Here is a 71,474-nt window from a genome sequence, read left to right as displayed (position 1 = left end):
AATACAGTATGTTGAACAGATTCTTAATGAGGCACTGTGACGCAAAAAAAGAAACCAAAAACATTATTTTAAAATATTGTTCGAAATTCTGATGTTGTGGTATGTGATATACATAATTAATGGCTAAAATTAATCTATACCAAATACTGTCCAAACAGAACGAATTCTGAAAAGAGCACTGAAAACGGTTCTTACTTTCGGTGGGGGCATTTTCATCCCAGACAGACCACAGCTGTACGATGAAGAACGGCGCCCAGCAGAAGATGTAAGCCATTACAATCACCACTGTCATTTTCACAGTCTTGATTCTAGCTTTAGACACTCCTGTGATGCTGCTAGCCCTTGAAGGAAGGGGTGTCTTAGCGGCGTTCTCTTTGTGCTGGTGCGTCTTTGTGTACAGGTTTATCTGGATAGCGCGGCAGATTCGCACCTGGCAGACTATCACGGTAAGGATAGGAAAAATGAAAATTACCAGTGTTATCCACGTCACATACGCTTTCAGTCCCCACGGCTCTATAAACTGAGCCCAACAGTCAAACACTCCCGGTGAAACTTCAACCTTGGAAAATATGAAAATCTGAGGGAGGCTTCCGACCAAAGAGATGCCCCAAGCCACGCAAACCGGGGCGTTCCAGCGGGCTCTCTTTCTTTGGAAAGTCACCATGGGTTTGCATATCGCCTGGTAGCGGTCCAGGGTCATCACCACAATCATGTATGTCGAAGCAAACATGCCTACAATCTGCAAATACTTTACCAGCCTGCACACCACGTCGGGGCCAACAAATCTGTCTGTTATGTCCCAAAAAAGTTGTGGAAAAACTTGGAAAAAAGCCACCACGAGATCTGCCAAGCAAAGGTGTAGCACAAAAACGCGCATTCTGGAAACCTGCTTTCGTCTCTTCCAGAGGATAACGAGGATCCCCGAATTTAAACCCAAAGCGCACAAGAATATCACGCACAGAAGCGCGACTTCAATGTAGGCAAGGCTCTCGTTTCTGTGCAGGTCCTGCTGCGTCTCCATTTCTAGGCTAAAGTTGCTGATGTTTTGAACAAATAATGCCATCATAGAAAGTCTTGCTGAATCGGTCCAGGGCTTTACAGATATCTGCGAAAAAGGGACACGTTTAAAACTTTCAATATCTTGGCTATTTTGGTTATAGTATAGTTAACCTGGGCACTAATTGCAATGTATTACTTCTATATGTTCTATATAATATGCACATACATATATACATATATATTATGTTAAATAAATATATCTATATATTATGTTAAATGGTTTCAATACAACCCCAGTAAAATATAGCGACTTAACTTTTTCACAGATAGATTGAAATGATTGTAAACACTTACATGCACGATTTTCTTCTTTTTTGAGAGGTGTAGAATCCTACGGAAATTGTTCCGATTTAAACTGTAATGTATCACGGGCGAGGGTGCGCTTGAGAACCGGATTACTTTAAAGCACAGTGCCTGTAACCTGCTGGTTTATGTCTGAGAAACCTTCCAGTAGGGAGGAGCTATCCTTCAGCACAACGGTAAGCAGGGTGTCGTTCCTGCCAGCGTTCTGCCTCTATGCATCTTGTTCAGAATGCAAGGTATATGTTATCTGCTCTTGAACTGCCCCATATCAAATCGTATTGTGTTTTGTATTTGCTCTTATTAGGACTGAAGTCATTGTATTTTGTATCTTGCTCTTAATTGTACTCTAATTCTTGATATGTATTTTTTTTATACAACTGTAAGTAATTGTTAGTAACTGCTAACAAACAAACAAACAAACAAACAATGTAATCAGATTACACTACTGTGGTGCAGTGGGTAGGGCTCTGGACTCTTGACGGGAGGGTCGTGTGTTGAATCCCAGGTGGGGGACACTGCTGCTGTACCCTTGAGCAAGGTACTTTACCTAGATTGCTCCAGTAAAAACCCAACTGTATAAATGGGTAATTGTATGTAAAAATAATGTGATATATTGTAATAATTGTAAGTCGCCCTGGATAAGGGCGTCTGCTAAGAAATAAATAATAATATAGGTTTAAAATTGACACAAACATTGTCAGAACAAAGGTTACCCAATAAAGTCCTGCCTATGAAATGACTTACTGTATCTAAAAGTGCACACAGACTAATGGCAACGCTTGATTCAAAGATGGCAGCATGGTTGTACAGGTCGAAAGCAGCTTGGTATAGAGTAAGTAGAAATCATTAGATTATATGATTTGTATTTATTTATTTGTGTTATAGATTTATGCAGATGGTTAAAAAGTACAAATTCTTGCATAATTCTTAGGTTCCAACTTTCAGAGTTACCCTAGTGTAATTGATACATTTTCAGTAACTTGTATCTGTAATGATTCCTTTTTCAATCAGGTAATGAAATGTGGCATTACAAGTTACATTTTTTTTTAACATAGTTATTTAACAAAATACATGTTTTATTGGTGTGATGCACATATTTCAAAAGTTAAACAATATGAAATCACAAGTAACAAAAGTAAACAGGTAGCAGTAAAGAGGTGTGTAGTCAGCTGGTGCTTGAACAGAATTGTTGCTAATTCAGCAGTTGGTATACAACTGTCCCATTGCTGATAATTAACAAATGCTCTCCGCAAGTTCTATTGATTCATTCTGTCTGCTGTTTCGGCATGTAGTAGACATGGCTAGTTTCCTCAACTGTATGTGAAGAGCTTTCCAAATATCTCAAGTATTCATCACTGTCATTCATCAATCTCATCCACTGCACTGTCATCCTGTTGGATAACCAAAACAGCATATATTTCAGGTGATCTGGAAACTGTGCCAGCTGCTTTATTTTACACTACCAGGGCAATGCATGGTCTGATTGATTCAGAACAGCTCCTATTGCAGTGATTGGTGCTGTATGCAAGGTCTGGGTAATCTTAAGACTGGTGCTTCATTTAACATATTTTAAAGCAGACCAAAGGATGTTTCTATGTTCCTTCATAGTCTGTCTGTACACTAAAATATTGTCCAGATACACAATAACACAGGTATACAGTAAATCCTAAATACTTCAGTCATTAAAGTCATGAATGTTACAGGGGCATTTGTCAATCCAAATGGAGGCACAGGAAATTCATATAGAACATGCAGTGTTCAAAAAGCTGTTCTGTCAATGTCTTTAACACTGCTTTGATGGTATCCTGACCTTAAATCTAGTTTAGAAAATATCTTCAACCCCTTCAAATGATCAATACATTCATCAATACGAGGCAGGGGATATTTATTTTTGGTAACTGTATTTCATGTCCTGTAATCCATGCACATTCTCATTGACAAAAAAGATTGGGGCTGCAAATGAGGATTTGCTGTGTCTTTAAATCCCTGTTTCAGCTGTCCCTCCCACTCTTCCAGCTCATGGAACAGTTAGCAACAGGCTTTGGTCGTCATTCATTTCAGTTTGCAGCAGCCAATGACTGTAATGAGTTTCAACAAAAGTTAAAATTAGAACGGCTCATATCTGAGGCTGCTTTTAGCCATAGTCGACTGCTAAGTTGCTGCTGAGTTTTATGTTTTATGATTAATGTGTTTTTTTAAAACTTATTTATTGTGTTTTATGTTGTTTGCTGCGGTATTGTGAGCCTCTTTTCAGGTCCTTGTTGAAAATGAGAATTTCAATTGAAAGGCCGTACAGCAGCCGAGACACAGGAGCTACTCCAGGTTCCAACTCAATGCTCAACTGTCCTTTCAGCACCACTTCATGCTCAACTGTCTTTTGTGCAGGCTGTCCGGAAAGGAGTTCTGGACAGTTCCATCAAACTGTGAAAACCACCTGTTAGAGCTGTGTTCTTTATTGTTAATGCATCTGAGAAAAAAATGAAAACATTTCCATTTGTCATTGCTAATCTGTACACAGCGATATCACATTGGTTCTTCAATTAACTCTGCATCATGGTCAGCCGGTCATGAGAAGTATGTCCTAAGTCCCTAGTAGCACAACAAATAAACCAATTTGCTCCTGGTACTCTCTAATTATTAAATCATTCACCATATATATACATTCTCTGGAAGACCATCAGCCAGTTTAATCATCTGAGCACCAAATCTGGTGATCAGCCCTTGACTACAGTGTTTTTGGGACAGACTAGGTGGGTACATCATTGGCAATGTGGTCAAAAAAAAAAAACAGCGTGTTCTTCATGTAACTTAAAATGTATATAAAAAAGTTAGGGGTGGTGGTTTAAGACAAATGACACATTGAATTAACACAGAAGAGGTATCAGTGCAGTGAACAAGATTTGTGTTTTTATGTCATTTCTTGTTTTCTAACACATGCAATGGTAGATTTGAAAGTCCAACAAACTTCCTAGATAAAAAGTTATAGTGGCACCACCGTCTACGTGAATTGCAACTTTTTATTATTAGTCCTTGGAATTTTAAAGGCTGTTCCTCTTTAAACAAACTATTTTGTTTTGCTGAAAGCTGTGGATTTGTCCATGCAAGTTTCCTTCCCCATACTGATTATTTTTCTTTTGTTTTTTGATGTTTGTTAGATGTGCAATTGCATGTCTCGTGTCCCTGCTAATAGCAATTGAAGCCTGCTTCTCTGGTTATGAAAAGCATTCAGTCTTTTTCATTCTTTGTGTTTAATCTTTGTCCAGTTTTGCTGCTCTTTTGATCAGGCAGTTGGTTGTTTTTTGACCACCTCCACAGCATCCAGTTCCATGATGCTGTGTGTAGCTGGGATTGACTGTGTATTACAGATAATTGACCGCCCACTGTGATTCTGCACTGAACCTAAAAGGGCTCCAACTACAGAACACATGTTCTGTCATGACTCCTTTGAAATCCTAGGTTATTTATGTGTCCATCAACTCCCACCACTAGTACAGGAGCCAAATGAGGGAACACCATGTGACTGCTCATTACTGTCTTTTGCAGTTTGGCAGAACACACTCAGATATGGTGTTTTGAGTCAAACTGTGTATGAAAAATACACCTAATGCAATACACTATGTACTAAATGTTATATTAAAGAACAAACAAGCAAAAACTAGTATTGCTAAACTCCCAGTGATGTTAAAACAAAAACAAAAAAAACTGCTTAGTGGTGATCACAACACTTAAATAGGTTCATACAGAAACTGTCAGCTAGCTTGTATTCTCACCTTAGAAGATTTTATCTGGGTCCATCATTTTTGCATGTCCTTACACTTCCCAGGTCATTTCACCATGAGTGAAACTGTCCCCTCTCCTTCAATGCATTTTGTCCTGTCATTAAACATGAAACTGTCCCCTCTCCTTCAACGCATTTTGTCCTGTCATTAAATGTTAGCTTGCAAGGTTCGGGGGGCGTGGAGCTGGGGGGGGCGCTAATCTTCTAATCTTTCAATTTTCTAATCTCCCGTTAATTAGTATCTATTTACTATTTAAGACCTGATCACCTGCACCTTTTCTGTCTAGTGTTTAGTTTTCCTCCTCCTCCGCTCCTCCACCTTCTACATGCCTTCGCATCGGTCATCTCTGGGGGGTAAGTGAGGCTCACTTCCCCAACCTCAGGGCTAGGCAGCCGTCTCCCTTAGCTTCAGGGGTTCTCACCGCGTGAGTCAGAGCGGACCCCCGGCCAAACTCTGTCCTGTCGCAGCTCCTGCGCTCATCTTATCTCACTCAAGGCTCTCTTCTATTCTGCCTCTCTTCAGGACGTGGTCACTCGTGCCGAGTCTTATACTAACCTCAATGCTTTGTCCTTATTTTCAGGTCCCAGGCAGCGTGACGTCTCGGCCAATCAGGGGTTTTACGAGCACCCCTTACAGAAGCCTCAGATGCTGGGTACCTCTCTCATCTGCTCCCGAGGGGCGGCTTTCCAAGTCATAACCCTCATATGTGTTTTCGGTTGCCGGGTCCTCCGCCCCTGGGATGTCGACAGCGTCGGCCCCAGTCGGTGACCTCTTTTCTATCCTGTCTTTGGTCGCTGGGTCCTTCGCCCCCGAGTTGTGTTGGCAGCGCCGCCCTCAGTCAGTGACCATCTTTCTATCCCGTTTCGGTTGCTGGGTCCTCTGCCCCTGAGATGTGCGACAGCGTCACCCTCAGTCAGTAACCACATTCTGTCCTACTAACTGCTCCTTGCTGCTTCTTCTGCCTTATCCTTCCCCCCCCAGCTCACACCCAGTGAAACATGAGTGAAACTGTCCCCTCTCCTTCAACACATTCTGTCCTGTCACTAAACATGAGAGTGAAACTGTCCCCTCTCCAACGTATTCTGTCCTGTCATTAAACATGAGAGTGAAACTGTCCCCTCTCCTTCAACGCATTTTATCCTGTCATTAAACCTGAGTGAAACTGTCCCCTCTCCTTCAACGCATTCTGTCCTGTCATTAAACTTGAGAGTGAAAATGTCCCCTCTTCTTCAACGCATTCTGTGCTGTCATTAAACATGGCAGATTGCCCGATGGCTGCCATGTTTTACAGCCAATGCCTTGCTTTGACCCCAGAGAAACTGCTTAGAATTAAAGCATGCAAACTAAGAACTTTCTTTCACTTAGAACTGTACCAGTTAAGAATGAAAACAAATATTTGATATGTGTAATAGATATCTGAATATTCGAACTGCTTGAAATGTGTTTGCTGGCTTGTAGTCATAGCAGAGTTTAGTAAAAAGACATCATGGAAAGGAAACCAATGGATAAGTGAAGTCTTAAATAAATAACACACATTCTGATGCGGTATTCATACATATCCAATGGACCCCTGGAACCAATGAAATAGGACATGACAGGTTCTACTGTAATTCAATATTGAAGAGCATTGCTTAATTAAAAAAAAAAAAGAAAAACACAACAACATTCCAGTACTACATATGAGATCGACAGAGTGACAGAGTCAATGAAAGTGCTCGACTGGTATGATTCATGGAATTTTATCACAAACTATAAACCCTTTAATTACCTGCCATGTAACAAGGTAACAAGTGGAGGTGTATCTCCTAGCACACTCAAATCTGGATTGGCTCACACTGCTATGCCATGGGAGTCTTATTTCCATCAGTTGAGGCAGATATTTCACAGTGGAAAAGGATTCTCTTTTTCTATAGATTTTTGACATCCTTCAAAAGTTCATCTTTGTCGATTTGATAGCCACTCTTTTTCCAGAGGTCCCTCAGAGTCTGCAGTATTGCGCCGATCTCTTTCCCAGAGGTGATCCCCATTTTTCTCAGGTCATGCCCGCTGACTGGGAAGCGTGGGATAGACCACTTCTCCATTTCTGCTAACAGCTGTTCCTCTCCCTGGTATTTCAGCAATTCACAGATTCTGCTTTGGACATCTGGCTCCCTCGACTTAAGTAACAAAACAAACAAAAAAAAATGTCAGGGATATTGACTCCCTTTCAATTCAAAATTAGAGCTATCAATATCAATATTGAAAAATAAATCATGACCGACATCCGCCAATCAAATGCCTCCATATAATTTCTGATACTCTCAATAACTTATGAGCGAGACATGTTTCATCACAATTAGACAAAATGGTTTATATATGTGTGTGTCTTACAGCCAGAAAGCGTGAAAGACAGACCAGCATCCTCCTTAAAGCCCCTGAATATAATACTAACTTGTGCTAAAAAATATCCTTTGCAAGTTTTATCACAAACAGATATCCCCAAATAAATACCAACATTTTATATTTTTGACACAATTCTTTAACATTAGAAAATCAAATACAGAAATATTACTGACGTCTATGATATAGTCTCTGAATGGCTTCAAGCTGTCCGCCTCATCGTCTGCCTTGCGTAGATCTCTTCTGTGCTTCACCAAGAACAGGCCGAGGTTCTTCTCTTCTCTGGAGATTTTTACCCTCAGATCCAGCTTGTTCACATCGTCCGGCCCTCGGAACAGAGCAGACAGGATGGTCATGGGCTTGGGGTTCCGGTGCTGTGCGTTCTTCCACACACGCTTCAGTTCCTCCAGACTCCCGTTCACAGGTAACCCTGACAACGAGAACACTCATCCGTGAAGGACAAAGGGTCACATTCATACAGCATTTACAACAGTGTTAACTTTGCACCCTTGAAAACTGCTAATGATACAGATCTAGCAAGAAACAGCCAAGGTTGTTGGGATGCAAATATCGTTTAATAAGGTATTTGATTAAACTCTTGTTATTTTGGTACTTTAAACGATTACAAAAAGTGACACTGGCATATACATCTACTCCGTACACAATCAATATGTTGCTTATGTTATTGTACTTACCAAGAATCATTTATCCAGTGTTCAAGTTACTCAAAACAGTAAACAACTGCTGTGCAACCAGAGCTCCAGAACACAAATCAATTTGAAGACCACAAATCCAGGAATATTCAAAACATTCTCATTTCAAGTTGGGGGAAAAAAAAAAATAATAATCTGCTTCATTCAGAAACCCTTATTTGAAAAAAAGGAAATACAAGTTCAATTTTAATCTTAGTTTACAGTAACTGCATCTTCCAACCTCAGTTGTTTTAGTTTAAGAAAAAATTCAGGTTGAACAAAAAGCTCCAAAACGTTTGGTGGTTTTTCAGCAGCTGTCAAAAAAGTTCTGCTTTATTCAGAAATCCTTTCTCCATGCATGCGGTTATAGTTTGCCTCAAAGGCAAATGGTATTCTGGCTCTGAAAAACTTGAGAAATCCTGCACCTTCAACACAACTTATGAGAAATCCTGCACCTTCAACACAACTTATTGGAAATCCTGCACCTTCAACACAACTTATTGGAAATCCTGCACCTTCAACACAACTTATTGGAAATCCTGCACCTTCAACACAACTTATTGGAAATCCTGCACCTTCAACACAACTTATTGACAGCATGTCTTCAGCTACGATGGGGCTCAAAAGCTCAGTTCATTTCTCAGCCTTAGCTTCTTTTCGAACGATCCATGTTAGCTAGTAGCTGGATTCTCCTTCTCACCCCGCTAATGCAATCATCCAGAGTTCTTTTCCCTGTCACTATGCAGCACGCAAATTAGTATTTACATTCTATGGATGTATGCGAGACGTGCTTATGTAGTTGTTTTTTTACTCTAGTTTAAACTAATTATATATTAAACGTTTAAGAAAAAAAAGTTATAATTTAAACTATTACATCCCTAGTTCAGTTATTCATTTTAAGCTTTTTAATGTCAATATTTTGTTTTCTTTATGGGAAAAAAAACTGGTGCTTTATTAGCACAGTTGTAAATGCTTTGTGAATGTGGCCAAACATGTTTCAAATCTAGTGTATACCAGAGACACAACACAGAAGAATTATATTTGAGTAAATCAGGTAATTTTGACAGTTATTGTTTTTGCTATTTGCCCAAACACCCATTCAGTAATTATGTTGATGGTTTGTTAAGTTTCATTTTGTATTATTTTATTTTTCAGTCAGAATAAAATCTGTTTCTAATAGTGTTCATTAAAAGGCTTAAGGGGAAGGAAACCAGGATGTTTTTAAAGGAGATATGTTTCACAGGTTAGTGTCATTAATATTTTTAGACAGCACTAATGACCATGATAAACTTTAATAAGGGTCTAAATGTTAGTGCATTAACCCACATGGCAGCAGTGTGGAGTAGTGGTTAGGGCTCTGGACTCTTGACCGGAGGGTTGTGGGTTCAATCCCCAGTGGGGGACACTGCTGTTGTCTTGAGCAAGGTACTTTACCTAGATTGCTCCAGTAAAAAACCCAACTGTATAAATGGGTAATTGTATGTAAAAATATCTTGTAACAATTGTAAGTCGCCCTGGATAAGGGCGTCTGCTAAGAAATAAATAATAATAATAATAATAATAATAATAATTCATGACGGCTTACCGATATATTGAGCCACGTCCAGGTCATACATGAGGGAGACAAGGTGAGCTGCATGGTTTCCAGTCAGAGTCTTCTTCAGTTCCATCCAGATTCTCTCTCCGGAGATCGCAGCCAGTCCCTTGGAGTTTTCCTTTATTGCTTCTAAAGTCTCAGGCTCGTGATCACCAGGCTCTTCTGCTATCCTGCCGTAAAACCTGAATTCAAATAATGCAAAAGGATTATTAAATATATGACATTCTCTTGGAAAAGGTCCACATGTTTTAAAGAGGAAATAAATAGGGTTTATAACCATAATGCATACATACATATAATGAATACATACATACATATTGCTCTGTCACGTTCTTTCCTTAAAAGCCTTTAAGAACCAATTCTCTAGATCTGATTTTGTGTGTTTCTTTTTGTTGTATGTATGGTTCCACTGGATCTCCATCAATGATATGCATCCCCGGTGGGGAATAATAAGAATGGAAAACTTAAAAATCCTATTTTAAAAATCGCATTATTATTTTATTTTTGCTTCTGGCTGTTCCATTGTCTCACAATTATCCCAAGAGCTCAGGCTCCCGCTACCTGGCTGCTGCGTTACCTGTGTTACCTGTTTACTGTTGCTCAAAAGCAATTTTAATTTAGTTGTTTTAACACTCGCCTTACAGTTTTGGGTGTTTGCAATCCTCCCGAGTTCTCTTGCTCCTATATTGGTTTATTATAGTTTTTACCTAACCCTGCCTTTCCCATCCTTGTACTACTGTTGTTAACCATTCAGCTCACATGAATCACCAACTGCATGGCATTAATGAACTCCAAAAGCCATCATTTATTGAATTACTGCATTCATGCATATTTTTGTGTTTTTTTTGTGCAAAGACCATTATGATTTTTCAATACCTGAAATATCGTAGGATCCTTAAATAATCTTCCTGGATCCTCTCGGCTGCACTTCCGACAAATCTCATCTTTCTGTTCTGCAGGTCTTCAAAGCCATTGAAGTAATCATACAGAGTGCCATCCAGTCCTATCAGAGACCAGCAGGACCAGTGTGAACAGCAGTACTGCACACAGTCACATTACAGTATTGGAAACGAATTGGACTTGAAACATACATTCCTGACCATGACATAGGTCAAGAGCATTTACAGAATATGAATGGGCAATGCAATGTTTAATGCCAATGCAATGTTTAATGCGATTTTCAGGATAAATGTAAATATTTAGGTATGAGATTCAGGCAGGTGGGTTTAGGGACAGACAGAATGTGATACTCCCAGTACAAAATGCTAAATAACGTGCATTTTAATTCTTATGACAATTGGATAAGCAGTTCTCCATATATATGCACAAATAGAAGTGTGACATACAGATTAGAGGTCATATGTGTTTATGTATAGACAGACTATCTCCACTATATTATGTTATTCTCAGTGGGGGATAACTAGTCATCTACAAAATATATATATATATATATATATATATATATATATATATATATATATATATATATATATATATATATATATTATATATATAAAAAAAAAAAAAAGACATCCAAAGTTATAAATAAACAGACTTGACAGTAAGCCAGACAAAGGTGTACAAAAATACGTAGATCACAGAAAAACCCCCGTTATACCTTTGTCCACATCACAAAACCCCCATACAAGTGTGACCTCAACTCTTCATACAATACAGCTGTTTTCCTTGCCAGGTCTTCTAGGTATGTATCTTATATGAAGTAGAAATGTTATGTCATTTGTAGTAGTTTCAAGCATGTTGAATACAAACAAATGATCCCAAATGTATTATTAATGCAAACTACTTAATCACCCAACTAAGGGCACTCCACATGAGAAGTTAATTAAAATTTTAAAAAAAGTACCACTGGTTGCTATTGTTTTCCTTGTTAGAGACAAAAACATAGTAAATGGATGAATTAAACTGAATGTAATTGTGCGTGCAGGGAGTATGAATGAGGGTATGTAGATGAACTGGAAATCTACAGCAGTGTGATGGGTTCCCCCTTGTGGCTGAGGGACATATGAGTGGTTGTCTGAAACTGGAGAAAAGGTTGTCAAACCTTGCTGCTCATTTGAAACTTCTTACAAGCTGAGATTTTATTTCTGGAAGTCTTTTTTTTATATTTAACAATTATAATTGTGACCAGTACCGTGATTGAGTAAAAGGGTTTTTAAGAGAGCTGGTCATACGAGAAATTAATCTTTCAATAAAACTCTTGCTCAGACATTCTGAGCCGTACAGCTGCAGAGCATCTCTTTATTATCACACTGAAGAGACTCTTTCAATGAAAAGCTTCATGGCTAATGCACGGTTTACCTAGAAACATGGAGTTGATGGTGAGATCCCGTCTCTCTGCATCCTTCTTCCAGTCTGTGGTGAACTCCACTTCCGCATGCCTTCCATCAGTCGCAACGTCCACTCGCAGTGTCGTCACTTCAAAGTTCTGCTCGTGAAGCTACAACACACAACAAGATGTAATGTTCTGTGCATGGAGGGATTGCTTGTCTGCAAAGCTTGGGAGCTTGTGTTGTGTAAATCTCTCTGCTTTGAAAGTTCAGGGCACATTTACTTCAGCATTAGTTAACTAAGCAAAGCAGATTATGCATTTAAGTTGAAAAACAGATCCCATTACTTTATAAAAATGGAAACATAAGAAACCCAAGATTAAAATATCTACACTTTAAAGTTCCAAGTCCAAAGGTGGTTTAGCAGCCAAATAGGTTATTGATTTCCAACTACACAATTTAGCTAAGTGGCTAGGTCCCCAAGATGGCACTTTCCCAGCTTGGGTAGATCTGGAAGATTCCGAGATTGGTTCATCCCTGCTTGCTAGGTGACTTTACAAGCTTTGACACAATTTGTATTACTATCCCTTACAATTGCTAAAAAAAGGACCTGTACTAAACCGGAAAAACAGAAGTAACACATCAGTGCCTGTGCTCTGATTGGAATGAGTGGTGTATTGTGGAACACCAAACTGCCATTATTGCAGGAGGAAGCGTGATCTGGATACACTGCAGTGTTTAGAAGAGAAATTCTCTCTCTCTCCTGGTGAACACTCCCGAGAATCTTGAAAAAAAAAGTATTCCCTAGTTGATTTAATGACCCGGATGTACCGAGATCCCACCTGATCTTCCTCAGATCCTACTTACACAACCTATCCTCGTTAGTGTGTGATGTTTCAGGGGTTTGACAATCTGAACATATAACAATGGACAGATTCAACATGACGAACCTGCAATCTGTTTAAACTGGCCTGGAGGGATTTTTGCACATGTCAATGATGTACTCTCAAACTACTTGACCGATTAGAAACGCTTCTGAACATTAAACACTGACCCTTGCGGTTATGGTTCCATGTTGCTCTCCTTTGTTGTTGATCATTCGAATACCAGCCGCCTGGAACATGTTTTTCATCTCCTCAGGGGTAGCTGTGGTGGCAAAGTCCACATCCTGAGGCTGCTTTCCATTCAAGAGATCTCTCACAGCACCTCCAGCGATCCTCAGCTCAAACCTGTGCTTCTCAAACAGCTCTGGAAGACACAGAACAATTCATCTGATCAGAAAGTATTACTAAAATGGTCCATCAAGGATTAAGACTTGTCTCAGTGGAATCATATCATACAGATTTATCAGTCTTCACATTTTCTATTTAGATATTTTGTTTAGGTTTTAATCTTTTAGTTTTAACCCATTGTGGCAATGTATCCCGCCCCTGTGTGCATTTGTGTGTTATGGTGCGTTTGTTAATGTTGGTGTTTAGTCATTGGTACACGGGATATAAACGGGTCTGTGTTTCACGTGTATTTAAAAATGTATCATTGTATTTAGGCACAGGATTGCACATCACTGCACGTGCATTTAAAGGAAGTAATATGCACGCACGAGGTTGCACATAATTAATTCACGTGCTGGGATTCAAATGAATAATTAATTAGTAATTGAATCCCAGCACAACAGTATAAATAGATGCACGTTTCATTCACTCGGGGTGGGGTGTTCGAGAGTGGAGAACGGGAGAGAGAGGAGGAGAACTAAAAAGAAACTAAAAAGATAACAACTGCTACAGCGTGCTGGAAGTGCCAGCACAGTACTTGTTAGTGTTCGTCCCTGTATGTCAGTGTCTGTTCGTTTTGTTTATATATTTATTTTGGCGTAAGTGCCGTGTCCTGTTTTGTGTTTAAAACCTTTTTATTTTGCAATAAACCTTCTGAACGCTACCATTGCGTCTCAGTTTCACTCATCACCACCGTCTGTCTGTGTGTTTCTTCCGGGTCTGACGTGTCACTACCAGCCAGCCTTGTGACACCCATAGATTAATGTAGTCTGCAAATAAAAAGGCATGCCTTGTGTGTGTGTGCACTGCTTTATTTAGGGTAATTCAGAAATTCCAAAATCCAAATGCCAACACTCCAATTCTGTTTTATTCTAACCCTAACTCACTTATGGCAAATTTGCACTGTAATTTTGCAGATTTCCCCCATGCTTTTCCCTATGCTTATACTATCCATTTACAATAGTGTATCATGCTTTACCATAACTTTCTGGGCATTACAATGCTTACCTAACTAGATAGGTTTATTACACTTTGCTATTCCATTACTGTGGTAGGTGATCAATTTGCTGTGTTTGTGAGGTGGGTCACTAGATATAATTTTACATATTTATTAAAGAATAAAGAACTGAAGATACAACTGCATAATTATTTAATCAGACGAGGGCCAGCCCATTCAAACGCAAATGTGTGTTACACTGTATGCAACGTGTGTTGGTAATGCCACTGCTTGTTGTTATGATACAGTATATACTTTGTGTAAGCCTTCATTATTTGTACCAGCAAGTCAGATTTTGCATTATTTTTCTCTCACTACACATCAAACCACAGGGTGACTGTACCTGCTATACCCTTCAACCCCTCTGTAAAGAGTGACTGGAACTCCTTGGTCTTCAGCTGCATTGTGAACAAGCTTCTGGTTTTCCACAAGAGGTGAATTCCATTAACCACCTCTGGTCTCAGAAACACACTCCTCCACATCTGAGGAAAATGAGAAACCCACAACAGGTAAGAAACAGAGGCTGTCACACAGGATTGCATCTTATAAACAGGGTTCTATTAGAACAAGGGGCCTACTATTCAATGCAGGGTCTCGCTTGCCATAGAATATGCTTCTAATCCTCTGAATTCACCATACAGCCATACAGCAGTCATTTTATAGAACAGCAGCATATGGGAATCACAACTAGTTGCTACAGGCAGATTTTTTTTTTTTTCTTAATTTAAATAGCTTGCAAATTGTGTTCCTGTTACTCTCGTTGAAGTGTTAAGCACCGATGTCAAAGTTAAACACTTGCAATTAGCACCTTTCTTATTAAAATTATAAATAAATGCCTAATACCCCCACCATCTTGTTTTATGTATTTTCTCTGAAGAGGTCTGCAAGCATTCTTCCTGGCCATCTGCACTTTTGAAATTGAATAGCAAAAATAATGTATTCGATGGCTGTTTTATCTGTGTATTAACAATGTTGGTTGGTGTTAGCAACAAACTCCTCTCTATTGGAAGACAAACATAATAAATGCAAAGTATGTTTTCAAAAAATATTTCAAGTGCAGATACATGCTCGACATGTATGACACAAGAACTTTTCATCGTGTACTTTGACATAAGCACTTTCTTTTAACGCACACAAATAAACTACACAGCGTCCAGGTGATTATCATGTTCAGTTTCGTAACAAGGGCACCAGAATGTTTTGTTTTGCCTCGCAATATTTTTCATTAACTACAGACCACAAAAACTATTGATAGTTTGAATACTGAATATATGAATACAACTAGGTGTATACTGAAAAATAAAAGTTGCAACGTGGTTGAATGAAGCATTATAAATTAGTATATAACACATGGAATTGACACCTTGCAGAAAATCTAGCACTTGCATTATACTGTTGGACAAGTCACTATATAGTTATCAATACATGCTTTTCCGTTAATATATCTATAATTTACATTTTAAACAGAGTGAGATTAGTATTACATACCAAGCTGCACCGAACTGTCAAATTTAAAGGTTTTTTAACTTCCCGTGTTGGCAACACGACTTCATTCTAACTTCCTGTGACAACAGATGCGTCTTCCCGAGTTTTCTGGGTGTTGTAGTCCGTCGTTTTAAACGTCGATGTCATGGTTTTACACAGTAACTGACACTTGATCATCCAATAAAGCGAGGAGATTTGTTAGGGGGTTGACCTTCCGTGCTGCGTCTTCAGGAAAATGGAAACTGTAAACAAAACACGACAACCAAAGGATAAGGCGTCGGAAAAAGTCTTATAACTAAAACTAAATCACCTGTTACAGAACAACCAGACCGTCTAAAATATAGCCTTTTGACTAAATAAATATATATTTCTCATGGATATGGGGATGTAGCTGTTTGTAACTGTAACGGGATATTATTATCGGAGGCTCTGAGGGGTTGTTCAATTTTCAGAGCTAGATTTGCTCCTATGATAACCTACAACAGCAAGTGACTTTTTTTTCTTTCCTTAAACGGCTTTTTAAAATTACCGAATCTAATCAAAAGGTCCGATATTTAAACTTTGTGGAAGAACACATTTACTACACACAGTTAAGTTAAAAAAAAACAAAAAAAAAAAAAAAAAACTTTTGTGTCCCCTTTCTGTCGTAATTTATAAACTGCGTTGAGCACTGATGCCTCAAGACGCTCCCGTGGGCGCGGACCCGCCCTCTTTTGTGAGGTCCATAAACAGCCGAATACCTTCCAACGTTATATTTTGCAACAGAAGTCCCCGTGTGGTCCGACCAGTCTGGATCAATTTCATCGGGCAGCCGCATCGCTACCAAGATCTGCTTCCTGGGTCTGGGAGAAGGATGACAACATACGTGGGTGAGTGAGTGAAAAAAAAAAACTGCGTCTATCAGTCGAACTGCTATTGTGGAACACTGCAGAGTCCATATGATATATGCTTTATTTTGCTCTTACTTGAATAACTGCTCTTATCTGCATTATGATATTCTGTAATGTGATATGTTATAATGTGCTAACTTGTAATGTGATATTTTATATTAACTAGTACTTTTTATTAAAATGGCCTGGAGATACTGAAATTGTATAACTAACTAAATAAAACGTTTTAATTTATTGCAAAGATAGAAGGTTATGAGTGTGTGTGTGTGTGTTTTCTTCTGACCCTCACTATAACGCCACCCACGCTTATTGCGGAATAGAGAGGGTTGACTGTGTTTGCTGACTATAGGTTTGTGTGAGCAGTGTATTCACAAGGTAACATGCAAGCTACAGTCTGCCTTGTTTTCAGATCTTTGCTCTAATTAAGCAACAGAACCCTGATTAGAAGGCATTTACTCATTGAGCGTATCAGGAAGGGAGTGCACAGGCAAGGTCAACTTGGCTTTATTGTTATTTTCAGCATTTCAGATCTCTTAACACACAGCTGTATTTACCTGCTCAGTGGTTTGCTTTCTGATCAGTTTGCTTTTTTAAAGTTCTGCGGTCAGCTGTCCTGTGGTAGTACCCTGCAGTGCAGCTTCAAGATTGGTGCATGAGCGTTTGTAATGCATTTAACCCTTTTCTTGTTCCCTGTCAACTTTTATATGCATTCATCGTGTCCGTATTTGTAATACTTTCCAAATTAAGGATTATTTTGGGATTAATACTGTACCTTTTTCAACCTGTTAGAGGATTTGCAGGTTGATGTGTTTCTCTTGGTTTTATTCATGTTAGATAAAGTACCTTTTACGTTTTCAAATAGAAAAATGATGTACCTTTGGTTTGCACTAGATTCATCAATGACTGATTGAGTATAGATATATTGATTTGTTACTGAAACCACATGACTGGCTTACAGGCACCTATTTGATACAAAGTCCCCCTTTTCTCAGTTCAAGTTATTATTGGGGTACTCTGATTATTCTGGGTGCTTCAGTTGTGTTTTTGTCTTTTTTTTAAGTAATTAATTACTGTTTGTTTTATTTCAGGTCACCCCTGGATGTTCAGAGATGCAGCAACAGATGAGAGGCTGCTTGTGAATGGAAGAGAGTTGTTTCTCCCAAAGGCACAGGAAAATGCTCCGCCCGTTATGGTGAACATCACATTACCAGGTATATTTATTTATTCCCCACCTCTAGGCATGCATATCATTGGCTATGTGGATATAGCATTAGGTGAGAAGTTTTTTAAAATCCTAAATCCTAAAAAGAGGGAACAAAGTTAACATTTTTCAGTATTTCAAATAGTATAACCAAATGACACCGCTGGAGATTGAGTGGAGACAGAGGATGGTGAATCAATGGGATCTTTTATGTGTCGGGTAGACAAAGTTCTGTCATCAATCACCAGCTAGGGACCAGACACAATGGACAGACAGACATGGTGCCTCCATATACCCCCAGATTTTGATACTCTCAATAACGTGTGCAAAGTGGTGTCCTTCCAAGTTTCATCATATCTAGATACATGGTTCTCTAGATAAAGGCCTGTGTAAAAGTGTGATACGTTATACAAACAAACAACCTTCATATACGTTACCCCACATTGTGAAACTCTACACTACCTTGTGTTAAATGTGCCTGCCTCCACTGTGGCAGATTGTCCTATAATTGTCACTAGAAGACATATGCCTTGACCATATTGTGTTTTGTTATTATTTGCAGTATACACACTAAAAGAGAGATGCCTTCAAGTAGTGCGTCATCTTGTGAGGCCGGAACACTACAGAAATTTGGAGATTGCAAGATCACTACATGAAGACCTGGAAGATCAGCCAAGCATTGTGAAAGACATCCAGCGAATATCACGCAGAGTGGCCCAGCACTTGATAGAGGAGAGGGAAGCGGAGCTGCAATAGACACTGAACCTCTGCACCAATGCCTATACATCAGAAATACACCAGAGCCCTACAACTATGCAGACATTAAGAAACTACCTATACAAATCCAAACAGGCTTTTCAAATACCACATCGGCACACCTGAGCGTCAGTCTTCAGAAGAGAGACAGACTCAAGGTGGTTAACATGAAGGGCAGAGTATTAACGTCTTAGATTAGAAGTGTGTCAGATTGTTGCTACATAAACATACATTGCCTCGTATTTTAAAGTCGTTTTAGATAACAGAATACTTGTATAAATCATGTGAACTTTCATTCACTATACAGGTCTCAAATCTGCTGTTTTAAAAGACAAATGCTATTGCAAATATGTATTTTCATTATCTTTTTTTTTTTCTGGTACTACAGAAGGCAAAAGAATGTTCTCACTTTACATACCTTGCCTGACCTAGGTCATTTCACCCCAACAGTGTCTTTGGGGTCAAGCATCTTACTGGCTGCTAAATATGTCAATCATTAGGGGAAGCAGCTGATTCATTACTAACAGGAAAGAAGGTCTTGACTGGTTGGGACAATTTCACTGTCCAGGTAAAATGACCATGAAAGTACATTTGAGACCTATAAAGAGAACGGATGATTTTTTGTTTTGTAGCTTCATTCACTTTAAGTATTGCTTTAGTTGGGCTATTCATTAATGTTATCTACCTTTCTCTCCCATGATTAGAAATCATGTTCTCAAATAAAAACTAAACACACACTACATAGGTGATGCCATTATCCACCTTTAAACCCGTTTTTTATAAACCACTTTAATATTGGTCATTACAAAAAGTGGGGCCCATTAACTGTGTTAAGTGAAAGCACTTCAGTATCAAAAGAGAATCTTTAGGAGGAATATGTGGTTTAAAAGTCTTTTATGTTTTAATGTATGGGCTTGGTGTATTATACTTTACTCTATAGCTGTAGATAATCAGAAAGCTTTGTTTATGATGTTATATGAAAGACAACAGCTGTTCTATAGTATACTCCTACGTTTTATCCTACTGACCAGAGCAATGAGGATTACGCAGACAGTTTGTAAGTACCGTATACAATGTGTATGAATGTAGCAGTGTAGCGTTAGTAAACTGGTTTAGACCAGGTCTCCCCAGTGAAATAGATACAGGAGTTTAAACTCTGTTTGTTTGACCCTTTTTGCAACTGCAGAGCCTCTGTTGTAGTAAATACATAGTGAAGCTGTGTTATTATTAGACACTGTTCTAACTGAAGGCAGTGCTGGGAGTACAGTCTGAAGGGGGAAGGAACACAGTATACCTACAATCATGTTTTCTAACTGTGAAAACCCATTGGCTTTGTGCACTCGATAAATATATAAATACGTTGTAAACGAATATCCCTGCTGATTACTGTCCCCTCTGTGCCAGGTCTTATTGTTAGCAAAAGGACACAGGCAAGGAGTGCACTGATTGTAAAATGGGAATGGCTCCTGTGAATATGGAAAGCACTGATATTGTGTGAGCTGTGATCCCTCCCTCTATGCAATGGTATTACTCCGTTACATTTCACAGAGGCATAGTAAATTACTAAATACTTAAAAAAAATATTTTTTACACCAAGGGTTTGTAGATAGTTATTTACCACTTTAGAAATACAGTAGTAGTAATATTTTTTTTTGGGGGGGGGGGGGGGGGTCTGGGGTTTTATTAAATTACTACAGGTAACAAGAATTATATATATATATATATATATATATATATATATACACACACTGTGTATAGATGAAGACTTTAAATATGTTTCATTGTCCATCATTAAAGATCTTTTAAACTTGCTCTATGGGTTCATTTCAAATACAACAACGTGGATACAATGCCACATAGTGTACTATTTCAATAGTTTGTATTAGGAAGAGCTGTTTTGTTCACTTTCATTTCTGCAGAATTTAGAAGTGTAGTTCCCATAAGAGGAAACAACCTACCAGGTTTTGGAAGACCCCTGTTTCAATCATATCAGTGAAACAGGGCAGATTTGTACAAATAAAGTGATTGTTTAGACGTCATATAACACCTTTTATCTCATGGGAACTAGCCATGAGTTGTGTTCAATATGTTGTAAAGAGGCCCTGCTTGATAGTAAACTGCAGCCCCAGCGCAGTCTTCATTTGCAATCCGTCATGTATGACCGCGCATGCAGTTTGATGCTTGTTATCTGCTTCTGTTTGCTGTTGAAAACATAAAGCTCATTTTAAGAAAACAGAAATACCAGTCTGATTAGTCCAATAGGGAGATGTTTAGATATTTGTTGTATTTTTTATTTGGATTATATTTATTTAGGTATTCTTCTTGTTTCAGTGAATACAGTATGTGGGAAATATGTATGTGTTTAAAATGGTGTAACCTGCTCTATATGCAATAGGCTTTATGCAGACATATAAGGCATTTAAAATGTAAACAATTTTTTTTTTTCTTGTAACTTAATTTCCCCTCCTTTCCATAAACACGATACAGATACTGGGGCAGTGTCAGTTGGGCTAGGGCATACATACAGTGCCTTCTATAAATGCTTGGCTTGGGGAGCATGGTTTTATTGAATGAGAGTCCTGCGTGTGGTGCTTTGACTCCCTTGATGCTCCCAGGCTGAAAGTGACCCCCCCCCCCCCCCTCCAGAGTTTCCTACTATGCAGTGGTCCATTGCAATGCGATGATATCTGACATGCTGTATAAGGTTACGTTGTTAAATATTGTATGAATGTGCATAGTATGAGTGCTGACAACGATGTGTTCATTTTCTAGAACAAAGTGACAGTCGACCTCAGAAACTTGTAGTGACGCGCTTCAATTGAAAACATCCAAGCAGTTTTCAAATATTGTGCACAAACACCAAAGTAACATCGATTGACTCAAATACTCCAAACAAGGAAAACACTTTAGTTAGAGGTTTTCCTCATGAATGTATTTATGATTTATGTGACGAGAACAAACATTCTGCAAGGGCACAACAAATATACAAAGGGCACTGCAAAGAAAACAGGGTTGCAAATCACTCGTGCTTCGTAAATAAACTATGCCTTTATAATTACGATTGCTTTGCATATATTACACACAGCCAGGACGGGTCACCGAAGTAGAAGAATGTGTGTTACTAGGAGACCTTGAAACACGAGCTGTTCTTCATTTCAGATACAGACACAGAGATCAATGCAAGCGAGAACCATGAACCGGACTATGGGGAGTTCTAGTCCCTACAGACAACCAAAGTAATGACTTTCAATTTGTATACCTTTCTTATTAGAAATGGCTTATTTTGCATGTTTTTTTTTTAATATATTTTCCTCTTTTTCAGCATGACGTTTTGGTCCAGGAGCGATCCAGTCATTTTTCCTCACGTCAAAACCGACCATTGGAGTAAAATGAAAAACAAAGTAATACATTATTATTTTGGATTATCTATTATCTTATAATAAGCACAGCTAGGTACCACTAATTCTGTTTTATTCTTCTTGTGCTTTGATCTTTTCAGGTACCTACCTTTACGGTCTCTATGTCTGCTGCAGCTTTTCTGGGAAAAGGTAATTATAGCCCGCTGTGTTTGCAATATGTATAATTACATGGTGTTTTTTTTTAATCCCATAGGCTAGTGGAGTGGAGTGTAGCAGTGTAGAGGCAAAACATCATGATAAGAATTATTATTATTATTTTTTTTTTTAATAAATTTGAATTCAGGACACATCTGTTTTTTATTTTTGTTTTTTTAAACAAAACACTCACAACAGAATTGTGTATGGAAGCATTCGACTTACCTGGGCAATACATTCTACACCGTTTACAGCAAAATAAATTATTGACTTCGACAGCTGTCAATAATCAGTTTCACAGTCTTTCCGAACCCAAAGCCACTACTTCACTGTCTTACGTGTTCTTTAGCACACCATTGGTAGAAGTTTACATTTTTATCTGATTTATATATATATATATATATATATATATATATATATATATATATATTTTTTTTTTTATTTTGGTTCTCTTAACAATACCTTTTGGGGTATTATACACATTTTATAGATTGATTATATATATATATATATATATATATATATATATATATATATATATATATATATATATATATAATCTATCAAATGTGTATAATACCCCAAAAGGTATTGTTAAGAGAACCAAAATAAAATATATGTTTTACCATGTGATTGTAGACAACATCCAGTGTTTAATATTGTGTAGCTTTACTGATTTCCAATCCATTTGTAGGCTGTGGTACTGGTTGCATGGAAACTGTAGCACGTTACAGTTATGACTCCACTGGAAGACTGCATCCTGTTCAGATTTCAGACATGTCAGGCATCCTGTTAAAGGAACCTGGCAGACGAATACCAGGTAAAAAACCAGCAAAAATACAATGCTTAGTTTGTTTATTCTCTTTCATGCATTTTAATGGGTTGTCATCAAATACATCTAACATAAAACTGTGGCAAACAGTGCTTCCTTCCCACTCAGTGAAGCAAATATTGTAAGAAATAGATGAACCATTTTTGTTTTAAAATTAGTCAAATATGGTGCATTTTATACCATGCTTTATACTTATTTACAGCAAATTTCAGGTTTCAAACCATACACTATATAATGAGACAAGTATATCATGGTTTTAAATATAAAATACAAAGATATAACCAAGCAGAATGAAGCTACCACAAATCTGTACTCTTACTCGGCTTGTAGAGACCTGAGTTCATCTATACCATTTAGCATTTTCAATCACATCCCCACTTTCCCTTCTATTTTTCTAATCTGAAGATTTTAAATTATTTTAACCTTTCCTCATAGCTCAGCCCATTGAGTCCTGGGATCAGCCTAGCTGCCCTTCTCTTCACTTCTCCAGAGCAATATTGTCTTGTTTGTAGCAAGGTGACGGGCATTGTATAATCTTAGCATAACCTTCTTCGATATACAGCCTCTTCCAACCTGTTCACCCAACCAGGCCGTACAATCAGCTTGATGATAAATGAGATACAATAGGGCGCTATTTGTTTTCATTACAATTATATTCTAGTACAGTTCTCAAAGAATACACTAATAAGCTTGTCCCAGGTTCAAACTTGAAAGCGTGTTTCTCTTGACAATTTGAATCGTTCCCCAGGTACTTCCGTAAGTCCCAGCCGAGGAAGAGTGTCCCCTCAGGAGCAGCCTCAATACCGCAATGAGTTCCACGACAGAGCCAAGCGAGGCTTCTGCTACTGGCCTGTTGAAAACAAAGTCTCTAAGTGTAGGTATTGGAAAAACACATTGAATTGGCCCAGTGTTGAGGATCAACACATTACATTTAACACATTACTGTAATCTAATTACATTTTTCAGTAACTTGTAACTGCAATGGTTCCTTTTACAGAGAGGTAATGAAACATGGTAATGCATTACATTTTTTGTGGAAAAAATAACATAGTTGCTAACATTTGCATAACATTGAAATCAGAAAGCGCTTCAACAGTGCAAGACAAACCTTACAAGTCACACACATGCACTTTTATGTCATGATGGCCGAGGAGGGAACGAGTGGGGTCGATAGCAGGAACTTCAAAAAATATCTCTGTAAAATATCAACTGTGCCACTTAGGTGGGAATGGGAAAAAGGATTAAGGTAAAACATGGAAATTGGAAAGGTGAGAGAAATTAATTGAATTCACAACATTTCTTTTACTATGTCTAATTATTGGTTTGCTGTTGATCGCTCTTTGTTTTGTTGACTATATTTTTTTATCTGACTGAGACAGACCACACTATTTCTATGAAAATCCTTCAAGCCCCCCTGGTCATGTCCTGAGTTGCAGGTAGTAGGACTGCATCTGGCTCTGCATCATATTCTATGTTTTATAGGACATGTTTAAGGCTTAGATGAGGCCACATTACTGGCAAATGGGAATGATATGAAGTCTTCACCTGAGTCAAAACGAAGAACAGCAGCAGCAAATCAATCAGGGACTGGTAGAGATGTTGCTATGCAGATGTTTTGCTGTTATTTAACATTAATTAGTTATTACACTCCAGTGCAATTCTCACGTTTAAAAAATACAGTGACTTAAACATTACTTAAATACATTTTTTTTCAGTCTGTTTTTATGATTCAAATAGTTTGATAGTCATAAAACTGTTCTAGATTGTTGCTAAGAAAGTCTAGAACAAGGGTGAGGAACCTGAGCTAAACACATTTGAGGGCCTCGTGACCCTCTTATGGCTGGGCTTATTTACAAGAACTTGGATTCTTGGAATTTGATCATACATTTGACTTTTTTTATGGCATCAATTAAAAAAATATGTTTAATTGTCTCAATGTAGTTTAATAGCAGTTGCTTGGATTTGCCCAGTTCTTCTGTTAAAACAACATTTGCTGTCATGCATAACCTGATGAAGCTGTCCTGTAGTGGACTTGTACACAGGGAATGCAGATTGCACACACTGCTCTACAACAGTTTTATAAATAATTACTGCATAAAAACTGATTTTGAAAATAAAATCCTTTCTTTACGCAACTCTGAAGTTAAAGCTTTGTGAATAGGCACCACTAGGCTGTAGACAGGATATCTTTGTAAGAAACAGGGAACCTATACTAACACCTTGTGTATTAAATACACTGTCTTCTGTCTTTCAGGCAGCAGGTACAGCTTTGGAGCCTACAAAACTGCACTTGGCCTCCCGTCTTTAAAAGCTAGAGGATGATTCCACTGAACGGTTTGGGGTTGATGGTTCAGGTGCTTCTGCAACATTATCCCTGGAAAAACATGACAAATATTTTATTCTAAGACATAATGAATATATATATATATATATATATATATATATATATATATATATATATATATATATATATATACACACACACACACACACACACAAATACTTATCCTCCCTTGAATTTCTATTGCAATTGTTCAATACTGCAATGTATTCTTCTTTTGTTTGCTTTATTAGATACAGATATACAGATTGTATTAATACATTGCATGCACATATTTTACTGAAGTGTGAACAGTATTAGTGAAAAAGGGATTGAAATCGTGCACATGGGTCCATGCATAATAATATTGTTAGGCATTGCATTACTAGTTCTGTATGTTATATCACAATGACTAGCAAAGAATATTGTATATTCATAAAATGTATAATTTTTTTAAGCAACTTTAAGCATTTTTGGGGGGAAAAGAATTGTTACCAAGAACAGTAGCTTGCTCAAGTATACTAAAGTATGCTTTATTAACCCTTTAAAGTCAAAGTTTTTTGGTAAAATGCTTCCTTTAAATTTGTATTTTACAGTTTCTTTATGGTTTTAATGGTGATTCTGACTATTCTGAGTTATTGTTCTGCCATTGTGTATTAAAAAAAATCAGAATGTAATAAATCTGAAAACTGAAAATGATTAAAAATTACACTGGAAAACAATTTCTACAAAATGGTATGCTTGAGATTCAGGGTATAAAAATGATTCAGTTGAACCCAATACTAACACTCTGATAGCCAGTACTGTGAGCTGGTTTCATTAAATCTGGGCTTTAAACTCACCCACACATCATTTGTATTTAGGAGCTTGTTTTTATTATGTTATGTCTAATGTGCATGCAATGTTTGATTTGATAACTGAATACAAACCAAAGTGAGCAATAGTTGCGGGATGGTGGTATAAATAAATGTTTACCTTTTTTTGAGATAAGCCTTAACTAAGTTGCCTTACATTAAAAAAAATTAGAAATACTAGTATAATGTTAAGTGTAGTGCATTCAAGCGTTCTAATGTTTTTTTAACTAACTGGCGCAAAAAGAGAACATTTCTACAATTTGAACAGCTTAGAGCTGTCTTTAGTTTGAAAGAGCTGATGACTAATGGCTGTGAATTGTGTAGCAAAGATTGGATACATGGTATTTAAGTCTTGATGTCATGAAGTAAGCAAATGAGGCATTGGTACGTTATCTAACTGTAAATCAGTCAATTTAATATACTTTATTATGTGGGATATCTTATTGTGTTTACATGTAAAAGTGTGACATACAGACAGACAGATGCAGAGACAGAAAGAAACCTCCATGTATCCCCACAATCTGATATTCCCAAATAACATGCTCTAAATAATGTTAATGCCAAGTCTCATCACAATTTAATAAGCAGTTTTCCTTATATATGCAAAAATGTAAGTATGACATACAGTAGATGGATACATGTACGGACAGACAGACACCCCTTATATCCCCAGAATCTAATACTCTAAATAACATGCTCTAAATAATGTTAATACCAAGCGTCATGACAACTGGGTAAGCGGGTTTCCATATATACAGTATATTCAAAAATGGGGCATCTGTACATAACAACCAAAGGCCTTGGGAGTATGAAGCAAAGGGACTGGAAGAGAGATATTAACCTGGTCCATATCTGAAGCACATGGCAAGCATGCTGATTGTCATGCAACTCTTCTAGCGTCCTGCATCATGTGTGACCAGACAGAGCTACGCATCATCCAGTTTGTAGAGAAGACTGGGAGGAGTCGGACCAGAGAGCTGCTGTGGTGGTGGGGCGTCAGGACTGGGTCTGTTCAGCAGCTCCTGGAGATCCTGTACCAGCTTGAGCTTTACAGACCAGCCAAGCTGCTAGCGGCAGGTGAGAGCATTACTGAGGAAGGCAGCTGCATAGTGCACCATACAAAGGTGCATCTAGGGTCCGAAAGACTTACTGTTTTTCAGTAGTTTCTCAATATCACCTGTAGAATGCGAGAAGCATACATCCCCTGCCACGGCTGTGAATTCAAAACGAGAGCTTTCAGTATGATGAGAAAGAACACCCACCTACATCCACTTCGTAGAGGGTTTTGTGCCTGGTAGGGGGTTAAAACAGTACTGTAGATGTGGTCATAAGACTAACCATTTAAGCTTCAGTAATAAAAAACATTTAAGCTTTAACATACTGGGAATGCCCTTATAAACGCTTACCACAGTAAAAAGCACACCGAAGTATAATAAAGTATAATATAGTGAAGCATTGTAAATAATAGCGAGGTATGGTAAAGCATATTCATAAATATGGCAAACCAGGTTAAGCTATGGTAAATGCATAGTTCCTGGTAAACTTCTATGCGGACGTAACCAACCCTCTGTGACGATTTTATACGTTATTTTGTGTATAATACTGTTATGTGAAAGGCCTTTAACTGTAATGGAAAAGATAGCAGAAGAGTGAATGACAATGAAATAAACACTGCCTAGCACACTGTTCAGTTACACCTATGTAAACACTCAGGCTAACACCTGTATTTGGCCTGCATATCTTTGTCAATGGCACATTTTTTTAAAGGTATAAACTCTGTACTATTAACACCTGTACTTACAACGCTATATTTAAACTGCTGCATCCCGGCACCGATTACAGGGGACCACTGGAATGAGTTTGAACGAGAGCACTTGAAATGATACAAACCAGGAGGCAGCAGCAACTGTTCATCAATAGCATATCTGCTTATTCAAAAGTATAGAATCCAAACAAAGAACCAAAAGATCTGAAACCAAGGGAACCAGTAATAATAAAACTAAAGCCCTCCTTCAGTTATGCACATGTCTTTAAATACTGTACCTTTCTAGCTTAAATTTAGAGACACTCCCAGGTAGAACATAGAGATCCTGTGAATAATATCAGTAGAATGGATTCAGCTGCTTTCCCAGTCAGTGACACAGTACAGTGCAGAACATGTAAGTCCAGTACTTGATAACACTAAACTGCTGCTGTCCGTTCACTGGATATCTTGTACTATAGCAAACAGCTCTAAAAGTTATACTGCTTTTTGACTTTTATTAGGATCTCAGCACAATAAAGCATTATCTGATTTGGAAAAAAATAGGTGTTAGAAAATTCTAACACCTATTGGGTGGGGTGGGGGTGCGGTTTCGATAACTCCAGTGTTAATCAACAAATCGGTATGTAGCACTGACTGGCATTTACAAGTGGTCGTTATGCCTATTTTGTTATTAAATAATCGTGCTAATGTGATTTCCGAAATGATGTTGATTTACGAAATAATGTTAATATTAACGAGCAGTGATTCTTGCTGTTTCTTTGTTTACGTGGGAATTAAAAAGGAAATCCATGTTAACTGTAATAATTTATCAGGAGTTAATTTGCACTTGGAAAAGGAGGATTTGAATTAATGAAAGAGAATATAACACACCTTGAAACAGATATGTAACAGACAACAGCTTTGACGCCGACGAGAGAGCGAGAGAGAGAGAGCGAGAGAGAGAGAGAGAGAGAGAGAGAGAGAGAGAGAGAGAGGGACCAGGGTTAATTTCTTACAGATTACCAAGGTAATTCAATATTTGTAGTTCTTAAAATATTTAAGCCTTTTCAATACTTGTGGTTATGAATGGGATTTATTCACTTGTTTTAACCATTTGTAACCTTACGGATCGTTTGTGGTATTGCTAAAATGATCTACCGTTATTTGCACCTAGTGTATTGTTACAGAAATTATCAATGCAACTGTAACTGTATCTGAACTCTGGATACGTACATTATATGACAACTGACCTCTACTGTGGATTTTATTTGAATAATACAAATAAAAACCTAAAAGTAAATAATCAAATCTTGGTATAGAAAACAACATATATATACACACACACAGTACTGTGCAAAAGTTTTAGGCAGGTGTGAAAAAATGCTGTAAAGTAAGAATGCTTTCAAAAATAGACATGTTAATAGATTATATTTATCAATTAACTAAATGCAAAGTGAGTGAACAGAAGAAAAATCTAAATCAAATCCATATTTGGTGTGACCACCCTTTGCCTTCAAAACAGCATCAATTCTTCTAGGTACACTTGCACAAAGTCAGGGATTTTGTAGGCATATAGTCAGGTGTATGATTAAACAATTATACCAAACAGGTGCTAATGATCATCAATTCAATATGTAGGTTGAAACACAATCATTAACTGAAACAGAAACAGCTGTGTAGGAGGAATAAAACTGGGTGAGGAACAGCCAAACTCAGCTAACAAGGTGAGGTGCTGAAGACAGTTTACTGTCAAAAGTCATACACCATGGCAAGACTGAGCACAGCAACAAGACACAGGGTAGTTATACTGCATCAGCAAGGTCTCTCCCAGGCAGAAATTTCAAGGCAGACAGGGGTTTCCAGATGTGCTGTCCAAGCCCTTTTGAAGAAGCACAAAGAAACGGGCAACGTTGAGGACCGTAGACGCAGTGGTCGGCCAAGGAAACTTACTGCAGCAGATGAAAGACACATCATGCTTACTTCCCTTTGCAATCGGAAGATGTCCAGCAGTGCCATCAGCTCAGAATTGGCAGAAAACAGTGGGACCCTGGTACACCCATCTACTGTCCGGAGAAGTCTGGTTAGAAGTGGCCTTCATGGAAGACTTGCGGCCAAAAAGCCATACCTCCGACTTGGAAACAAGGCCAAGCGACTCAACTATGCACAAAAACACAGGAACTGGGGTGCAGTAAAATGGCAGCAGGTGCTCTGGACTGATGAGTCAAAATTTGAAATATTTGGCTGTAGCAGAAGGCAGTTTGTTCGCTGAAGGGCTGGAGAGCGGTACACGAATGAGTGTCTGCAGGCAACAGTGAAGCATGGTGGAGGTTCCTTGCAAGTTTGGGGCTGCATTTCTGCAAATGGCATTGGGGATTTGGTCAGAATTAATGGTCTCAATGCTGAGAAGTACAGGCAGATACTTATCCATCATGCAATACCATCAGGGAGGCATCTGATTGGCCCCAAATTTATTCTGCAGCATGACAACGACCCCAAACATACAGCGAAAGTCATTAAGAACTATCTTCAGCGTAAAGAAGAACAAGGAGTCCTGGAAGTGATGGTATGGCCCCCACAGAGCTCTGATCTCAACATCATCGAGTCTGTCTGGGATTACACGAAGAGAGAGAAGCAACTGAGGCTGCCTAAATCCACAGAAGAGCTGTGGTTAGTTCTCCAAGATGTTTGGGCCAACCTACCTGCCGATTTGATGTAGATTTTTCTTCTGTTCACTCGCTTTGCATTTTGTTAATTGATAAATATAAACTATTAACATGTCTATTTTTGAAAGCATTCTTACTTTACAGCATTTTTTTCACACCTGCCTAAAACTTTTGCACAGTACTGTATATATATATATGTCGTTTTCTATACCAAGATTTCATTATTTACTCTTAGGTTTTTATTTGTATTATACAGGCAACAGGTCATTGACATGGACTTTGCCTAAATGTATTGGTAACTTTATGTACAGTGTACACTTTCACCTTCACACATTTGTATGCATATAAAATGTTCTTATAATACTGTAAGTGTTTGGTGGCTACTGCTAATCATGTTGAGTTTATTTATCGCGGAAGCGTAGCCTACCAGCAAAAATACATTCAACATGATTAGAGGAATTAACCGAACAATTATAAACAAATTGTGTAGTGAGTTAGCGAGTTCTATCGTAATTTTAAAAGCTTAATAAATATATAATGAACTGTTACATGCATGGTATCCATGTATAATAACTAACAACTACAAACACAAATGGCTCAAATGTATTTATTTATAGCCTATATGTTTTACTTTCATACAACTAAAATGAGTCTCTGGATATATTTCTTTTTCCATTTTTCATTTAAACGTTCATTTGAATGTGCTGTTAAATGATACAAAGCAAATCAAGCGCTGCGCATGTCTTCCATTGGGCCATCCTCTTTCTAATGAAGGAGTTATTCTTACAACAAAACTAAGCTTTCACTGTGATCCTTTAATAAACATAAAAACCGCAGCTGACACGCATAGCTTCCTGTTTTTGGTGGGTGTACTGCATTTCATAAAGCTTTGGTTTAAAATCAGAGTTGCATGTTTCCTAATCTAAAACAGTCACTTTCCCCTAGATGAAATAGCTGGCTTCAGAGGAGCTAGGGATTTGATACAGCAGACTAGGTCTCCTGGAACCAGGTTTTGAGCGACTGTTCCTGAAAAAGTGGCTTTGAGTTCCCTCAGCTTTAGAAAGCCTGCTGAGGCCTAAACAGAGCTGTTATTTATTGGAAGGGATAAGGGTACCAGTTGGTGTTCTATGCTGCTTTAAAAACACAACCATGTAGCTGTAGGCAGAAGATGAGGATTCAGAGTAAATATACGAGTCATTTGTTTATCCTGATATTTGCCTGCTACCGCTAATGTCACTCTCCCATCTCACTCCTCCCTAGATGGGGTCAGAAGAAGTCCCGTGTCAGGGTTCAGTGTGTACTCAGACACAAAACTGCCAAGTCAAGGTAAACATGTTTGTCAGACACATATTTATTGACAGGGGCATACAGTCACCTGCACCTATGTTATTGTATCTATGTTATTGTATGTTTCATCATGAAAGGCGCTGTAGAAATCTTGTTTATATTTTACTTGTAAATACAGACACAGTTGTGTATTTGCATTGTAGGGTATTATAATGGCTCCTCCACCTAAATAAGCTGCATCTTTGTGCAGTTAGTAGACTGTGGAAAAATATCTGATGACAGAGGAAATGGTCTTTTAAGACCTGCTTGGATAGGAATCTGTATTAATGTTTGTTGAATATATTAACAGTTTATTATAATACAAATATGCATTCATTAAAAAGTTACGTTTATTTATTTATAATTTCAGAAAAATGTGTTTCCTCCTTAACTGGTCCACCCCCCATTCCTGTTCACCTCATGTCAGCAACGCAAAGTGGTCATGTGACTTGTGGGAAGAGAGACCAACAGGTAAGACTTCCAATGTCCTTAGGAGAAAGTGTCTTTCTTACCTTTGAACAGAAGCTCTGTTGCGCTCAACCCCACACTTAGCCCCCAGATCCTGTTTCAGTGTCATGGTGGTTCCTTCAGCACACTCCAGTTCCAGCCCGCTGTCACCAGACTTGAACCATATCACACACAGGAAAGGAGCAGGAGACAGTCATTGGAGTTGGGAGGTGGGGTTGGGATAGCTTCTGAACACATTAGACTTCAGCTCTTCTTTTGTATTATAGGAAGGTGCTTTAATTCAACAAGAGACAACCAGGGAGTGTTCTGGTCTAAACTGCTGGTCTTTTAAAGATATTAAGAAAGCCACCAACAATTTCAGTATTGATCAGATAATCGGTTCAGGAGTGTTTGGAGATGTTTACAGAGGGGTTGAAGCTAATAACCAATATGCCTTCAGGAAACTGCACGAGGCAAGTATTATTGTATTTCTTGCTCTTATTGTATTACTTGTATTGTAACGCTTGAAATGTATTTGCTTACGATTGTAAGTCGCCCTGGATAAGGGCGTCTGCTAAGAAATAAATAATAATAATAATAATAAGTATACTCAAAAATAATGAGCAATTTGTTACTTAAATGAGCAATTGTGTTTTTTTTTCTTTTCTTAATTTAAAGTTACTGCACTGTAAGCTCCCTTGAGTGGTCATCTTAAACAGTGTTTTGCGGCAATAGGTTTCAAGTCAAGCATACGCAAGGACACTTTTTTCTTTTTCAAGCAACACGTCATATTCTTTACTTTTCACATTGAACAGACATGGCCTGTCAGTGTACATATTGTACTAGATTTCTCCTCCAGCAGCTGATGAGTTAATAACACTGACATCAGTGTAAGACATGTGCCTACCTTCCCACTACAGAGCTGGCTCTACTGTTGAACGGACGTTCATCTTTGAACTGTGAGGTCACCGTTTCACATCCAGCACCATTCAATTCAATGGGCTGAGTTGCCAATTCATTACCAATACAAAGATTTATTTTAGCAGCATGCCATCTACTATGGATCGATGAGTAACATACTCAGAGTCTCTCCTGATTGACCAAAAAGAAATGTTTCTGAAAATGTGTTTTTCACAGTCGAAAGGTGCGTAGACTCTGGACTCTGGAAACACAGAAACATCCAACATATTTGCTGGGTTTTAGTAAAAAAAAAAAAAAAGAAACATATAATTGGCAATTCTAAAAAGATTTAGTGCTACATTCTTCAAATGTTCCATTACTGTACTAATGTATGTCATTTGTCATTTCTGTTTTTGATAGAGTGGTGGGGTGTACAGAAGAACTTTGGAGAAATGTTTCTGTACAGAGATATGCATCCTCTAAGTAAGTATGCTATGTCAGCAGCTATACCCAACATAAAATAATTGTTGAATAGTGTAATCATTACGCAGTAATCAAATTTCACCCTATCTTATTGTAACCAATAGAAAATATGTTTGTTGGGGCTCCCGAGTGGCGCATCCAGTAAAAGCACTTGTGTAGAGTGCAGGATGCGCCCTAAAGTCTGGACTTCGCGAGTTCGAGTCCAGGCTATTCCTTTACCGACCGAGGACGGGAGCTCCCACGGGGCGGCGCTCAATTGGCCGAGCTTCGCCTGGGGGGAGGGAGGGTTAGGTCGGCCAGGGTGTCCTCGGCTCACCGCGCACCAGCGACCCCTGTAGTCTGGCCGGGCGCCTGCAGGCTTGCCTGTAAGCTGCCCGAGAGCTGCGTTGTCCTCCGACGCTGTAGCTCTTGGGTGGCTGCATGGTGAGTCCACAGTGTGAAAAAAAAGCGGTCGGCTGACGGCACATGCTTCGGAGGACAGTGTGTGTTTGTCTTCGCCTTCCCAAGTCAGCGCAGGGGTGGTAGCGGTGAGCTGAGCATAATAAAATAATTGGCCATTCCAAATTAGGAGAAAATAATAAAAAATAATTGGCAACGACTAAATTTATAAAAAAAAAAGAAAAAAAAGAAAAAAAAGGAAAATATGTTTGTTACAGCAACATAACACATACAAAGACAAATAGTTTTTTTCAATTTTGACCTCCAGGCAAACTGGGTATCTCTGCTTAAAAGGCTAAAAAGATATTTACATGTAAAGTTTTCAAACAACCTTGGAATGCACAGGAAACTGGCAACACAGAAGCATTGTTTGTGATTCCAAGAGCAAACTGCATTGCACTGTATGATGTTGGATTATTGCATATTGCAGCAGCTTTCATCCATGTTTTATCTAATATGCTTTGATGCAGAATCTGTGGGATTCTTAAGACCCGATTAACAAAGTTCTGGTGGGATCAATCAGCTACTGATCTCCTCTCTTTGTAAATAATCATATGTTCTTCTGTTGAGTATCAATGTGCCAATATCTTTTGGACTTGAAAAACTTTGATTTGGTAACACAGATTCCTTCTAGATTATCAGACATGGGTGTATGTTTTAAAGCATTTTACTCTTAGTAAACAAAGACTTACATTAAGTGTCTCTAATTACTGTGCATTTACAGAGTAGTTACTTAGTAAATACATGTGTGCTTACACGTAATTCCAATGTTATTATGCATAGTTACAGTGTACTTAATGTGTACATTTTTTTGCATGATATAACCCTAACCCTGACTCTAAACCTAATTCCAAACCTAACCCTTTTCTGATACAATTGTGTACTTACATATGTCGTGCATAAAGATTTACATGTTTTGTACATTGTAATTTAACATGTAACTACTGTACTTTGTAAATACACAGCAATTAGAGACACTTAACGTAAAGTGCTACTAACTACCCTAAAATAACTAATGACATTCTTTTAGTACCTTACATTGAACATGTAATGAGATACAAATGTAGATAGATAATATTTTACTGGTATGCTGTTATACTGCATTATAGAGCGTAGTTGCGGTTCCTAGACCTGAATACAGATCTGCAATATTGAAAGAGTTTATTAAAAACCTCCTAGATTGTCTCAATCGCTCAGGTGCTTTAAAGTCATTATATTACAGTTAAGTGCCACGAAATTGCACTAGGCCTCAGAAAATTACTAGAATAAAAAAAAAAAATTGTTGCAATCTGTTTGGACAGCGCTAAAAGCTTTGTTGTTTTTGTTGTTTAGTACTGACTTATTGGAAACATAAAACCTTTATTTGCAGATATCACCACAGTAACATTTTGGAGTTGGTGGCTTGCTGCATTGACAATGGCTCATATTGCTTGATTTACCAGTTCATGGAAAACGGATCTCTGCAAGACAGGCTGCAGTTAATTGTAAGTAAGAAGTGTACAGAATACACAGTGCATGCAGCTTACACAGTCAGGACAAGCATGATAAAAACAAACGAGATTCTGTGCTGTCAGACATGCAAGTTATTTCATTTGTGTCTTTACAGAATGGCAGCCCCCCTATTTCTTGGGAGTCCCGCATTAGCATAGCTGTGGGGATTGCCCATGCCCTTGTCTTTTTACACTCAAAGGAGATCATCCATGGCAACATAAAAAGGTAACGTGTTCCTCCACTAAAACTACAATGCAGCAAGCTTTCTGAATGCATTCTTATCATGTAACATGGGGAAGCATTACATTTCAACTTATACAGTTTGGTTTATTTAAATGTCAGTGTATTGTTATCCCTGAGTATTTAGTTGTCTGCACTTCAGATATGCAAAATGTTTCACAAGAGCAGTGATATCCCAAAATATGATACATTTTCTAGGAATAATGTACAACGAGGTGACACACACACGTACACACACACACACACACTTTTACTGCCTGTTAAAAGCCCTGGTTTCTTCTTGGAATATATAATAGAATACTTCTGTGTGGTGTTTGCAAACACAGTCCCATGTCTCTCTCTCAATCTCTTTACATTTTTTTACAGTCACATATCCATTTTACTTCACGCTTTTTAATAAGGGGTTAATGAAGAACAAATATCCTACCCAGTTATTTTGCACTGATAACAAATGAAGAAGATTTAAGATGTCCATCTGCGTTACCTGTTTTTAGGAGAGATTTGTTTAAAATGTGTTCAAGCACAGTTAGGAACAAGAACAGGCTCAATACAGTGTCAAGTCGGTTCATACTTTCCAGCTGTGTCCTCTGGTCCTGGTTTCTATGCTGCGCTTAAAGTATTGTTTAGGGTTAACTTTTAAGATTTTAAAGACTTCAGTCCAGTCACCCCTAACTCTTCTTGAACATTGTTTCACTTTAATCTGCAGTACCAATGTGCTGTTGGGCAGCTGCTTCACACCAAAGCTGTGCGACTTTGGAGCCACGATTCTACCATCTGATACCAGGAGCGGATACACCAACACTCAGACAGGCCTCCTAGAAACATGTCTCGCATACTTTCCTGACGACTTCATTAGAAACAGGCAAATATCGGACAAAGTCAATGTTTTTTCCTGTGGCGTTGTGAGTTTCCATTTTCAAATTCGATCTGTGATTTCTAAAGCAGTACACTGCAGATCACAAACAGCCTAGTTTTGTTGACAGGAATGGTTCAATTGGGTTGCATTTATTAACTGCGCCTGGATAACCAATGACTGATGGTTAAGGCAACAATCTCTGCAACTTCAGCAAAAACAGGAAATGTCTGCAGCAAACTTATTTTCCCACTATGGACATATTTATAGGAACACATTTTTGCATATATAACATGTATATACTGCTTATAAACGCACTGTATTATTATTATTATTAGTAGTAGTAGTAGTAGTAGTAGTAGTATATGTTTTTGATAAGTAGATCAGTCCTTGGCTCTCAGCACCCAAATGCCCACTGTGCTGGCCAGAGAATCCCTTTCAGAGAAATCTTTGAACAGATTGGTCTCTATTTTGTCTGAGACAGTATTACAAGGCTAACTCCTCCTTGCTGGAACTAACCCTAGGAATTCAAATGTGCTGCTGCTATCATTAGAGCAACATTTTAAAAGCCATTGGGGAGCACCTTAATGGAAATGTAATCCTAAAGGTTCTTATCTGATTTTATTCTATTACATTTGTTTTATTTGAACATTTGCTTTTGCACTCCCTTCAAAACGGGTCTGATCAGCTTGTATCGTACAGCACTCTATACCATAATGTAATTATAGTTATTATTTTTATTGTAGGTGCTTGCAGAAATTCTGACTGGTCTGAAAGCAAGAGATAAATCAGGAAAACCTTCACTTTTGGTAAGAAACACATAACCCAGCGTGTAGCGTGCTACCCCTTTACAACCTTGACACTGTGGTATTTGTGTTCCGACTTGAGAATGCAAGTGCAAGTAAAATAGCAGAACAGGGCAGATAGGAGCCATGACCGTGCACTGGATAGCATACATTTATTATTTAACAATATTAAAGCACCAGTTCTGAAATAGGGAAGTGAAAGAAGCTGAAATCATAGGGGTTGATCTTAGTCCGTGGCAGCGTGTGCACTCAGTGACTCAGACAGACCAAGGGCACTGCGGTGGAACGAGGAGAAATGTCCCTGCAAGAGAAACCAAGACCCCTAGAATGAAAGAGAGGCAGCATGCGATTGATCAAACTAAACATGGGAGAAGGGTTGATCTCTGTCTGCCAGAAGACTGCCCCACTGGCTCAGGTCAAGACCAGTGAGACGGGGAGCGCAGCCAGACCCTAACAATGACAGTGAGATTGTTACCCTGAGTAGGAAACTCAAAATGTGTCATGCATCCTGAACAATGGGGTTGCACTGAGTGGCATGCAATCAGCTAAGGCATGCAGGAAACAGCTCCCCCATCAGCAGGTTTTTATATCCATGATGTTATTAGCAATAGGTAAATTCTAGGAAACTAACTAAAATGTATATTGCTTAAATATTTCTGCAAGAATATAAGTTACAAAACTACTGACTTTTTCTTTGTATTAATATTTCCAAGGATTTTAAACGGTCTTGTATATAATTGATCAAATAAATCCATTCTTTTATATTTTGTTTTATTAACAGCACAAGTTGATCAGAGAAGAAACAGACCAAGTGAATGTGGAAAACCCTAGACTGGCTGCTGAAGAAATTTGTCGGAAATACCTGGACAGAAAGGCTGGGGAGTGGCCTTTTATCTCCGCAGTGCAGTTTGCCAGGGTTGTATGCCTTTGTTTCCAAAAAAGACCAGCCGCATCAGAAGTAATGTATCTGTCTCTGTATCTATCTCTATGTATCTTTCTCTCTGTCTGTTTATATGTATATCTGTCCAAAGATCTGTCAATCTAGTGCACACTATCCCCCAACCTCCCTGTCCCAAATACTGTAGTTTAAACATTGCTAAATATACATGCTATGAGTGCTAGTCTTAAACATTTATCACCATCTTAGTGTCTATCACAAGACTGTTCCTTTAGTAATCAGAGCAGGATTGGATGTGGAAGCACCTGCCTAACAAGCACCTGATGTCAGTCCTCTGTCAAAGTCAGTTTGATCTACTGTCTTGTCAATCATGACTGAAACTAACAAACAACAAGCAGTAAGATATAGATTTGATATAATACAGAAGATGTCTACTTGCTTGACAGATACGTCAGTCATATAAAATGTAGCTTATTTACACTCATTTCATGTACAGTACAGTATGTGGTACATATGGTATTTGTCCCTGCCCGAACCATCTTGGGATATATAGTAATCATAATGCATGCTAACCCTGTTGTTTAAATATATATTTATTCTGTGCTTCAGCAAGATCATGACTGTAAAAAGTGACCTTTTTCAATGACAGGTACATACACTGTTAGAGAAGCTTGACATTGCAATAAAATATCAAGCACCACTCCATAACGAAGAAGTCGATGTCCTTCATTTTGAAAATGGACCAAGTTCAATGATGTTCAACTCCCAGGCGTCAACAGCTCTAGCAAATGGGATACAAAGCCTTGCAATATTAGAGTTACCTTGTGAATCAGATGATCCGGACAGCTTCGCCCCTGTGCCAGCAATGCAAGTCAGCACTGCTTGCTGCTCACCAGACACTGGCCATGTTGTGAACAACCCCCCGGGGTTTGTGAAGGATTCAGAGGGTTGTGTTAAAGGAACACAAGACCTAGTGAAGACCTGCGGCTATTTATTTGAAGAATTGGTGGCTTCTTCCATGAGCAGAGATTCAGCATCTCAAGGTTGTTCCAGGACTCCAGCACCAGATCACCTTGACCCAGCATGTACATCACGCCAAGCAGCTCAAAAGCAAACTCTGTCTCCTGGTTTCAGACACTATGAGGCCTTTGGATACCAATGTAAAGTAAACATGAAGGGCTCAATGATTGGAAATGAAGAATCTTCACAAACAGAGACACCTCATACTGACTCTAGCCAAGACATGAGCAGTGCCACGAAGCAGGAGTGCTCATTGGTTGCATCACTAGATACGCCAGTGGCAGCAGAGGGCACACATCAAGGTACTGACCTCATATTTTGCCATTCAATTAAACTCAAACACAGATTTTTTTTGTATATATAGAGAGAGAGAATAATATATGGGTCAGAGGTAGTTTTGAGCCGTTGTGCACAAGTGGTGTAGCCACGAGTACCAGCTCAAAGCTAACCAATAAAATACATCTAAAAAAATCTGTTTCTTGTGTTTAATCAGTAGCTAGTTTTGTTTCCCTCGAGGTTAACCCGTGTTTATGTGCTCTTTCTAGAATGACTAATCAGGGTGATGATCACTGATGCGAAGATGCAAGAAAGACTACTTTTGAACATGAGAAACATGCAGAGCACCTGTCAAGTGGAAGTGTGCATTTACACTCGTCAGAAAAGCTGCTGCAGTTGTTTTTACAGAATCGTTTATTATATATATATATATATATATATATATATATATATATATATATATATATATATATATAATGCTATGAATACGATGCAAATCACATTTACATAATAGAGTGACAATACCGCTTACTGTATTATGTGACAGCATAAAATCTGAACTGTGAATACGGGCATGTTTATTTTGAAGCTGTATGTGATACATGTTGTAGATATACATGTTAGTTCATTTCTTACAATTGTCAAGTTCTCACATCGTTCTTACTCATTGTGGTGCTGGGGTGGGATACGCAGGTACAAACCAAAGCAGAAGTGAAAGGACTTGGGGAAGTGTTAGAAACAGGCCACTCGTGGAATCGCACATTTTCATGTCATTCAAGAAAACCTCATTGTTTTTAAACACAGCGCATGATTTGCAATGTGTGGCTCCAATGGGTCAGTTACAAAACAAATTGCAAAAATTGCAAATTGCAAAAAACTGTAGTTTACAGTACTTAGTCCATTTTAACAGATGTTAAAGTTCAGTTTAGGTTGTGTAAGAGTACTATATTTAACACTTGTCTGTGACTCATGTACAGTTAAATGTTGCTTTTGGTGGTTCAGATATTGTTATGAGAGCACTGTCTTGTTTTTATTTCTTCATAAATGTATTTCCTTTTAAACAACCAATAATAAATAAGTAATGAACAGCCTTCCAGTGCTTTACAAAGTAGTCATGACAGAGCACTATGAAGTGACTGCAGTTGGAAATGCAGAAGGCTTTATAGATGAATATTTCTGAATTAAGGCCCGCTACACATCAGTCGCGATATGATTTTTCATCGGGCGACAAGATATTTTCGCAGCGACATGACCATACAAACCTACAGCAATGCGACAGATTTGAAAACTGCTAGATCTATAAAACTATAAAAAATTGCTATTGACTGAGGCAAAAATCTAATTTGTGTCTAAAGAAACCCTGCATATCCTGTATATGTTACGAAGGTGAAAGTTATCATCTGTAAAGCCTGGAGACTATTAATGCAAACTGCAAAGCAATATAAGTCGCTAACTCTTTTTAGCCAGTGACCCACCTTAGATGATATTTGAAATTTCATGACTCACATTTTTTAGTCTCCCAGCAAAACCACAACAACCTAAAAATTACCCTATTCACACTGTCAGAAATATGTGATATTTAAAGGACAAGAAGAATAGAACTTATAAATATGAATAAGTAGATCGGTTTATACCTTCATTGAGACACATGTATTTGGTTCGCTGCTACTGAAGTTATTGCTGAGACTGGTGACACTGATGCTTCAGCTAGAACTGGTAAGACTGGTGCTGGCTCTACTGGGACTGGTAAGACTGGTGCTGCCATGGCTGGAACTGGTAAGACTGCTGATACTAGCGCTAAGACTGATCGGACTGCTGAGACTGTATGATGCCACGATTAAAAACACTGATTTAGAAGGCATTACTTTAAATAGAGTTTGCCAATCCTCCTACAACAGATTGCAACAGACTAGAAAAGGCTAGAAGGGATACCAGTAGATATTTGACAATCATGTTTTTTTATATTCCCCACATTTTAAATAGTAAGGACACAAAATGTCCCCTGCATGTATGTTTAAGACTAAAGAAAAAACAGGCAGGCTTTTGCTACAGCTTGCTGCGGTAGGATGTTATATATATATAATACTTTTTTCTGAAACTGATCTATATCTGTCATTGTGTGCTTGTGGTACAAACATGAATTGTTTAACTTTGTTCTTGAATGTGTTGCAATTATTAGTAACACACTGGGATCGATTGACTATCCCTAATCATGAGGTGTCTATATTAGTAGCACCGCAGTGTGGTTTTTATTCATACACTGAAAATAGGGGTTCCAAATGCTTGCTAGACTTTCCAACCGAACTGTGGCAATCCCTTTAATGCAGTTTCAAATGAACTGGTGTGCAAAGAGTTAAAGAACAGAAGGGTTGGTAGCATTCCTGTTAATAGATAAGAGTTGAACGAAGTCCCAGACACAAGAAGGAACCAGGACATGTAAAAGAGAGTCATTTCACCCACCATGCACAGCTATCTGAAGGTCAAGCATCTGGACACAATAGATACCATATATCCCTCACGCTTAAACAGAAAAAAACAAGTTCACAACATCAATATTGTAGATGTACTCAAAGAATTACATTTAAAAGAATGACAGTAAGTAGCCGTGTTTGTTATTAGCAGATTTTGGCCTGGTCATGAATATGAAGAAGCTGTGATCATTGTATGTCTGACAGACTAAAAAGATCAAGCAAGATCAAGCGCTGCTGTCTCCAGGACAAAATGAAGACACTGGCAGATTTAGAATGGATGCTGTCATTACAAATACTACATGATATTCCAAGAGGACTTTCTATCTGAAGGAAGAACACATGCTGTGCTGGTCCAAAATAAATAAATAAATAAATAAATAAATAAATAAATAATAAACATGCTCGTGATAATAATATCAGCTGAAGATGCACCCAGCCTTCTAGACCATAAAGATTTCTTCTTCCGGTGAGAAGTGGAAACTAAAGGTAATGAAAGTTCTAACAGGTCAGTTCAGCCTCAAAACAAAACAACAGGCTGGAGTAAGGCCTAGTCGCACTACCGCGTTTATTCTCTGCGTTTTCTATGGTAAAAAATCCAAGCTATGGAATAGAATACTACCTTTCATACATAAATTCACACGTATACTAACATATATGATTGACATAAAAACCGTTTTAGACAGTTTAATTTGCTATAAATACAATACCACTTACCTGCGTATGCTGCTGGATATTAGATACGTCGTTTTGTTTTGTAGTTCAGTCTATGAATGGACCGCGGTATCACATGGCATGCACTTTCTAAAAGCTATACAAGTCTGAATACGAAAATAGACTAAATGTCATTTTTTGTATGACATTTAGTGAAACAAAATAATAAGAAAATGTGTTACGAATTAACATGGTATACCTTTAAAGATTGTATACAGTAAATTAATGTGAATTTGTGTTTAAATCAACAATATTTAATTACAATCTCTGCACTACTGTACATATCAAATGCGCCATTTACATTACTGCCGGTGTAACCTCAATTTGTGCGACTGTAGTGTTAGAAAGTGGTACATCATCAGAATGTAATACGCGTACCAAAACCTGACTGTATACTGTCAGAAAGTGGTATAATAATAATAATACCTTTGCAAAACAATTTTACGAAGGTGTACTTAAGAGTTATTTATAATGTCAAGAAAACGCTATCTTCAATGTAAAAACTTTGCAGTCAGCGTATCGCCTTTATCTTTTGCTTTTTTATTTAAAAATTGTGCCGAGCTGTATAGTACACTGTACCGTTCGCTAACACCATGTGTCTGCATTAAATATTAAAACTCATTATTACATGTGGAGTAAAATGTAACTTTACAAAACACGTACTTTCTCACATGCTGTACACAAAGTAGGAATATTTGATAGGTAAGTTAGCATAAATTGAAGAGACACCGGTATTCTAAATCTAGTGGATACATATCGTCTTTACAGGGTTTTAATATTCGTGCATTTAAAGTATTTATTTTCCTAATAGTAATTTAATTATATTATTTCACTTTTTTGTGATGTTTGGATTTTTAAAATACATTTTTGCATTCTACTATAATACTAGAAAATCAAATAGCCACATTCATTCTTAATAACCAATGTACTGACTGGCAATTAGAACATTACATTTCACAAAATATAAATGTGTGTTAAATTGCGATTATAAAATGCAATCGCTGAAGTCCAGATAAACCCAGAACGTGCACGTGGTTCCGGTCCGGATCACACTAGACTCACGTTGCAAGTCTACTGCAGACGGAACTGCTAACAAGTCAAGTACAGGTGGGTGACTTCGTCAGTGAAACACCGTCTCGGAAATTGAATAACAAATTGTTCTTTTTAAATAAATAGAAGCTCGAATGTATCAACTGTGCTAATTGATAAATAACGGTTTCTGAACATCTGTGTCTTTTTTTTTATCACATCTGAATATTGTTGTGACAACGTTTTTGTTTTTAAATTTCCCGTGAATAAAGTTTCTGATTTAATAAAATGCAATACTCATAAGAAAATACTGTAGTAATAAAACGCATATGGTATATGGTCAAATTAAACTTGCAAACTAATTAAAAAAAGACGTCTTTTGTCACCGAACCGGACCAAACATGACCTGCAGGCCGTAGTTTATAAATACAGCATCCAAAGTTTTTATCATGTCTATACAATTGAATTCAATACCGTAACTGGGTTTTATCTTTAGTAAATTAATTTCTTGTCTTCGACTGCCGATGAATAACCAGTAAGCGATTCTGCACGAGGGTGTTGTTAAATTCCAGTATGTGTTTACATCATGGCCTCCGAATGGATCCAGACAACATACTGCGTAAGGGAGGGATTTGAGAGCGGGAATGGGGTTGGTTGTAGTCTATCATGTAGGAACGTTCTCGACAGTATATTTAAATATTTCTATTAAGATGATTTAAAAAATCACAGGTATAAATTTAGGCATATAAATTATTGGTGGCGGCTGATTTTCGTGTCCATTTTTAATCTGAGGCATTAAAAACCTTTAGGCCTATTCATTTATATAATTTGTGTGTATAATACTAGTGCAAATCCCCGTCAGTGAGATGTCCATAACTGATCTTGGAATGCAAACGTATATTTTTATATTTGATTGAAAAACTATGACTGTGTATTAAATGGCTGCCAATTTTACAAGCAAACACCCAAGATAATCAAAGATTGGCTAGTGTCAATCACGTGTCACAAACTGAAAGCAAAGACAGCATACAAACTTGCAGACCATTTCAGTTTCAGTCTATTGGTTGAACCCTGAGTGTACAGCTGTGATCATGTAATCAAAGAAACTAAAAAATGGTATCGCAAAAGTCTACCGGAAGCCATAATAGTAGTACAGTAGTTCATGTTATATTTCGAAATGCCACGTTTTTCAATTTGTCAGTTTTTCGTTTAAGTATATGGAAAACTACAAAGCTGTGTGTAGTTCAATGTGTTAACGTAACATAATTCAGCAGGTTTCATTCAACTTTGAGGCAAAATTAGTTAATTCTATAAAGGGCTGCAAAACATTTGGCCATAGCTGTACACTGACACTAAAAACAAATTGTCCTTTGTTGTTTTGACTGACTAGGTGTCTCAATATGGACAACAGCAGTCGAAGCAGAAAAGTCAAGTATTGCTGCCCAAGGTCACAATTCTCTTCACCTACCAAGTATCGGAGGAGCAGTGCTGGCACTCCCCAGCCGTCGTGCTGGTCTTCGGGGGAGGAGGACTGTGAAGATGAGGCTCGCTGTACACCTCTGAACGTCTCCTCTGGCTCTGCTCACCTGGAGAGTATGCACAATATTTGCCTGGAGACACCAAAGTGTAAAACAGCTGCAAGCTCAATACATAATCAGCAAAGCGCTCAAGGTGGTGAAGACAGTCGGTCTTCACTGAAGAGTTGCTCTGGGCTTCGGAAGACGTTGTTTCAACCACAGACTCCCACCAAGGTAATTCAGTATTTAGGTGAAGTAAATTGTCTTTGGATATTGATGAATGTAAAACTTGGGTCATTTTTCTTGAATGTGGTGGTCACCACAAAACACAATGTAGTGTATCAGGTTTAGTTACTGAAGATAAATGTATTATTCATTACTCTCTTTTTACCCTTATTGAAAAGAAATATAAAAAAAAAACTTGTTTTCACAGTGACACAGATCCTTGCCAAGACTGTAAAAAAAAAAATAAAAAAATGTTGAGCTGACAGAATCATTCAAAAGTAAATCACCATGACCTACATCCATATTATACACATGTACAGTGAACATGTGATACAGGTGCCTCTGTACAATCGCACATTCTAATACTCTCAAGGAGGAATGTCCTAACCAATTAAAATCCAATGAGCATTTCTCTAGATAACATTCTTATACTCTAAATGATGCTAAACAATGTCTTTAGCATGTTTCTAGAAACTACAATAAGATACAGTAGTGTGCAAATGTATTGGAACACATCAATATTTGTTATTTATATCCTTTATATACCTGCCTGCATGAAAACCGCAGGTTGAAATAATTTCAATTTTAGCCAGTCAGTGATATATTGAAACAATAGGCACTCGTGTGAAAATGTTAGACCACTTTGTGCTTTAATTAGGCATCTTAAACAACATCCAAAAAGTCTCCTGCGTTTTACCATTTGTGGCTGTGATCCTTTTCTCTTACTATTTTAAATAAATTGCTTGTGTGGCATATTAAAGTCATAAATTAAATTAGACAATCACTAATTTGCCTGTTTTGACAATTTGCCAAAATTGAGTTACTGTGGTTTGATTTTATATGCACAACAAATCAAAACTACAGAAACAATGGGGTGTTCTAATATATTTATTATTATTTAGTCATTTAGCAGACGCTTTATCCAAAGCGACTTACAGAGACTAGGGGGTGAACTATGCATCATCAACTGCTGCTGCTGCAGAGTCACTTACAATAGGACCTTGGTTTTAAGTCTCATCCGAAGGATGGAGCACAAGGAGGTGAAGTGACTTGCTCAGGGTCACACACAGTGAGTCAGTGGCTGAGCCAGGATTTGAACTGGGATCCTACTGGTATCCAGCCCCTTGCTTTAACCACTGGACCACTGAGCCATTTACTGTACTTTTTTATTTTTTATCCCAGGTAACCTGTCCTCAGTTTAGCGAGGGACTACAGTATTTTATGTTTGTATAACCAAACCAGTGGAATCTAAATGAGCAAACACCACGATAATTGCAATTATCTGGATTTTTTTTATCCTGCAATTATTATTTCAGAGATTTTCAGTATTGTCCCAACCCTACCTGATTCTGGTACATTTTCTTCCAGAAAAAAACATCTCAAAACACATCCGGTAAATCCTCCACCGCAGGTCGCTGTTCAGAACAGAATAATACATTGACATCAGGTAACAAACTGAAAACCAGAAAGCCAGAAGATGGATTGAAAGTCATATACCTTAAAGCCATCTCTGCAGCATTTGGAAAAGACATGCAGAAAAAAATCCACCTGGAGCCTGGTGAAACCACAAGCACTGCTGCTGATGCAGAACAAGACAAAAAGTCAGGAAGCAGCGATGAACTCGATTGCTGTTCACTTACGAAGGATGATGAACAAACTAAAGATGAAAGTGATGCTGGGATGGAAAAATGTCCATCTCCTCTGGTGTTCATTGATGTAGGAGAAGACAAAGAGGCTTGTCTTACTGGAAACCTCACAAGGGTAAGTGTGATCTGTAAAGACGAAACGTTTGGTTCTTCCGTAGATAGACACACATTTAAAACAGGATACCACTGTGTGCTGTTGCGCTAAAAGTACGAAAAAACATGGTAAATTCAATGACAAATGTTTTTGACTACAAGTCTTTCTCAGTGTCTGGAAGGTATGCAGTCAATATCAAAAACATATCAGTCATAGGAAAAGCAGCCTTTGATTTGTATGTACAGCCTGTTTGTCTGTGATAGCTGAACATTGAGTGTCCCCATAGTGTTGCACATTTTAGTTACAATGGACCTTTGGTCAGTTTTGTCTAGTTTATTTAATACATCTAATATTACATACAGTAAGGTCTGTTAAAGCCTTTGGGGGGATGTGGACACATGTGAAAATGCTTTAACCTACTAATCTTTGAAAAGAGCACATTGAATTTGTCGGTTTTCCTTCACCGTTTTATAAAAAGATGCATCGAATGACACTTATTTTAATTTTGAATTAAAGAATTGGGTACTTCCCCTATTTACCACACTATTGAGAAAACAATTGGAAGAAAACACTTGGAAGAATTAACCATTTAATCTAGAACATAAGAACGTGAGCAGACCATTCGGCCCATCCATGATTGTCTAGTTCCTACAAAAGCTGATTGATCTGAAACCTTTGTCATGTTGGAAGTCTAAAAGGATTCCAATAATTCAGCATCAAGACCATGGCTAGGTCCCCCATTCTAGGTCTATAAGACATCACATTGACTTTAAACCACATTCTTTTGCTTTTCTCCAACAGAGTGTTGTATTGAAAGGCCAGGAATCATCGGATGGAGCTGATTGGTCGGATGTCGATGACCCGGTCACTGTAGTGATATTTTCACAAGACGAGGATTGTATTACGAGCAGCCTGAAGAAAGGAAAGTACGATGATTCACCTCCAGCACTTGAATATATGGGGAACCCTCTGCCTTCCTGTATGAGCCCCTGGACCAGTCAACCAGAGAACTGGCGTGGTAGACCCCAAACGCCCACTGCATCATCCAGCATGATGAACAGGAGCCCTGGCTATCAAAGCAGCTCCAGCAATGATTCCTACTGGCTCTCTGAGAAACACAGAGCCAGTACCCCTTTGCCACTGTATAACTCCAGGAATTCTGGCTCTTTTTATCAAAGGGCCTCCCAGTCGTATTCTTTTGACTATTCTGGCTGCTCGCAAAAAGGCACCAGGAGGGATTTAGACTCCAGCGTGGCTTCTTCTAATTCAATCTTTGATATTTCAACCTTTGAGGGCAATAGTTCCACCTCATTGAATTCTACACCGGCGTGCGATTTCACCAACACATCCACAAGACCTCGGCAGCAAGGCTTTATTGACACGCACTGCCATCTGGATATGCTGTATGCCAAGCTGACTTTTAAAGGGACCTTTGCTGCATTCCGGAACCTCTACCACAGCACTTTCCCTGTGGAATTCGAAGGATGCATTGCTGATTTTTGTAATCCCCGTCTCATCATTAGAGAGCGTCTCTGGGAAGATTTGCTGAGGGAGGAGAAAGTTTGGGGGGCTTTTGGCTGTCACCCACACTTTGCTCGTTACTATACAGAAGCACACGAGAGAGCCATACTTGATGCTATGAGACACCCCAAAGCGATTGCGTTTGGTGAAATGGGACTGGACTATTCACACAAGTGCACCACAAAAGTCTTAAAGCAAAAACAGGTATAGTAAATTATCATCTTGTTGTTTGTGTGATTTTCAGTGTTTTGATCTACTGTAAAACCTTGGTTATCCAATTGGAACCAGCGAGATTACAGATGATAAATTGCAACTGCAATTTTTTTAATGACTTTCCCTATCAAGAAATCTCCTAAAAAGACTATGATACAACCCCTTTACCTTTTAAATTCATAACATACAGTACTGCACTGCACTCTTCTTCCTGGTTTTCTTGTAGGCTTTCAATCGGAGTAAAGTTTCTATTTTGTATAGTGAAGTTTTCTTACACCAAAGCTGGTAAGGTAATATTTAATGCAAGGTGTCTTGTTTTTCTTCTCTAGGTGTTTGAGAGGCAGCTCCGCTTGGCGGTATCTATGAGGAAGCCCCTTGTTATACACTGCAGGAATGCTGACGAAGACTTGTTTGAGATTATGAAGAAGCTTGTGCCCAGGGACTACAAGATACACAGGTATTATTATTATTATTTGTTTATTTAGCAGACGCCTTTATCCAAGGCGACTTACAGAGACTCGGGTGTGTGAACTATGCATCAGCTGCAGAGTCACTTACAATTACGTCTCACCCGAAAGACGGAGCACAAGGAGGTTAAGTGACTTGCTCAGGGTCACACAATGAGTCAGTGGCTGAACCGGGATGTGAACCGGGGACCTTCTGGTTACAAGCTCTTTTCTTTAACCACTGAACCACACAGCCTCCTAGCCAACACAACTAAATTACCTCCGAGTCGCTAGCATGAAAACAAGGAAACCACAGTCTGGAGGAGAATGGTTATAAAAATGTTTCATTCCGTCACAACTCAATTCATCGAAGGTTAATTTGAACACAGCAATGGCTCGGATGTTTATTAAACCTGACACCTAGGATGATTTTAATGGAAAATGTTTCAGATTACAGCTTCATTGGAACAGGGGGTTCAGAAGAGGGTCACAGTTTTCACCAAAATCTGTATCATTCCAGGTAACAAGTTTAATCAAAGTCTGAACACAGGGCTGTGATCAGGGTTTCATAATGTGTCCAGTGACCCCATAGTGCTACTATCTGTACTTTACATCTGTGGAAATACACATAATCACTGGCCTGAGGTTTGTGGTTCAGGTTACATTTCACAGGATATACTGTAGCACAAATTATAGCTGTCTCACAAGAAACCCGGCCAAAAGGCATGACCTTGTAGGCTGTTCTGGAGACAGTTTGTATAATCCATTTTGAATGCTGCATGTTTCTTGCTTCAGGCACTGCTTCACAGACAGCTATGATGTTATCGAGCCTTTTCTCGAGGAGTTTCCTAATCTTTCAGTGGGGTTCACTGCACTGGTCACCTACCCTCGCGCTGTCCAAACCAAAGAGGCGGTGAAAAGGATACCACTGGACAGAATAGTTGTAGAAACGGATGCACCTTACTTCCTCCCTAGACAAGTGAGTGCTTTTAAAAGGATGGTATGTGTTGAGGTTTAGTCTATTCTAGCATAGTTGTTTTTGAATTACTAATTTTCAATGTCTGGATCGATTTGCGTAATCCGAAAGTAGACAGATTTTTCAGCTAGTGCCTTCTGCAGAGGAGAAGTTATGGGCAATTCCAAATGCAAATGAAATAAATGTGCCCAGCCAGAAATTAGATCGTGGCTGTTTTGTATTTATAGTTTTATTACAAAATACTAGTTTATTGAAATTATGCAATAGGCTGAAAAATATGTAAAGGTTGTAAGAGCTGAATAACCATTAGTGGTGAATCAGTGAAATAATCAGCTGTTTTCAAGTCGTTTAGCCCACTGAAAACATTTCTAATTCAGCTGATCGTCATTAAAATATAATTGCCAAATACCACAACTCCATTGATTGTCCTCCACATCTCTGCAATTAAACTGGTCAGTTTTAACAAGTTCATTGAATTTCAGATAGGAAAAGAAGCGGTTTGATGCTGTGGACTGGTTTCTTTGACAAATCCCTGCTTATTTTCTGTTTGTCTAGGTTTCTAAAAGATTGTGCAAGTATTCCCACCCAGGACTTGCACTGTGTACAGTCAAAGAGATTGCCAGTTTGAAAGCTATGGAGCTGTCAACTGTGTTATCGGCACTGAGACAAAACACTACCGGTTTGTATGGGGTGTAGAGTTGTTCTGATGTTTAAATATAACCAGTTTTATTTTAAATAACGGAAGTATTTACAGAATTACACAACAAAATCATTTATTTTGTAAAAGGCAGTTCAAGCCAAGATTGGTTCACTGTTAGTTGGAAAAAATAAAAACACAAAAAATACTTCACTAACTGTTATTATTATTTTTAGAATAGCAGAAATGGTTATATTATATTCCATGCAATTGAAACTAATAATTGTGGAAATTTAAATAAATAAAAATTGTCAAACTGGGCACATTCTCAAAGAATTTTCTATTTTTGAAAGGTGATAAATTTCACATTGTTCCAAAACAGACCAAACGGCTTGAATGTTTGTTTAAAAAAAAAAAAAAAAAAACTTTGTTTATATTACTTAGTAGTTTTGTAAAATTATCAGGTGTTTGTTTATTTTGTTTTATATATATATATATTTTTAATTCTTTTAAGAAATGTGATTTAAAAAAAAAAAAAAAAAAAAAACTTATACCCCAGAGTGGTCATTTTTTTTCTAAGTATGACAATTGCAGTGGCACCAGTAAAACTGATTGTGTTAATGAGATTATTATTTTTGAAATTGTAATTAATTGCCAGGGGTTTTCTTGTTTCTATTATTCAATGTTCATGTTTCAGTGTTAAGCCAGCAGACCCAAGGAGTCCTTTACTGTACCTGGTTATTAGAGAATGGGGCTCTGGTATAGTAGACCCTACAATATCTTGATGGGTTTTGTTAAACAACCAAGAAAATTGTTTGTTGAGAGTAATGGTGTTCAGATATAAAATTGGAATAATGTGTTTTTAACAACTGGCTAGCTTTCTAACTTTTGGAAACAAGACAATGAATAAACCAACTTTAACCTCATTTAACTTGTGTGTCCTTTTGATACTTCTGAATACTTCTAATTATTAACCTTTTACATTTTTGCACATTTATACTACCTTAAAAGCAGAAAAATTGGGTGTTTTATAAAATGAATATCTTCTTTCACTATCATTAATGTTATTTGGTTTCCAATTCTTATTTGGTTTCCATTTTTTTATCACATTCCTTAGTTTTTAAAGGTTTTAACTCAGCTTGGTCCATTGCAGTATTCTCAATTAAAGACCATTACAGTATTATTCTTATGCGCAAAGTGATTTGCGGGTGCAAAACCCCCATATGCTGCCGTCAATCGTGTTTAGCAGCTGTAAAGTCTGATTTTAGTGGCTGCTAAAAATGCGCCATATATAAAGAATGGGGTTCACCTGGTGTTCTGCACCCGCTATCAAATTTTCACTTCGCCAAATATTAATCCATTAATTTATATTGAAATGCATTCAAATGAAAAGAGCATAGAATTGGGAGGGCTCTGGACACTAAGCGGGTGCAAACATTATAATGTGATGTAAGGATTTAACCTTGTACTTAGGCAATTGCTGACCCTCCAAAAACTTTACATCTCTTCTTACAAGGTGCAAATCATTGTAGAAGCTAGTAATTAAGAGCTATATAAAAGCACACAACTGCAGGGACCTTGGCCTCTGGTTCCTTTCAGACCACAGTTGGAATGTCTGGAGGGATAGCCCAATCCACCTTTTCCAGAGTGCTAGGCACACTTCTGGATGTCATGCTAATAAAGGGCAGGCCAATACATATCATTTCCTAAGGATACTAGCATAACTGATGATGTCTGAGGCTTTTCCAAACAACTCCTTTTCATGCTTAGTGACCTCAGCCGTAAGGACTCTCAGCTCCTTGGAAAACTTTTATTTTCTGTCTCCCAAGAGGACTTTGCTGCCCTTCTAATTACTTTTTTTTTTTTTTTTTTTTTTGCTTTATATTTTTGTGCTCCACAAATGTCATACAGCGATTAATGCTCTCTGTATTCCTAACTCTGCAATGAGACCCTCATTATCATAATTGCAGATCATTATTTGTGTGGGCTGAGTAATTTGCATTGCTCTTAAGCTTACATAGGGCGCAGTACAAAATAATTGCCTGGCCGCAATGCAATTTGAATTTTACATCCGCAATTATTTGCACTGCGCCTATATGTACATCACCCCTTAGTCTCATGTTAATTATGCAAATTCTATAGTGGGGAACTAACTAGAAGCACCAGAAAACAGTGCGAAGATCCTGGCAGAGCTCAAAATTTTTAAAAATAGGTTTCAAGGATGGAAAGAAAAACAAGAATTGGAAACCAAATAACAGGAATGATAAGTGGGTGGGGAAATAATGTCATTCGGTACACCCTATTTATTCTATCTGCAAATCAGGGAAGATGCACCTTTTTCCTGTAAGAATGCTCTGGGAATAACAATTGCTACAAAACAGTAAATGCACACTATAAACTATTAAAAAAAAAAAAAAAAGTATAAAATAGTCTGCAGGAAGTTTATTATAAATTTAACATTACACAATTCTGTATGGTCTATGCCAAATTTAAAGCCATTTTGCAAGGAGCAATAAAGAAATAATGAATTGCAAATTTTTACACATTAATGCTGATACAGAAACACACATATACAGTAATTAATGGACCATCTTGTATTGCAAGCATCCCCAGTCAGTTCAATTAAGCATTCCAGTGCTGCCAGTTTTCAGATTACTGATCTGAAAGAAAAACAGAATTACTTTTTTCAAGCAATTAAAAGTAAATACACAAAAGCACAAGGTCATAAGTAAAGTGAAAGTAGACCTACTATACCAGGTGAATGTATCATATTGTGCTTTAAATTAGTATGCCAGGGGTTTACCAGATACACTCAAAAGCCCCCAATGTTGTGGAAAGCACATACATACTGTAAATTTAGAAAATGGCAAGACTAAAGGGCACAATCTCATTGGCTAACAAGTGTTCCAAACTGTGCAGACATGTCACCACACCAGCACAGCTTGGAACTGATTCCCATGACAACCAATTTACTTTTGGTTGGGTGAAGGGGGTGCCACTTTATAAGCGCAGACCGAACCGCTCCGCTTTGTGGTCGTCCAGCCCAAACGGAACAACACCATCTCTTATACCAAGAAGAGACACCCTACACACAACGTATTACCATATAACAAGAACATTTACAGAGGCCCAGTAATGCTCATCCAGTTCCTAGCAGCTGATTGATACCATATCTTTATTGGGTCGGGTCTTGAAGGATCCCAGTGATTCATCATCAACAGCACGGCTTGTCTTCCACTATCCAGAATTAAAAACTTGCATCCTGTCTTTGAACTCTACCTGTGTTTGGCCAGCAGGTCCAGCACAGGCAGGATATGAAAGTTCAGAGGTTCTATTTTTTGTTAGGGAGTCACCTTAACTGGCTGTAGTGAAAGATTACTGTTTGTACATTAAACAGATTACACTAACAATAATGATAGGTTTCGATAATTTTGTGAGACCCAATCTCTAGGGATCCTAGTTTGATATCCACTGTACCTGTCAACACTTATAAAGGACTGTATAGTACCTTCGGTATTATCAGCTAGAATGTCCTCTGTGAGTTTTTGCAACAGGTGCCCATACTCCTGATACTGAGATTCTGACATTGAGATCCCGATTTCAAAAGGCACACTGAACTGGAAGACAAGGAAGAATATTATAATACAAGGGTTTTTTTTGTTGTTGTTATTTTTGTAATATTGCGATAGAAATGTTAACACTTTATTATAAATCAATGGGTACATATACCATTATTTTGTTGTTTCCAATGTCATGAAATTGCCCTTCCAAAATCTCCACCATGCTTTCTGAATCTCGACGTGTCATCTTGGGTTCAGCCGGCTTTTTCACAGGCTTCCCCAGCTGGGATTCAAACAAAAGATGCTAAACTTCAAATCAAGTCAAACACGCATTTAACAAATTTCACCAAAAAAGCAAACAACTGTAGGTTCTGACCAAAATATTAAATGTGAAAACAAAACTCAATTTTAAGTCTGAAAAATTGCTTGCGTTCAAGTTTCCAAAAGGGTATTGAAGTTAACTTGGATTTTATATCACATTCATTGAGCCAAACCTTGCTTGTGGCTTTTTGTAGATCACAACTGAAATAGAAATACCCTGATACAACACCAACTAACAGAAGTCTAATGTCCATGCTGATAGTTCTGTACACACATGCTAGTACCTGAGGTTTGCTACCAGCAGGACTCAGGAAGCTTGATCCAGCATCTACATGTTCTGTCCCAAGCGCCAGGATGCAGATGAAGAGGAATCCACACGCAGCAATTCTAAGCATCATGGTGAAAGAATGAGATTGGCATCTTTGAAATCAAGAAAACATGGAAGTTAGTTCAGGAAGTGTTCACAGAATAATCTACTCTTCAACTTTAGAATGCACATTTTATAAGCTCGGCTTCTGCATAGAAAAACCATTACTTAATCAATGGTGCAGTGTCCATAGACAAGGGTTACATTTTACACTAAACCATCATTCTTTATTTTCCTTTATTAAGAAGGAAGACATTGATGACACTCCAGTTTGTTTACATCACCCAAAGGAAGGTATGAAGCTTCCTACACTCTTGAATCGTGCTTGCCACGACTATAACTTGCAGCGGCTGGAGGTTATAAATGACCAGTTTATGTTACAGTTCAGGAAACAAAAGTAGACATTAAATTGATTGTAGTTGACCAAATAATTCCATAAATCTTACCTGCTGTGCTCTTTCATTGTTATAGAGGTCTCAACTGTTCTGTGATGTTCAATGCAATTTCTTTATTCTTGCATGTAATAAAAGCCTTGTATCGTACAACTAGTGTGTGAAATAATTCTTACAAATCAGCTACTAACCAGGAAAGCTGAGATGGGCTGAATGGCCTGCTCTCCTTCCTAACTTTTCTTATGTTCTTATGTTTTAAAGAAATTTTAAATTCAATGACAAACATTTTGACTAGAAGTCATTTTCAATGTCTTCAGAACGTGTGTATTTTAGTATTTCTAAATATTCAGCACTGTTGATTGCTTAATAGTTGGATGACATACATCTTAGAAAGAAGAACAATGGTAAAAGTTCAACAATTAAAACCTGGAAATGTAACATTCCCCACCACTGTGCTCCTTATTGCAGCCCCTCTGACACGTCTGTTTCCTGGAGAAAAGCTGTTTCACTTACCTGATACGGTTCGGTCCTTGCTTCTCGTTCTGCGGGTAGTCTGCTGCTGTAATTTATACCCACATGTGTTTGCTCTTCTCATTGATAACGATAGTGATTTGTCCCAACAGGTTTCATTGTGAAATATCCAGGAAGCTTGTAGTGATAGCACTAATGTCACAGCAAATAAAGGGTAGTGTTAAAAACATGCATAGTTTTATAGAGCAGTGTTAACGTAGGTCTGTTTAATTTTTTTAAGCATTGGTTAAACAGCAAAGCACAATTGAAATTTGCGAAAACACAGGAGGTCCTGAAAATCTGAGAGTCACTTCTTTTAAACAATATTCTTCGATTAGGCCTACAAGGTAAAAAAGAGGACAACCCATTCCTAACTGTATGTGCAGTGTTGGGGAGTATCGCATTGTATGTAGCTTATTGCTGCAGAGCACCCGAGTGACCCACATTTCACGAGTCAGGTCTGCAAATTGGCATTCAAATCTGCAGACCAGCGACAGTCATTGTACAAAATAAAACATATATGTAAGATCACTGTTTGTGTGATGTAAAAAAAAATGTAAGTTTGTCATTATCAACATATGATTGGATGTACACTCCATTCATTGATGGGTTCTGTAATTCAAGTTGCAAATGATATCATTTGAAATGAACCAATGCTGTTGTTTTCTTTTTCTTTTATTGTTTCAAAATGTATTTTTAATAATGTAGGTCAGATTAATCAGGGAGGGGGATAACCCTGTTGCCCCTTTGTCATAGAGTAAAAACATCTCTTGTATGTCCAGTACCGTCATGTACTTGTATGAAGGTACAGGAGTATTTAATATTGGTTTTTGATTGACAATATGTATTTATTTCTACATTAATGTCATTTGTAAGCAAATTGGTTTTACAAATACTAATTTAGTCAAAATTAGTTTGGATAATATATGTAACAGATACTGTTAAGACGGTCCAATTAATTATTTAGGAAATTCAAGGAGTTTTCTTCAAATCTAAAAGGTGGGGTGTACTGTATTTGAAGTTTTGCATCACCTAGAATTTTAGAAAATAACTATTTTAACATAATTTAAGAAATTACAAAATCATATTGCAAAAGTCTACTGGAAGCCATAATAGCAGGGCAGAATTTCTTGTTAGATTTTGAAATGTAAATTTTTCAATTTTTGTCAGTTTTTTGTTAAGTATATGGAAAACACAAAGCGATATGTAATTCAATATGTCAATGTAACACTTTGACATATTTTCATTCGACTTTATGAAGCAAAATTAGTTAATTCTATAGGGTGACGCAAAATATTTGGCCATAGCTGTAGCTGCAGCCTACAATGCTTCCAGAGCTCAGCCAAATTAAACACGACACAATTAGCGCTAGCATGCCCCCACACCTTTCTCACCCTCCCCAATGCTATTTGTAACTGCTGGGTGTTAAAAAACTTGGCTTTGTCACAATCCTGTTTTCACTTAACTTGGCTCATTTTGTGCATGTAAAGTGTTTTTGTTCACATTTTAAATAATTCCAGTGCACACAAGTTTAAGGAGGTCCAAGTTGTTTTATTGTAGTTCTAGTAACACACCCATTGCTTTCTGTACCTTAACCTTAAAGCAGTGTGTGTGATAATCGTGTAAGGACATCGGGAAAGAACACTGGCTGTTTTGGGGCTGTTCTGGGATGTTTCTGTGTTGTTATGCGTTGTGTTATTTTATTAGTTAGTTGTGTATTTTATGTGTTTGTACTTCTTCATTTTCTTGTATATGTCTGCTGTGTTTTTTTATCACGTTCCCTTCTGTAAATGTTGCTTTATTTGCATTCTTTTGTTTTTCCGTTTCTGTGTTTGTTCAGGGACTGCCAATGAAAATGAGCTCCTAGCTACATCTGGGTGCAATACATCTTATGACATGTCATAACTGTTAAATATTGTACGTTATCCCTGTCAAATAAATACATAAATGAAAAAAATACAAAAAAAGATAAGCCCCCTGCTTGTTGGACCACAGTACTATGTGCTCACTGTCCCTCTTGACAGTTTTGTGTGACCATGCTGTCACCTTGCAACTGACTCGGCTGTCTTAATTAAAAAGAGATTTCCACAATTCCTTAATATTTGCATTATGTGTAAATATTGATATTTCTACAGCCACATGTGTTAAGTTAAATACAGAGTGTGATTCCAGTGTTATTTTTTAAAGACCGATGTGTCACCTAGCACTGCTAAACACAGTAAGGCCCTTTTTCTTATCAGTGAAAATACATGATTTTGTTCATTTAGGTTGCTGTGGTATATTTAGTTCAATTGGGTTGTAGTTCAAATATTTCAACACATTCATACTTACCTGAACAAACACAGCCCAGCGAGAAAACAGCTAGGAATACTTCAAATGAGCTCTGCATAATAATCCCACTAAGGGAAATACACGCTCTGTTTCAGTGGAAGGTTTGCACCACCTTTATCACTAAAAGAAAAATATCACACAGCAATTCATAAAGCACTTCAGTTGTGATTTGGCACATTTTCATGAAACTCTGCACAAAAAATACTATACTGTTATATGTCATATTATTTTGGTGCACTATTATGACATACACTGTAGCATAACTGTTAATTCTATTATATATATATATATATATATATATATATATATATATATATATATATATATATATATATATATAAAATAGGCAATTACAGGAGTGACGTCAAAATGTCATAATTCCTCTAGAGGGAAATATACTTTAACTTTAACCCATTTGACTCATCTAGACCACTTTTAATTCCAGCACAATATGTCTCGTTTTCAATCACTCGACAACACGCACAGTAGAGAAATGTTCATTAATGATCAACAAAATCTCAGAAAAACTGGAGAGGAACAGGAAATTTAAAACATTCCTGTCAATGACTTGTGTTTTTTAGGCACTTCTGTCAAATCTGTCTCTGTGAAGATTTACAATCATCCTACAATCAAGCGGCACAAATCTTCGATTCTGACAGCGACTAATAAATAAATAAATTAAAAAAGCATACCCCATTGAAACACATTTCCCTTAAAAATACGTTATTGTTTGCAGTTGATTATCTACCCAACTCGGGTTTCTGTGAGTTTATATGACGTCATATAAACCCTAGATGGAATTATTTTATTGATTAAAAATCTTATATATATAACAGCATACTATAGCGATTTAAGGCATTTGTTGAAAAGGTTCCATGTTATTCAGTATGCAAATCTTCAAATATTATCAAGTACTTTTTTTAATATTCAGTACGCCAGGAGGTACAATCGGTACTAAAACTGCAGTGTTTTGGACACATTGACTTCAGTACTTAAAATACTATTATAGTAATTTTTAACAAAAGTCCAAAATAACGCATAGGTGCAGATGACATGTGCTTTCAAAACACGTGCTTGTCGACCACGCCTCTAACAAAAGCAGCACCGCCCATTTAATAAAATGCTTTGACCTCAACAACATGGCGGACGGGAGGAAGAAGAATTTATGTTGACCGTACATACAGTATAACACAATTTATCCACAATGGACAAGAGAAAGAAACAATTTGATGTTACTGCAGCATCAGTAAGTGCTTTTTAAACACACAAAAACTCGACTGTGTAAAAGCTTGTGTTTGAAGGTGATTGTAATGGTATGATATAGCGTTTGTGATGACTGACGTTGGCTCTGTTGTGACAGCCAGTTTGTTTTTGTTTGTCTTCTGTACACTGCTTTTAATTAAAATAAAAAAAACACTGGTGGCGTTCAAAAAAAAAAAAAAATTAACCACCTAATAATGGCAGGGTGACCCTCTAAACGAGCCAATAGCGCTCAGACTGGCCAGTGAACCAAAACATAGCAACAGAAAGCATGCTGAGTTTGTACTACTGGTAACACTAGTGCGTTACAACCCCACAGTGCCGGGTTCAGTTATTGTATTAATAATAAAACGCATGCTTTTGAATGATATGTATTCTAAAGTACACTTAAACATATTAATGTTGCGGAAAATCAGATTTTTCGCTGCTGGCTGTACACTGTGCCTTCTTGTAAACACACCACTGCATATTTAAAGAATGCTAATACAGCCCTCAGAACCAATGTGGGGCTGTTCCCGCTGTACACTGCTTGTGTGAACAAACCTGGCTATTTTTTAAACACTGGTTAAGGTGCTAACTTCAGGGGAGTACCTGTTTGAGTCCAATCCTGTTACACAAGCAAGACCGTTCTATCTACACGAATCACAAGCTGTGCTTGTGCAGTCTAGGCAGGGCAATGTGTGTGTTCTATATGGGCCAAAATACACAGGAATATCCACTATCGATTATGTAAGAAGCATAGCTCCACTTTAGGCTATAATACTAAATTGTCTTACTTTTAACATGTTGCATACAATACAAGTGTACAGTTCTAGATTGGAACTGGGCATAGTCTTATTTATGACTACAAAATCAGGAGTGAACTTATTCAATATTGTGAAAGTGAATGTTACTTATGGAACTGTACTCTCTCTGCACTTTGTATGCTTTATTCAGCTGGTGGACCTGAAAGCTGAGCTTTACAGAAAGCAGGAGGCATTTAAACAAGAAAAGTTGGTCAAAGATACTGGAGCCCCACTGAAACCTAAACCCACAAACAAGGTATGTTACTGCTGTTTGCAACTTAGTAAACCCAGGCAATTAGTTTATGAATCTACTAGGCAGTATTTTAAATCTTGGGAGATGCCAGAATAACTTCTACCTGTCACTCTTAAGCAAAGGTATTCCACATCCCAGAATCGTTTATAATCATCGTCCTGTGCATAAACATGTTTTTGAGATTATTAGCTGTTACTGTCTTTTACCCAGGTAGTGGAAACTTGTAAATGGATATAGCAGTATTTCAGTCACTTATCTTTTATAAAATAATAATAATAATAATAATAATAATAATAATAATAATAATAATGATGATGGACCTAGGGTATGTTGAAAGAAGCAAAATGAACATTCATTATTGACCGGTAGGCTGCTAAAAATGTCCCGTAGTTTTGTTTGGATGTGGTGTACAGTTGTAATAAACTGTTGTGGGCCACTTGAATTCTGTACCCTCCTGTTGTAACTGCTGCCTTGCAGAAGAGCAGCATCTGGAATAAACAGAATGAAGGGGTGTCGGACAGAGCTGAGAAAGATGTGGAGCAGAAGACTGAAGAAGAGAACACACTGGACAAGTCAAAGTAAGAGCTGTCATTAACAGCTTTAATAATATGCAATGTTGAGCAGAAACAATATACACAACCTCCTGCCCACCCATATAACTTTAGAAACCATGTCATGTTACAGCAAACCAACAAACCCGATTGAAAGAATGATAGCACATTACAGACAGTTGCAGCAGTAGTTGTGTATTTATGTGTTATATGTGTGATTTTAAACCTTTTACCTAAGAAAGCAATGATAAGAATGGTACATTGTACTGCACATGTCTTGCATCTTTCAGCATCTGTCTCTGTTACTTTTCCTGTTGCTTTGTAAATATCGAGTCGATAAAAAATATGTGTAACAGGGACAGCGTCCCGTACCTGGCTTCTCGAGCACATGTGTATGTTTGTAGGAGCGAGTCAGGTGCTTCACCTGCTGTGTTTGGCAGCTGGGGACTGGCCAGCTGTGGATCCCTAACCAGCAGGTGGGCATCTCACAACAAAAGGGAGACGCTTTTAAATCAGTTAAGTGTGTCAGCGGGACCTTCCTAACCAGCGGGAGCTGTGGGTCTGTCTCTATGCCACCTTTCATTTTTTGTGTTTGCATTTTCCGTATTTTATTTGTGTGTATTACACATGCTGTGTATTGTCGTCCACGGCGATGCCTTTGGTGGTACAGCCCTGTGCCCCTTTCCTTTTGTGTTCAGTGTAAGTAAATCCGAGGGGCCTGTGCTGTGTTACTCCGTTACTTCTGTGTCACTTCCCGACTCTCTGGTTATCCACACTCTTTTTGTTTCCACATGTACTTTATTGTTTTGTTTTCTTGCAATAGACAGAAGCTGGAGGAGAAGGCCAGGCTGTATGAGCAGATGACAAAAGGAGATCTACCAGGTAAGCACCTGAAATGACTTCAGTATGCATGCAGAATAAGCCAGGCAATTTGTGATCAGTCAGAACTTCAGTTTCATCTACAGCATTACAAAGTGGATTGGATGTTTTCTTTAACCTGACTGGTTTCTAATGGCTAGTTAAGGACCTTGAATGTTTAATCTCTGTTCCAAATCAAGCCACTGTAATTAACCTTTTTTTGCTTGATGAAAGAAAATCTCTATTGTAGTACATTCCCTCTGAATGTTGTTTCAAATCATGTAGACTAAAGGCTGCTTCATCTCTGTCCTATACATCCAATCTGTTTACAATGACTTGATAATAATTAAAAAAAAGAGAATAGTCTTTATTGAATCGTAGGCAATACAAAAAACACTGATTAACGATAACACATGTAGGTTACTAGATATTTTTAATGATTTAAATTACTATTATTATTTTTACTTTCACTAATACATTTATATCAGGACCTAACGGTAACTTAAATACTGACATTAATACACAATACCAACATTAAATACTGACACAAATACACAAACAGATCTCAAACCATGCTTGCCTTTGTGTACGAGGTGCCTGAACTGAAGAAAAGCAGAGTGGAAGTAGAATAGTTCTTTTAGGATTATGTTATTATTTAGTCTGTTGAAAATATTATTTAGGCTGTTGAAAATACCCACGACATGACATTGTCCACCGCTGGTTAAAGCACACGACTCCAAGATTTACAGTCTCAGAACTAAAAACAAAGAAGTACTGAACCTCTGAATTAACCATCTCTAACTGGAGTAATGAAGCCTGAAGGCTACCAGACCATATACAGAGTTCTGAGTAAACCGCATTACTCATGGAATATTGAGGAAACTTTATATTCATTAGCAACTAAAACTAGTGCTGCATTAAATCACACACACACAAAAAAACCTTTCAATGTTTATTTATAGCAATAGAACCCTCAAATTATGTTAAGTACCCTTTGAGCTCGGGACATTTAACTGCATGAGGCAGGCCTTACCAGATGGTTAAGCGCTCTTCTTTGGTTTCTGTTGCTTAATTAAAACATTACAAGTTCTATTACATGTGTATTCCTGCGCTGAATTAAAATCAGTAATACATGCTTTTCATTGTTTTTGACTGTTACTGTTGTTTCCTGTTTGTTTTAATACCCTCCTCTGGGGATGAAATGCCCTGCTAAGTGGATATAGCGAAAGCGTTTGTACATATATATGTCACACTTCACAGATTTCTCCATGGATCTATTAAACTGCTTATCCAATTGCCTTGAAACTTGTTATCAACATTATTTAGCAAAGATCAGTGATAACATCAGATTCTTAGGATATAGGGCACATCTGTCTCTATGTTCGCCCATATATCTGTACGTCACACAATTTGCATATATCTGGATAATCGTTTATCATATTGTCATGAAACTTGTAAATTCTTAATGGACATTAACCCTCTGTAGTCCATTTATTAAGTGCGTGTCAGGCGCGTCGGGTCCAATTTATTTTCACACGTGCAGTTAATTTTATGACTATTCATGAGATACGCCCTTTTTTTTCTGGCTTGTCTCGGCTCCTGTCGCTCCCACTCGGCCATTGAATAGTTTTCTCGGCTTTTTCCGGAGAAAAAACGACTAGAAACCCGTTTTTTTTGATGATGTTGGACAGGGTCCAACATTGGACCGGATAGGAATAATTGCAATGTCGGACCAGGTCCGACATAGGACCGCAAAGGGTTAATCTGTACTTACTGTTGATAAACGTCATGATCATCAGCTTTCTTCATACTGAGAGCTGTAATTGTGAATTTGGGTCGGCGGGAGATATATGTAACTGACAGGCTTGTTTTTCAGATGAAGAAACCGAGAGCCTGTTCCTGGTGGATTTTACACAGAAGATTATCGATCAGAAGAGAGACGCAGCCAAGAGCACAGCAGTGAGGGAATCTGCTGAGGAGGTGCTGCCAGACAGTGAGATCCCACCTCCGGAGAACCCTGACCAGGAATGGTAATGCCTTCACAAACAAGGGTCTACATTCCTAAACATATTCACTCCCAAGTCTTCATTCAGAGAACCCTGACCAGGAATGGTAATGCCTTCACAAACAAGGGTCTGCATTCCTAAACATATTCACTCCAAGTCTTCATTCGGAGAACCCTGACCAGGAATGGTAATGCCTTCACAAACAAGGGTCTACATTCCTAAACATATTCACTCCAAGTCTTCATTCGGAGAACCCTGACCAGGAATGGTAATGCCTTCACAAACAAGGGTCTACATTCCTAAACATATTCACTCTGTGTCTTCATTCAGAGAACCCTGACCAGGAATGGTAATGCCTTCACAAACAAGGGTCTATATTCTTAAACATATTCACTCCAAATCTTCATTCGTGCAATTGTTTTCAAAAACTGAATCCAATTTTAAAATGAAGAAGAAACAACCAGACACTCTTTACAAGCCCCTTGTTTAAATGCGTTGTTTGTTTCGGGTTTGGTAACTTTATTGGTTGCTGTTTCCCTTTCCATTTGAGAGTCTAGCCCAGTAAGCCCAAAGAGACTCCAGTGGAATCTCCCTTTACAATGTATATGCATTTAGGATTTACATTGTTATGTCTTTGCATTCCTTCAAGAGTTGATGCGGTCTGCAACTTTGCTTTGAAAATTCCCCTCCTTATGATATAGTGACAACTAATCATCAGGACTAGCAAGGTGTGTCCAGTGGACTCAACCTGGGGAAAGAACAACGGCAATGAATGTTTAGGGCAAAAATAACGTGCAGTGCTTGCATGGAGTATCCAAGCATTCCGTGCAGGTTATTTGCATTTCATTGCATTCTTTAAATATTATAACTGAAAATGAACCCCCCAGTAAGTTCAAAGGACTCTATCTGCTGGTTTCATATCAGCAAGTCCAGCTGACTCTTGTTGCTCATCCAGGGGTGGACACACAGAGGTTAAGTGATTTGATGCCCCTCTTACACGGTTCCATTTATTTTTCTTTTCTGCAGGGTGGATTATGTTGATTCACTAGGTCGATCGAGGCGATGCATGAAGAAGGATTTACCTGAGTTGCTAAAAATGGATAAAAACCTGCATGTAAAAAGGTAACTGTGAATACATCATGTTTTGAGAAACAAAATATTTACCATTCCATCTCTTTCAACCAATGTGACACATCCTGAACCTGTGCTGAAAGCTGCATTTTTAAAATGGTCAGAATGAATGTGATGTGTTCTTACCCATTACCCCAGTCTCTGTGAAGCAACTTTCACCTAGCTTGCTTCTTACTAGTTTTGTTACATTGCTGATGTTTTTCTTTTCACAGATAAATGTGTTTACTCAAAATACATATGTATCTCTAGAAGTTGAGTGGTATATATCATACTCCGGTTAAAATCAATTCCTTTGATCTGTCATAACTGATTTCCACCCCACTTAATATCACTTTGGGAAGCATAAGTAAATAAATAGCTGTGCAGTATTGAAATGTTATGAATATAAGTTGCACAAAATAGCATACATAACACTGCAGTGTGCATGAATATAGTTTTCCTGTGTTTAATTATTACAGTTTGTTGTGCACGTAAAATGCATTGAAAATAAATTACATTAATGAACAGTATTGAAATCAATACTACACTAGTTCAGAGTTCCACAGCAAAACTGGCATATTTGTTGTATCAACTCTATGTTTTTATTATATTTTTGCCAGTTTAATGGCTGATGACTCCTGATGAAGTCAGCCCTACTTTATTGTCACTATTTACAGCTGAACTGCCTCGCTTTTTAAAAAAAGTTTATAATGGAGCATATTTTGTAACATGTAGACACAGTATTCTGAAGTGACATATTCACATTACACAAGGCTGCAAACAATGTTTCTATTCACATAGGCACACATTTGACTTTAGTTGCTAAAGGTTTAGGCTTCCTAAGTGTCTGAAACATGTTCTACTGTGGAAAGGTTTGTGAAGTCTGTTTTCTTGTAGGCAGGAGGACAAGGGAAAGACCCTGCTGTCTGAAGACATGCGTCGTGAGCTGCAGCGGCAGCAATGGGAGGAGGAGGAGGCGGCCCTGAAGAGGCCCATCGGACCACTGCATTACGAGGACATCCGAGAAAGAGGTGAGGACTGGCTGCACTGCCTGACCTGTCCCGGGGCTGACCAGTCTCTCTTGTAGGAGCAGGAAAACCACTTCATTCTCTTCCCCCGTTCTGGCCTTCAGAAATCTGCAAGGAGAAGTGCTTTTTTAGCCTTTATATTGGTTGAACTGTAATCTAACCCTTTGCAGACTTTTTCTTTCTAAAATAGCTTTCTCTGATGAAAAGAATTGCATACCATAAATATGTTGGTATCACGCAACATAAATACAAGAGCACTGTTCATTTTAAAGCAGCAGTGAGCCATTGTATAAGCACAGAGACGCTTCTCAGGTGTTCGAGGCTTGCGATTATTTCTAGTTTATAGCTAGTTCTGTGGTTATTGTTGAATGAAGAAGCAATGTAGTGTTTTTTCCTGATTTGGTTTTCAGAGGCCCGGGAGCTTGGTGTGGGTTATTTTGCCTTTGCTCAAGATGAAGCGCTCAGATTTAAACAGAGGGAGACTCTGGACATGTTGCGAGACCAGGTACCAAATTACCTCAGTAGTGCTTTATAATGCAATGCAGTTTCTTTCATGTACAGCACTGTGAATGCCGTGCTGTACATTGTTTGGATTCGAAACTAATAAAATCAATCCTCCCAACTCTAATTCTCTTTTAGGGGTGCGTATCACAGGCGGTGGGCATAGTGGGTGTGGTTATACTTGCATTACATGTGTCTAGAGAACTGCTTGTCTGATTGGGAAGACACATGCTGTGGACATTCTTTCACACAAGCTATTGAGGGTTTTGGGGGTTTATTTCTTGGGGATGGATATCACTTTTTTTTATGTAGTGCAACTTTTATTTAAATTGAATTATTGTTATTGTAAGCATTAGTAATCCAAATTTAGAAGACTCTAGTATTTTGTAAATTTTAGTAAACCTTCCAACCTATAATAAAAGACTGTGATGTTTCTGAACACCATTATTTTTATTTCATCCAGACCACGGAGCAAAGAGCCAAGCGAGAAAAGTTAAAGGGCACACGGAAAGCCATGCTGGATGCCAGACTTGCGAAAGTACGTCAGAGGAAGATGAAGAAACTGAAAGGAGATGGAGCAGAAGAGGAGCTGGATGTAGCAGACAATGAAGGTAGCACATTTCAAAACGGCATAGCTCAGCTTAAAGTAATCATAGCTAACATAATCCTTTCATTAATCTTAAACAGAGAATTCCGGTAGCACCAGACGTCATATTTTAAAATAAAAATACAAGTTTACTATAACGTGTGTTTCTTTCAAAACTGCACATTTGTGACTTGTATATAACGACTTGTAGTACACAAGCTGATGAGAGTTACAAAATTACTTTTAGAGCTGCAATCATTTTAATGGGGATGTAATTTCTAATACAAGACATCCTGTCAAAGAAATGTCAAATGGCTATATCACATCAATATTGGCATCTACTATATATTCTATAGACTGTATTACCTGTTGCTGTCAATTTGTTTTTCAGTGGAGAAAGAGGAGATTGTTGGGCCTGTGCCTTTGTTACCGGAACAGAAATCACCTGCATCCGTGGAGAATAAGAAGGTGGACGTTGTCATCCAAGAACGAAAAGACACAAAGATGGGTATTCCTCATGTGCGGGAATGGGATAAAGGAAAAGGTAAGAAGCTTCCTATACAAGGGTTTGATACAGTTGTACAGTAGATTTGATGCTGTCTGATCACAGTCCAGTTTAGCTCTACATGAGTTCACCTTATGCAGAACACTGATGCATACCTGTTAATCTCTGGTGAAGTGGTGATGGTCATGTATACACACCTCACTGTGCAATATATCATGCAAGATATGTTACCAGCCCTGGCGTGAGTTTTCAGTAAAGTTCTTTTACAGGTGATGTCCATTCAACATTAACCGTTTCAGTGCCACATTGTTTTAACATCTGACCATATTAGTGATACAGACCACTGGCTTTTACAGACAGTGTCTTTACAAGCTGTGTTCTAGGATTCTCTCAAAGTTCCATTACAGGCTATTATAAATTAACCTTTTCATGCCACATTCTTTTTAACTCTGGACATATCAATTGTACGTACCTCATAAGACAAACACTTTAGATTATGCTACGGAGAATGCTTTTGTGGTTTGTTCACATTTCTATTTCTGTTTTAATTTAAAACTGCGGCTGAACTTTCTTGATTTCTTTTTTCAGAGTTCGCTCTTGGCCAGTGGACAAGTCGACGCAGGGATGAACGGGAGGCAGAGTTTGCTCCTCCTTCAGAATACTTCAGCGACTATAAGAAACCCAACCAGGGGAAAAGCTGGACCAGGAGCAGGCAAGGATATCCCCCCCAGGGCCCGGCAGCACGGAGTCCTGGAAACACACAAGCAGCAGCCTCCCAGACTCCTCCCCCAGAGCAGCAGAGTCTCGACGACTTGCTGGCGTATTACAAACACTCGGTATAAACAGGTTCCCCTTCTAGAAATACAGTAAGAAAACCAGAACAGGAGATAGGAATCCGTCAGTCCATCAGGGCTCGTCCAGTTCCTAGCAGCTGGTTGATCTGGGCAGATCTGTTGATCCACCAGAAGCAATGAACGTTTCTTGACAGGCTCAAAACTGCCGATGTGGAGCCTTGGGAGAAAGGCTCTAGTTGTAAATAAAGGCAGAGGCAAGTGGATGAAGTTAATTTAGGAACTTTTGCGATTTTGTATATGTTCAAGCAGAAATTACTTGAAATGGCTTTTTCCGTCTTGAAATGATTGTCTTATAATTGTACCTTCTGTAGCCCATTAAACGATAACGGTGTATATTCATGGCTCATTGCCTGGATTAGCATGTCTTCAGAGTGGAGACCAGCCTGCTACAGTACATTAACACCTGAGATCCTATTTTGAGGCACATTTTAAATACATTTTCATGTAACAAAACAAGAAGAAAAAATAAATGAGCTGCGCCTATCGGCAAGTAAGTTGGGTCTTGCAGTGTTTTTTTTATTTTATTATTCTCTTAAACTGGTCTTGCTTCAAATAAAGGAGCCTTTGTGTGCTGCAGATGAGCTGTCTGTCACTAGAGGGTGCCACCAGCTGCAGTTGTAAACAATGGGAAACGCCATTAAACACAAAAAGAAAAACCTTTCTGAAGTCTTTCCTTCAGTAAAGCTTTTTGTATAGTCATGTTGGAGTTACGTCCTGTAACTAAATATTACATTTAGACCATTTTTGTTTTGTTTGTCTTTTGTTTTTCATCCTTTTTTCCACAGAGATTCTCACATCTCAACATCTTGACATGCTGTTATTTGCAAGTCCATTGTTTGATGCACTTCACAATCTTAACAACAGTACATACTGGTACTTGTGTCATTGTTTGTAAGCCCTGGTTTCTGTGATGTGCTTACAGTACTGGTTAAGGTTAACTATGTCATCTCATTTAAGATTTAGAGACTTTTAATCAATTCCCTCCTTAACCCTTCTTTGTTCTAGGCTAAACCAGTAAGTTTATTTGTACTAGTCAATCAATCAATCAATCATATATTTTTTCTATAGCGCCCCATATACATAATAAAATGTCTCAAGGCGCTTCATAAAATCTACTTAAAATCAATTATAAGCCTGGTCGAACAAAAAGGTCTTCGGTCTAATTTTAAATAAAGAGATTGTGGGAACACTCCTGATGTCTCCAAAGTTCCAAAGTTTCGGAGCGAGACATCGAAAGGAGCGGGCACCAAAAGCAACTGTCCCAAAAGAAGGTACACAAAGCAGGTAGGCATCAACAGAGCACAGTTCGTGATTTGAGACATAACGCTGTATAAGTTCAGACAAATAGGAAGGAGCCAGGCCATGCAGAGCCTTAGAAGTAAGCAGAATTACCTGTTAAGAATCCAGCCGCAGAGTTTTGAATCAATTGAAGCTTGGCTATAGTAGTTTTTGGAAGACCGGCAAAAAGCATTGCAGTAATCCAGCCCTGATGTAACAAAAGCACTCTACAGAGCAAATGTTGGAAACTAGAGTATAAATATGTGAACCAGTTACACCTCAGTCAATTCACAGTCCACAAACCTCATGCAGTCTGCTCTATAGCTGTAAACATCAGCTTGTTCAGCATGTCTGTTGTCAGCACTGTACCGGAGGAGGGTATCGCCTCCCCTGGTTTGGGTCATCCTGCCGTCAGCCATGGCTTTCAGTGTTGACTCTCCACGTGAAATCATATCTGCCCAGTTTGTCACACTTGTATATGGAAAACACTTATCCAACTGTGATGACTCTTGGCATGCTAATGAGTGTACGGTTACTGAGAGGATTGTGTTTATCTGAGCATACATTTGTCCATCTGTAAGTCACTCCTGCATTTTGGCTTATATCAGGAACAGCACTTACTAAATTGTATTGGAATTTGGTATTCACATTACTTAGCATGAGTTCGAGTAGCAGATTGTGGGGATATATGGAGGTGCCTCTCTACATCTGTCTGTATCTTGAGAGCCGCTTCTATAATTTTGATTAAACTTGGCAGCACATTCTTCAGCATGAATCATTGGGATTAACACAATGCGGGGACATATGAAGGTGCATGCATACCCATTCACAGCTATGTCACACTATCTTCAGAATCACTGCATTGCCATATCCTATTAACTTTTCATGTACAGAGCGGTCCTGGAGGATGGCAACATCTGAATGAGATATGGAATAATCTGGGGGTGGAGACAACGCCAAAGACTGTTGTATATATAATGTAAATCCAATAGATGGCAGTATGCCTTCTTCCAATGAAAGATTGGTATCATGACTTGAGTGCAGAACTGGGTGTTTCTAGCTGACCTGAGATTTGTAATATTAAAAAAAA

General features: G+C 38.1%; 6 protein-coding genes across 7 annotated transcripts in view; 3 read left to right on the top strand and 3 right to left on the bottom strand.

The window, feature by feature from the left end:
* LOC117412522 (oxytocin receptor-like) overlaps positions 1-1,452 on the bottom strand; it is a 3,107-nt gene extending 1,655 nt beyond the window's left edge. Inside the window, exons 1-2 of the mRNA XM_034020976.3 lie at positions 1,354-1,452; positions 196-1,105 (exon numbers count right to left, since the gene is read on the bottom strand). Of these exons, the coding sequence (XP_033876867.3) occupies positions 196-1,066 (871 nt within the window). The 5' untranslated portion in view covers positions 1,067-1,105; positions 1,354-1,452. The remainder of the gene's footprint in view (positions 1-195; positions 1,106-1,353) is intronic.
* A 2,909-nt stretch (positions 1,453-4,361) lies between these two features.
* On the bottom strand, positions 4,362-16,677 carry LOC117412332 (CCA tRNA nucleotidyltransferase 1, mitochondrial-like). The gene is made up of 9 exons (XM_034020622.3): positions 16,591-16,677; positions 15,854-16,092; positions 14,709-14,847; positions 13,152-13,345; positions 12,129-12,267; positions 10,686-10,812; positions 9,798-9,991; positions 7,697-7,950; positions 4,362-7,297 (listed from the first exon to the last, which is right to left on the bottom strand). Exons 3-9 carry the CDS (start codon positions 14,845-14,847, stop codon positions 7,049-7,051), a joined length of 1,296 nt encoding a protein of 431 aa, XP_033876513.2. The 5' UTR covers positions 15,854-16,092; positions 16,591-16,677; the 3' UTR covers positions 4,362-7,048.
* On the top strand, positions 16,086-20,103 carry LOC131696476 (von Hippel-Lindau disease tumor suppressor-like). The gene is made up of 3 exons (XM_034020623.3): positions 16,086-16,719; positions 17,829-17,951; positions 18,504-20,103. Exons 1-3 carry the CDS (start codon positions 16,524-16,526, stop codon positions 18,695-18,697), a joined length of 513 nt encoding a protein of 170 aa, XP_033876514.1. The 5' UTR covers positions 16,086-16,523; the 3' UTR covers positions 18,698-20,103.
* Positions 20,104-44,023: 23,920 nt separating this feature from the next.
* Positions 44,024-52,254, top strand: LOC117412523 (putative deoxyribonuclease TATDN2). Of its 2 annotated transcripts, XM_058988864.1 has the most exons (7): positions 44,024-44,131; positions 45,444-45,804; positions 47,164-47,556; positions 48,337-49,260; positions 49,599-49,726; positions 50,511-50,694; positions 51,247-52,254. In XM_058988864.1, exons 2-7 carry the CDS (start codon positions 45,454-45,456, stop codon positions 51,385-51,387), a joined length of 2,121 nt encoding a protein of 706 aa, XP_058844847.1. In that variant the 5' UTR covers positions 44,024-44,131; positions 45,444-45,453; the 3' UTR covers positions 51,388-52,254. The 2 variants fall into 2 exon arrangements, with proteins under 2 accessions (XP_058844847.1, XP_058844848.1); XM_058988865.1 differs by lacking the exon at positions 47,164-47,556.
* Positions 52,255-53,935: 1,681 nt separating this feature from the next.
* LOC117412524 (ghrelin-like) lies at positions 53,936-56,625 on the bottom strand. Its single transcript, XM_058988196.1, has 5 exons — positions 56,482-56,625; positions 55,494-55,629; positions 55,058-55,171; positions 54,837-54,945; positions 53,936-53,988 (listed from the first exon to the last, which is right to left on the bottom strand). Exons 2-5 carry the CDS (start codon positions 55,605-55,607, stop codon positions 53,981-53,983), a joined length of 345 nt encoding a protein of 114 aa, XP_058844179.1. The 5' UTR covers positions 55,608-55,629; positions 56,482-56,625; the 3' UTR covers positions 53,936-53,980.
* Positions 56,626-59,918: 3,293 nt separating this feature from the next.
* LOC117412056 (coiled-coil domain-containing protein 174-like) lies at positions 59,919-69,600 on the top strand. Its single transcript, XM_034020026.3, has 11 exons — positions 59,919-60,055; positions 61,006-61,110; positions 61,585-61,685; positions 62,482-62,540; positions 64,393-64,546; positions 65,549-65,644; positions 66,530-66,663; positions 67,071-67,165; positions 67,625-67,772; positions 68,139-68,291; positions 68,841-69,600. The coding sequence occupies exons 1-11, from the start codon at positions 60,014-60,016 to the stop codon at positions 69,092-69,094; spliced, it is 1,341 nt and encodes a 446-aa protein (XP_033875917.3). The 5' UTR covers positions 59,919-60,013; the 3' UTR covers positions 69,095-69,600.
* Positions 69,601-71,474: the final 1,874 nt, after the last annotated feature.

Source organism: Acipenser ruthenus, chromosome 16 (assembly GCF_902713425.1).
Source record: "Acipenser ruthenus chromosome 16, fAciRut3.2 maternal haplotype, whole genome shotgun sequence".
NCBI classification, from domain to species: Eukaryota; Metazoa; Chordata; class Actinopteri; order Acipenseriformes; family Acipenseridae; genus Acipenser; species Acipenser ruthenus.
Note: the sequence above shows the minus strand (reverse complement) of the source record. Positions and strands in the feature narration are given on the sequence as shown.

Bases quoted from the DNA above. Each gene is read 5' to 3' on its own strand.
- LOC117412332 (XM_034020622.3), bottom strand. From the start codon at position 14,847: ATGTGGAGGAGTGTGTTTCTGAGACCAGAGGTGGTTAATGGAATTCAC. The intron at 9,992-10,685 runs GTATTGAAAAAT...ATTTGAATTCAG, and splicing joins AGGATCCTACGATATTTCAG to GTTTTACGGCAGGATAGCAG. The intron at 7,298-7,696 runs GTCAGTAATATT...TTGTTACTTAAG, and splicing joins TCAGAGACTATATCATAGAC to TCGAGGGAGCCAGATGTCCA.
- LOC117412524 (XM_058988196.1), bottom strand. From the start codon at position 55,607: ATGATGCTTAGAATTGCTGCGTGTGGATTCCTCTTCATCTGCATCCTG. The intron at 55,172-55,493 runs GTACTAGCATGT...TTTGAATCCCAG, and splicing joins CTGCTGGTAGCAAACCTCAG to CTGGGGAAGCCTGTGAAAAA. The intron at 54,946-55,057 runs GTATATGTACCC...CTTGTCTTCCAG, and splicing joins TTGGAAACAACAAAATAATG to TTCAGTGTGCCTTTTGAAAT.
- LOC131696476 (XM_034020623.3), top strand. From the start codon at position 16,524: ATGCCTCAAGACGCTCCCGTGGGCGCGGACCCGCCCTCTTTTGTGAGG. The intron at 16,720-17,828 runs GTGAGTGAGTGA...GTTTTATTTCAG, and splicing joins AAGGATGACAACATACGTGG to GTCACCCCTGGATGTTCAGA. The intron at 17,952-18,503 runs GTATATTTATTT...TATTATTTGCAG, and splicing joins GGTGAACATCACATTACCAG to TATACACACTAAAAGAGAGA.
- LOC117412056 (XM_034020026.3), top strand. From the start codon at position 60,014: ATGGACAAGAGAAAGAAACAATTTGATGTTACTGCAGCATCA. The intron at 64,547-65,548 runs GTAATGCCTTCA...TCTTTTCTGCAG, and splicing joins GAGAACCCTGACCAGGAATG to GGTGGATTATGTTGATTCAC. The intron at 65,645-66,529 runs GTAACTGTGAAT...GTTTTCTTGTAG, and splicing joins AAAAACCTGCATGTAAAAAG to GCAGGAGGACAAGGGAAAGA.
- LOC117412523 (XM_058988864.1), top strand. From the start codon at position 45,454: ATGGACAACAGCAGTCGAAGCAGAAAAGTCAAGTATTGCTGCCCAAGG. The intron at 45,805-47,163 runs GTAATTCAGTAT...ATTTTCTTCCAG, and splicing joins AACCACAGACTCCCACCAAG to AAAAAAACATCTCAAAACAC. The intron at 47,557-48,336 runs GTAAGTGTGATC...TTTCTCCAACAG, and splicing joins TTACTGGAAACCTCACAAGG to AGTGTTGTATTGAAAGGCCA.